The following is a 62,256-nucleotide window of genomic DNA, read 5'->3' on the forward strand; positions in this document are numbered from 1 at the left end:
CCTTCACCCCTGCCCCCCCCAACCCCCCCCAGCCCCACCCGCTCCCCCGTCCCCGTTTTCAGCACCCCGGACGGTGCTCCGCCACCGGGGGCTCCGAGCCCCTTCCCCCCCCCTCCCCCCCCTCCCCATGCCGGTTCCCGGTACCGGGGGGGGGGGGGCCACGACCCCACTTCCCCCCTTCCCCCCCCCAACCCCCCCCAAACCCCCCCGGGGCCTGCTCCCCCCCCCCCCCCCCCCCGGTACTCACCCGTCCGCCCCCCCGGGGCCGGGCCCTGCGGGCTCCTCAGCGCCTCCGCCGCCCCCGGGGCCTCCCCGCGGGCTCCGGGCCCCGCAGCAAGCGCGGGGCCGAGGCCATGGTCCCGTTGAGGCCCCCCCCCGGGGGCTCCTCTCCCGGTGCCCCTCCCCGGTGCCGCCTCCTCCTGCGCCGCTCCGGCCGCTCCCCCGCCCCCCTCCCGGCGGCGGGGCCTGACTACGTCACGCCGAGCGCGACCGGGGCCGCCGCCGACATCTTGGGGGCGGCGAGGGGGGGCCCAGCGCCGCCTCCGCCGCCGCCGCCGCCGCCATCTTGGGGCCGCGCCGCCCCCCGGCCCCCCGCCCCCGCCCCCTGCCCCCGCCCCGCCGGAGCGGCCGCCGCCGCCGCCGCCCCCCCCCCACCCCGCCCATTGGCCCCGCGCGGCGCCGCCGTGATGACGTCAGCGGCGAGGCGGCGCCGCCATGTTGGGAGTGGCGGAGGAAGGGGGTGGGGGGGGAGAAGGGGGAAAGGGGGAAGGAGGGGGGAGGCGGCGCGGTTCCTACGTCATCACCACGCGACGGCCGCGCCGCGCCGCCATCTTGGGGAGGGCGCGGAGAGGGGAGGGGGCGGCCCCGAGGTGGCCGCGCTGGGGCTCGGGAGCCCCCCCCCCGGGGATCCCCAAGGTCCGGTCAGCCCCAGAGGGCTCCCGGGGACCTGTCCCAAAAGGTCCCCGTGGTGCTGACACCCCCAAAAAGCCCCCAAGGCCCTGCCCTAAAGGTCCCCATGGACTTGAGACCCCCAAAGGGACCCCAAGGCCCCTGTCCCAAGAGGTCCCCATGGATGTGACACCCCCAAAGGGCTCCCGTGGTCCTGGCGCCCCCAAAAGTCCCCATGGACTTGGACTTGACACCCCAAAAGGGGCCCCCAAGGCCCCTGTCCCCCTTGGGTCCCCCCATGGCCCTGCCCCAAAAGTCCCCAAGGTCCTGGCACCCCCAAATGGCCCCCAAGACCCTGCCCCAAAAGTCCCCATGGACTTGAGACCCCCCAAAGAGCCCCCCAAGGCCCTGTCCCAAGAGGTCCCCATGGCCGTGACACCCCCAAAAAGCCCCCCGCGGCCCTGCCCTAAAGCCTCTGGTGACCCGGGGGGGTGGATGCGGCCCCCAGGACGCGGGGTGCTGAGAGGCGCCGCTCCGAGTGACACCGACGCCGTTTATTCCTTGGGGACAGGAATCCCGCGGGGATTGGGGTCAGGCAGCTTTTGGGGACGGCGCCGGGGGTCACACGCTGGTGGCCTGGGCGTCCTCGCCGCCCTCGTCCCAGCTCGGTGTCCCCAGGGGCCGCTGTCCCGTCCGGCCCGGGTGGCCCCGCAGCTGGGCGATGGCAGCGCGCAGCTCGCTGTGGTCCCGCTCCAGCGCCGAAATTCGGCTCTCCTGCGAGGGGACGGCGTCAGCGCCCACCGCCCGGCCCCCAGACCCCCACACCCCCGCTCCCGGGGCTCCCGGGGCTCTTACCAGCGCTCGGCCCCTCTCCTCGCTGGCCTTCAGCCTCTCCAGGTCCTTCTTCCGCGTGCCTTCAGCTGCCGTCAACCTAAAATTTTGGGTTGGGGATGAGCCTGGACCCCCAGCAGGAGCTGGAAGCGGTGTGGGGGGTGCAGAGCTGGGTGCTGGGCTCTGCTTTGGGGTCTCCCGGGCTTTGGGGTCCTCCAGGCTTTGGGGTCCTCCAGGCTTTGGGATCTCCCAGGATTTTGGGTTTCCAAGGCTTTGGGCCCCCCCCAGGCTTTGGGGCCCCCCAGTCTTTGGGGCCCCCCAGTCTTGTGGCCACCCACCTGGCTCCCAGGTTGGCCACGCGCGCGTTGGCCTCGTCCAGCTGCTGGCGGAGCCCCTGGAGCTGCTGGCGGTGCTGGCCCTGCTCCTGCCGCAGCCCCCGCAGCTGCGCCTCCAGCTCGCCCGCCCGCGCCTCTGCCCGCCGCAGCTTCTCCCGGCTCTCCGCCACCTCCTTCCCCAGCGCCTCGATCAGCCGCCCGTGCTGGTTTGGTTTTTGGGGGGACACAAAAGGGCGGAGGTCAAGAGGGAGGCCGGGGGGTGCCGGGCTGGGTGCGGCCCCCCCCCCCAGGTTACCTTTTCCAGGGGGCGGATGGCGTAGAGCTCGCCCTGGGCCGCCGCCGCGTCCTCGTAGCGCTGCCACGGCACCGTGGATTTGCGCGGCAGCGACACCGACGAGCGCAGCTTCGAGCGGCCCTGCGGCACCCCGGGGCACCCGTCAGCGGGGGCACCCTGGGGTGCGCAGCAGGGTGGGGGCCTGCCGCCCCCCAGAGGGTCTCCACGGTCTTTTCTCGAGGGGTCCCCGAGCCCCTGTGTTCCCTGAGGGGTCTCCATGGCCCCGTCCTCCCCAAAAAGGTCCCCGTGATCCTACCACAAATGTTCCCCATGGCCTTGCCACCCCCAAAGGGACCCCAGTTGTCCCCAAAGGGACCCCATGGCTCCATCGTACCCAAAGGGACCCCAATTGTCCCCAAAGGGACCCCATGGCTCCATTGTCCCCAAAGGGACCCCAGTTGTCCCCAAAGGGACCCCATGGCTCCATCGTACCCAAAGGGACCCCAGTTGTCCCCAAAGGGACCCCATGGCTCCATCGTACCCAAAGGGACCCCAATTGTCCCCAAAGGGACCCCATGGCTCCATTGTCCCCAAAGAGACCCCAATTGTCCCCAAAGGGTCCCCACGGCTCCATTGTCCCCAAAGGGACCCCATGGCTCCATTGTCCCCAACGGGACCCCACAGCCTTGTCCTGGCCCCACCACCCCCAAAACGTCCCCGTGATCCCTCTCCAAAAACCTCCCCATGGCGCTGCCACCCTCGAGGCGTCCCCCCCCATCCCAGGGCGGGGGTTGTCTCACCGTGGCCTCTCGAGGGCCGGAGCCCCCCGGGGGGTCCTCGCCTTGCGCCCCCGCCACGTGCTCGGCGCTGCTCTGCTTGCGCAGGCGGCGGGCGGCTTTGTTCTGCGCGGGGACGCTCTGGGTGCGCTGCACGTTCCTCCGCTCGCGGCCGGGCCGAGGGGACGGGGACGGGGACGGCGCCCGCCCCGGCTCCGCGTCCGTCCCGTCCTCGCGGCTGCGCACGCGGCGGATGCTGACGAGGGACTGGCTCTTGATGAGGGGGCTGTGCTTGCTCAGGTCCCGCGGGGGCACGAAGCCCGGCTTCTGGCTCTCCGCCGGGCTGGGCGAGGAGAGGGGGGAGGTGGCACCCAGAGTCACCCTGTCCCCAACCGGGAGCAGAACCACCCCGAAAGGCTCCCGGTGTCACCCTGCTGGCCCCACGCGTGTGTCCCCTGCACACCCCCCGGTACCTTCGCTCCGTGGTGGAGCTGAGCCGGACGGAGACGGGCACCGGGGTGCCCTCCCTGATGGCGTTGAGGATGGTGGGCAGGGGCTCCAGCTCCTCCTGCGTGGCCTGCCAGGACAAAACGGGGACGTTACGGGGACGCCGGGTGGCCCTAGGGTGGGTGACACACACGTGGCAGCGAGAACCCGGCTCAGCGCACGGGGACAAGACGGTGGCCGGGGTCACCGGCCCCACGTGGGGACACACACACGGGGGTGGTGGCACCTGGTCCAGGCTGGAGAAGATGTCGCAGAGCAGGAGGTGGAGGGTGGCGAGCTCCAGGGCCAGGTCCACGTAGCCGTCGTAGGTGGCCATGTGGGCGCCGCTCTCGGGGTTGGCCACGCTCTGCAGGAAGGTCGTCATCGGGCCCCAGTGGTGCTCCAGGAACTCGTTCATGAAGCCCATGTAGGCCTCCTTCTCGCCGAACCTGGGGACGTGGTGGCCTGTCACCGGCGTCACCGCCGCGTCCCCAAACCCGGCCACCACGGGTGAGGGCACGGCCGTGTCCCCGTGGCGTGCCGGGGACGTCCCCGGTGCCCCGTAGGGTGTGGGATCCCTCTGTGCAGCCCCATGCCATGGAGGAGCTGCCCCATTTCAGGGCACGTTGGGGACATCCCTCCTGCCCCACGGCCGTTTTAGGGCACACCCCACAGGCTGTAGGGGCTGTAGGGGCTGTAGGGGACATCGACACCACCCCACGGGGACCCCCCTCCCCACCAGCACCGCCGGTGCGCCGTGACCTACGTGGTGAAGTTGGCCAGGTTCTGGATGACCTTGGCCACCAGGGTGAGGGTGCGGGCGGTGGCCTCGCTGGGGTACTCCTGGACGAGGCCGAAGAGGCTGGGGGACATGATGGCCGGGCAGAGGAAGCGCAGGAAGAGCGAGGCCGACACCAGGCGCTGCCCGATGGCCGCCTTGCCCCGCGCCGCGCACTCCTCCTGCCACGCCGCGAAGATCTCGCCCAGCTCCGCCGGGAAGGCTCTGCGGGGACAGGCGGGGGGGTGGGTGGCCCCAAAGTCCCCCCGCGATGGTCCCGTGTCTGTCCCAGACCCGTCCCCACGTCCCTCCCGGTGCCCATCGCCGTGTCCATCCCAGGCGTGGCGCCTTTCTCTGTTCCTGTCCCCAGACTTGTCCCCGTGTCCTTCCCCACATCCATCCCAGTGCCAGGACCCGTTCCCGTGCCCGTCCCCAAGCCCGTCCCTGGGTCCCCGTGCTGTCCCCTGGTGGCTGTCCCCGTGCCCTCTCCCGTGCCCGTGCCGTTGCCCAAGCCCTTTCCCGTCCCCTGCCCCTCACTCGCAGGACGTGGCGATGCGCTGGAAGGTCTCCTCGCAGACCTGCCGCAGGTTGTTCTGGTTGTCGGAGAGGTCGGGGCCGGCGCATTTACTGGGATCGACCTCGCAGCTATCGTCCGAGGTGCAGAGCTGGGCCAGGGCCTCACCTGGGCACCGGGGGGCAACTGGTGAGGGACTGGCCGGCCCCCACCACGGGCACGGCTGTGACGAGCCCCCAGGGATGTGCTGGGGGTGTCCCGCAGCCCGAAATGCCCCATAGTACCCCATAACATCCCGCCCACGCCCTGCACCCCGTAATGCCCCCAAAGCCTTTTAATGCCCGGCCGTACCCAGCGTGTCCTGGAGGTACTTGCCCCCCACCAGTTTCATGTATTCATCGATGGCCTTGGTGGCCAGCGTGTTCTCGCGGAAGATCAGCGCCTCCCGGTCGTCGAAGCGGTCCAGCTCGGCCACGCCGAGGTCAATGAGGAACGCCTGCGGGGTGGCCACGGCGAGGGGCTCAACCCGTGGGCCCAATGGGACTTGGCGACCCCAGCCCGGGCAGTGCCTGGGTCTCCTGGAATCCCCTCGAACTGAATTTCCCATCCTATCCCATCCCATCCCACTCACAGCACCATGCCATGCCACGCCGTCCCAACCCATCCCATCCCAACCCAATCCACCCCAACTCAACTCAACCCAACCCAACTCAACCCAACCCAACCCATCCCATCCCAACCCAACCCAACCCATCCCAACCCAATCCACCCCAACCCAACCCAACTCAACTCAACTCAACCCATCCCATCCCATCCCATCCCGTCCAGTCCCGTCCCGTCCCGTCCCATCCCAACCCAACCCAACCCAACCCAACCCAACCCAACCCAACTCAACCCAACCCATCCCAACCCCCCCCCCACCACGTCCACCACACCTCGCTCATGGCGCTCCCTACCTTGGCTTTCCCGGTGCTCTGCAAGACGTGGACCAAGGTTCCGGCCAGCTCCTCCTTGTGCCGCACGGCGATGGTGGGCTCCAGGTGGGCGCACAGCTCCCGGTAGTGGAAGGTGATGAATTCGGCCAACTCCTTGTAGCGCACGATGGGCAGCACCCGCACCTCCCGGTACCGCCCGCGCACCCGCACCGCCGGCGCCCGCTCGCCGCTGCCGTGGCCGCCCAGCGGGTACCAGCGCTCCAGGGGCTGCCGGGCGGCCGCCAGCTCTGCCAAGGGGACGGTGACAGATGCCACCGTCTGGCAGGGGTGGCCCTGGTCATCGCGGCACAGGGCGAGGGTGAGGGCGCAGGGCGGGCGGCAGGGCAGCCAGCTGGAAGAGCTCGCCCCAGAAGAGCTCGCCGTCGGGACCGGCCACCTTGGCGGTGGTGCGGGCGAAGAGCGCGCCGTCCAGGAGGAGGTGGCAGCGGAGGTGGCGCCGGGGTGGCAGGTCCCGCGCCTCGTACACCCACAGGCTCAGCGCCAGCTCCAGCCGCTCGCAGTTGTCCTGGGGAGGGCGAGGGGGGGGGGAAGCGTGGGGTCAGGGGTAAGGGGAGGGGGTGTAAAAGTCGGTGGGGGTGTTGGGGGGATGCGGCGTGGGGGTTTGTGGGTGGAGATGGGGACAGGAGGGGACGTGGGGACAGGAGGGGGCATGGAGGGGTGGGAGGGGTCACTGGGGCAGGAGGGGACAAGGGACTGAAGGGGTCGTGGGGACAGGAGGGGACACTGAGGACTGGAGGGGGGATATGGGAACAGGAGGGGACAGGGAAATCCACGGAGGGACAGAGCCAGGATGGAACACAGGGGACAGGAGTGGGACATGGGGGACAGCCAAGCCCTCAGGACAAAAGGGGGCATGGGTGGGGACAGGACCCATGCTCAGGGTGCCGGGGGGTGTCCCTGGGGGTGGCGGGGGTGTCCCATGGGTGCCCATCCCACCTTGTTGGGCTGCACGGTCCGGCGCAGGTTCTCGATCCAGCGGTCGCGCTCGGCCAAGGACGTGCAGCCAAAGGAGCGGCTGCCCTCAGCGGTGATGATCTGGGTGCAGGGGAGGTGTCAGAAAGGCACCCCAGGGTGCCCAGGGGATGGCCCTGGCTTGGGGTGCTTATGGCTGTGCTAGGGTGCTCTGGGTGCCCAGCGGGGGTCCCCTGGGGGCTTGGGCAGGGTGCCCTTGGTGCTCTGGGTGCCCCAGGAGCCAGGCAAGGAATTATGTTGGGGTGCTCTGGGTGCTCCTCCAGGGTGTCCTGGGTGCATGGCCACGATTTCTGGGTGCCCTGGGTGCCCCGGCCACCTCCCAAGGGTGTCCCGGGTGCGTGGCCGGGGCCGTTACCTGGAAGCAGAACTTCTCCCCCACGATGCTGCCGTGCACGGGCCGGATGATGACGTTGTCCCCGGTGAGGTCCAGCTCGGCGGCGCTCGGCGGGGGCAGCAGGGACTCGCGCGAACCGCTCTGGCTCGGGGTCCTGAGGGGGACACGGCTGCCACCAGGGGCCCTCCCCAGTGTCCCCACCACCGTCCCCGCCGCCTCCCACGGGGCCGTACCTCTCACCATCAGCCACCGCCGTCGTCTCGGTTTTGGGCACTGCGCGCCCTTTCCGATCCCGGAGCCGCTTCCACAGCAGGCCCTGGTTTAGGGACAAGGGGATGGGTGCCACGCGACTTCCTGGGTGTGGCGTGGCACCCAAGGGTGGCACCGGGCCCGGGATGCCCACCTTGACATTGCTGAACTGGGAGGTGACCGAAGCGTCGCTGTCGGTGCCTTTCCCTGCTGCCCGTGTGTTTCTCTCCTCCGTGGCCGGGTCTGCAGGAGCCACCCACATCAGCCCCCCCCTCAGGTGCACCCCCAGCCCCCCAACACCACGGTAGGGTGCAGGGGGGCAGGATGCAGCCCAATCCACCCCCCCACATCACCCTTAGAAACATCAACCAAAGCGGGAGGGAGGACGGAGCCCTCCTGCCCCCGGAGGTTCTGGGTGCCAAATCCTGCCCACCTGTAGCCCCAAAATTCAGCCAAGCCTCGGGTGCAGCCCGTTCGTGGGTGCGAGGGAGAAGGGTGCAGAGGGGCTGGGGGTCCGGGGGGGTCCGGGGAGGGGGAACTCACCTCCCTGCGCGGCGCAGAGCAGCCAGCGGCGGGGGCCCATGGCTGGTTGGCGGCGGCGCCTGCCCGCGCTGATGGGGGGCGCGGGGAGGAAGCCGAAAGCGCTTATCGGCCGGATCAGCACACGCAGCAGCGTGGAGGAAGCAGTGACGGCGCCCGGCACCCTTGCACGGAGGACTTCCTCCAGGCCCCAGCGCTCGGTGTGGTGCACGGCGCGTGGGGCAAGGTGAGGGGCATGGCACGGGGCACGGGGCACGGTGTGGGGCGCAATGCACAACGCACGGCGTGGGGCACGGCGTGGGGCACGGTGTGGGGGCACGGTGTGGGGCATGGCACAGGGCACAGAATGGGGCTTGGAGTGGGGCATGGTGCAGCGTGGGGTGCGTGGCACGGTGCACAGGGCACGGGGTGGTGCGTGGCGTGATGGATAACATGGAACATGGCACGAGGCATCGCACGGGGCATGGCCACGATGCACGGCGTGGGGCGTGGGGCACGGTGCGTGGGGCGTGGGGCACGGTGCGTGGGGCAAGGCCCAAAGGCTCCCCACACAGGAGCTGCTCCAGAGCTTGCAGCAGCCCTGCCAGCACCCCGTGCCATCGGCTCACCGGTGTCCCTCCTGCCACCCGCTGGGTGCAGGTTGGTGCTCTCGGAGCTCCCGGTCCGGTTCCTGCTCCTGCACGAAGCCTGAGGGCGCAGCGGGGTCAGGCACCGCCACCTCCAGCACCCCGTGCACCCCAGGGTGCCCCGGGGTCCCCGTGTCCTCACCTCCTCGTCCCTGCCCACGTGGATCAGGTGCCCGTCCACCAGCGAGAAGTTGGAGACGTCCCACACTGGCGCATCGGGTGCCGGAGCCAGCGGGGCTGTCGGGGTGCTGTGGGTGCTCTCTGGGGCTGGGGGTGCAGAGCAGGGTGTCAGGACCACCCGGTGGGTGCTCGTTTGGTCAGCGCGGTGGCACAAGGGGATGTGGCCGTGGCCGTGCCACCAGGGGTGCAGCGGTGCTGGAGGACGCGTGGCCGTGGAGGTGCCACCATCAGCGTGGCAATGCCGGGCCGCACGTGGCCATGACCAAACCCTCTACAGGTCACACGCAGGGACCCAGCCGTCCTGCCCCCATGGGTGCCCCCCTACCCAGCACCGGCAGAGCCTGCCCCACATCCTGCCCCACACCACGGCCCAGCTCACAGCCCCCGCGCCCCTCGCCAGCACCCACCCACCACCCATCACCCCCCAGACCCCCGCAGTCTCCACCACCCCTCACCCACAACCCACCCGCCACCCATTGCCCCCAACCCACCACCCACTCCCTAACCCCCCCAGCACCCCCGTACTTGGCAGAGCGTCGCGGTGCGCCCGCTCAGCCCTGGCACCGCTGTCCCCGTGGCCCTTTCTCTTGGACATGGAGCGCAAATACTTCTGCAGGGTGGCCTTGCCACCTTCGGGGCTCCGCGGCTCCTTGGCCACCTTGGAGGGGGCCGAGAAAGCCCGCTGGAAGAGGGACCGGCGGGTGCTGGCTTTGGGTGCCCCCTTCCCAGCCCCATCGTCGGGGCCGTCGGATTCGGGTTGGCTGTAGGAACGCTTCCAGCCCTGCAGCCGGGTCCAGCGCCGGCTGCCCGGGGACCCTGTGCCCCGCTCGGGTTCCCGGTCACCCATGGGTGCTGCCGTTCGCCATTTGTAGGTCTTCAGCAGCGTCGGCGTCTCGGCTGCCGCTGGGGGTTTCTCCACCTCCATCTGCGGGATGGGGAGAGCCCCATGAGCCACGGCCACGGGCTGGGGTGGGGACCGGGGTGGGCACCCTTATGTGGGCACCCCTATTTGGGTGCCCCTCTCCAAGCATCCCTTCTGGGGCACCCCCATCCTGGCACCGTTACCTGGGTGCTCTCACCTAGGGGGGGCTCTATCCGGACACCCTCTTCCATGTCCCCCTATCGGGGCACCCCTACACTGCTCCCCAATTTGCACGCTCACAGGGGGGCCACCGCGGTGCCGCCGACCCCGCACCCACACCGCCCCCCATGGCACCCCTCCGTGCCGGGGCACAGGGGCGGCAGGATACGGTGCCACTGGGGCGCGGTGACACCGGGTTGGGGTGACACCGGGGGTGGGTGGCCCTGCAGCCACCCCGGCCCCAGGCACAGGCGGGTGCCGGAGATGTTTCCGTCGCCATCGCGGCCGCGCCGCCACGGCATTTCCTCCCGGCACCTGCACCCTGCGCGTGCCCCACGCCTGCCGGGGGGGGCTCCAGGGATGGGTGACCCCCCCACCCATCCCCAGCCCGCACCCCAGGGTGGGTGCAGGCCAAGGCGGGGGGGCTGCTCCCGTGGTGCTGGTTGCACCCCGCAGCTTCCTGGGGGGGCACCCGCAAGGTGGAAGCGAGCTGCAGGCGCCCGCCAATTTTGGGGTGCCAGCACCCCGGCGCTGAGCTGGGGAGGGTGCCCCAGAGCTGGGGGTGGTGCCGGTGCTTTTGGGGTCCACTCTCCCCCCTCCCCAGGTAGCAGCACCCTCCAGCACCCCCAGCACCCACGGAGCACCCTTTGCTCAGCAGGGAGCTGCCTCACCCCATGCTGGCACCCCACGCCCCCCCCTTTGGCTCCCTCCCACCCCCGCCTGCTCCCGAGGCTGGAGCATCACCCCAGGGTGCCACCTCCCCGCGGAACCCCCCCCATCCCCGCCGTACCTCGGCCGCCTGCTGCCTCCTCGGCACCCGGGCTCAGCCGCCCCGGTTCCTGCCGTGGCTTCCCCATGTGACCAGGCAGGAGTTTCAGTCACACCCTCACCTCCGCCTCTGCCCCGCTGATGTTATCGGGGCGCCCAGCCCGGCCGGATCACGCTCGGCCACGGCCCCGGGGGGCACCGAGCCGGGAGAGCCACGCCGGGCCCTCCGCCAGGTGCTTGGGAACTGCCGGAGGCCAGCGGTGTTCGTCCAGCTCAGTGACCATCATTAGGTTTCAGAGTGAACAGGTGCTGGAAACATCGGTGCTGGAGCATCACAGCGCAGGGCGGTGCGGGGACACCTCCGGGGGCTGGGTGGGGAGGGTGGGCGACCCCAGCTGGGGGCTTGGGGGGGTCTCCAAGGTGGGCTCAGCTTGGGCTGTCCTGATGGGCACGGGTCCCGCGTGTGCACATGCGCACCCACACACAGGTCGTGGGACCCCCCGGCTGCCCACCGCCCCGTGCCTCAGTTTCCCCTTCGCTCCCCAGGGGCCGAGCTGCTGTCCTGGCACTGATTTTATTAGGGGGGTGCTCGTGGCTACGGGCACGGTGCGCTGGGCCAGTGGGACCCCGGCAGGACCCCTGCGGGCCGGTGTCCTTCGGGGCTGCGGACATTCGGGGGCAGGGTCCTGCTGGGTGCATCCCCTGGCTGCCCACCCACACCAGTGTCCGTCCGGGCTGCCGTCCGTCTGTCTGTCTGGACCGGGGTCCGGCTGGTGTCCGTGGTCCCCCATCAGGTCTCCATCCGCCCCGACCAGGATCCGACCTTGGCAGCACCCGTCCGGACCAGCACCCGTCCGGACCAGCACCCATCCGGACCAGCACCCCCCAGCGCAGCGCCCTCGGGGGCCGGTCCTCACTGCGAAGGAGAGCAGAACCCATGGGCAGTCCTGGCACCGAACCCGCTCCCACCTCGGTGGGCTCAGACCACCCAAACCCCCACCCCCGGTGGATGCCGTGGGAGCCGGTGCCCACCTGGAAGCCGCGCCAGGTCCTGATCTCCTGGAAGAGGGAGTCTCCGGGGCAGCTGGTGTTCACCACCTGCCGGTGGCCGCGCAGGGCGTAGTCGTGGCGGAGCCGGCCGGCCCTGACGGCGCAGGGCAGGAGGCCGTCGCGCACCAGGGCGATGGCGTCGGGGTCGGGCAGGGTGGCCGAGAAGTTGCCCACGTAGCCCACGCCGTAGCCTTTGGTGTTGTGGCCTCTGGTGTGGGCACCCACCCAGTGCCACCCCCGGCCCTGGTACAGGTACCCGTCCGAGCCCACCACGAAGCTGCGGGCACCCAAGGGTGTTGGGTGGTGAGGATGGCGACGGGGTGACGGGCACCGCGGCGGGATGGCAGGGACAGCAGCGGGGTGCCGGTGCCGTCGGGCTCACCTGTAGCCGATGTCGTCCCAGCCCCGGGTGTCCTGGTGGAAGCGCTGCATGGAGCGCATGGCGCGGGCGCAGGCGGCGAAGGTGCGGCACGGGGCGCTGGGCACGAAGGTGTGGTGGATGTAGACAGAGCCCAGGGGCAGGGACAAGGGTTTGGGGGTGCCCCGGTAGGGACGGGCGCCCCACATGCAGCGGGGGACGATGGCCGGGCACTCTGCGAGGGAAGGCAGCGGGTGGCAGCGGGGAGCCCTTGGCTGGGGACGTGGCTTTGTCCCGGGGGACCCAGTCCGGGGGACATGGTGCTGTCCGGCCACGCCAGTCCCTTGTGTCACCACTCAGACCTTGACAATGCCACCCATCCCGGCACCCAGCACCCACCCCGGCACCCAGCACCCTCCCTCCCACCCAACTTTTCGTCCTGGGGGGGTGCCACCTCCCTACCGACAAAGGTCTCCATGAAGTCCCGCGCCGCCCAGCGGGCGATGGCCCCCTCCTCCTCCTCACCCACATCCTCCAAGAGCCCTCGGGTGGGCGGCAGCACCCGGAGCAGGCGCAGCATCGCCACCACCTCCTCCTCCAGCTTCTTCAGCCCCGTCAGCGCCCCGAAATCCCGGCGCCGGTAGCTGCTGGGGGGCCGCCCGCTCGCGGTGCCGTTGTCCGTCCCGTAGTAGCTCCGGAGCAGGGGGGCGAGCGGGACGGGTCCCTTGGCCAAGCGGGCACCCAGCAGCACCCCATCCAGCGCCCCGTTGGCGACGGCCTCGGGGACGGGCGAGGGGGGACCCAGCAGGGTGAAGTTTTGGGGGTTCTCCACGTCGTCCCAGCACCCGCTGGGTCCCAGGGTGGCCCCGCTGTGGTTGCGGGCACGAGCCAAGAGGAAAGCCATCCCCAGCGCCTCGGTGAGGGTGACGGCGTAGAGGGCATCGAGGGCAGCGGGGGGCTCGGGCGTGGGGCCGGGCCACCCCCCCGCCATCCTCAGCCCCACTTCCACGCCTGCGAGCAGCGGCGCGAGGGCCACGGTGGAGCCGTCGGGGGCCAGCACCGCGCCGCGCTCGGGCACCGCGGGGTCGGGGCGCAGGAGGTGGGTGAGCAGCGCCTGCTGCTCGGGGCTGAGCGCCGGCAGGTCCGGGGGGGCGGCGGGGGGGTCCCCCAGCACGGCGAGGCACCCAGGGGTGCTGCAGCTCCCCAGTGCCCGCGCCAGCTCCGGCAGGCTCAGCTCCTCGGCGGCCTCCAGGGCTTCCACCATCTGCAGCACCGTGTCCATGCGGCGCGGGGGGAGAGCTGGGAGGGGGGATGGAGGCAGCTGGGGGGGGGCGCACCCGAAACTGGGAAGGGAAAGCCCCCGGAATGGAGGGATTGAACCCAAAAGGAGGCAGGCGCACCCACACTGCGTGCGAAATGGGGGGAAGGCACGAGGAGGTGGGTGAAAAGGGGCCGGAGAAGGGGAAACGGACCCAAAATGGGGCAAATGAATGCAGAAATGAGCAAATGCACCCGGAGCAGGATGCAGGCACCCAAAGCAGAGGGAAAGCACCCAAAATCAGGGGGAAAGCACCCAAAGCAGGGGGAAAGCACCCAAAACAGACGGAAAGCACCCAGCAGAATGCACCCAGAAAAGGGTAAATGCACCCAGAGAGAGGTCAATGCACCCAGAACAGGGCAAAGGCGGCCAGAAAAGAGCAAAAGCACACAAAAAAAATGGGGAAAAGCCCTCGAAGCAGAGCAAATGTACCCAGAGGTGGGCAAAAGTGGACAGAACAGGGCAAATGCAGCCCAAAAAGGGCAAATGCACTAAAAATTGAGCAAATGCACCCCAAAATCAGGCAAATGCATCCAGAGAGCAACGTGAAAGCACCTGGAGCAGGGCCAAGGCACGCAGAAAAGGGCAAAAACACCGAAAGCAGGAAAAATGCCCCCCCAACAGGATGGATGCGTGCCAGAAAAGGGCAAAAACACCCAGAAAAGGGCAAAAGCACCCCCAAAACAAGGTGACAGCTCCCGGTATGAGCACCCGGAGCCCAATGGAAGCAAAACGCACCCAAAAGTGGGGGCACCCCCTAAACACCACCCCCACCTCTGCCCCAGACAGTCAACCCGCCTCGATTTTGGGCTAAAACCTCACTAATTAGGGAAACGAGAAGAGTGGGTGGAGCCGTTTGGGCCAGAACCGGGGCTTTGCGAGGCCGCAGCGCGTCGTGACATGTCGCGACGTGCCGTGGCCTGTCATGACACGCGGCCACGGGGCCTCCCCCTACCTGTGCCAAGCCGGGCGCAGAGGCCGAGCGCCACGACGAGCCAGGGGAGCATGGCGCAGGGCAGCGCGTGGCCCCCGGTCGATGCATGGCACGGACTTTGTCCCCAAGGCCTGGGGGTGTCACCAGGGCACGGGGGCCGCTGGGGGGGGACACATGGGCACCAGGGGGTGGCACCTGCATGTGGCACGTGTGTGTGTGTGTGGGTGGTTCACGTGTGCACGTGGTGGAGCCTGGGAAGGGGACCTGTGTGTTTGTGCGTGTGCACGCGTGTGTGCGCGTGCATGGAGTGTCCCTGGGGGGGTGCACACGTGTGTGCGTGCACATACGTGTGCGTGCTCACATGTGAGTGCACACGGAGTGCGCACACGCACCGTGCGTCCACGTGTCCACATGCATGCGTGCACAGAGGTGTTTGCACATGTGATGGCACGCGTGTGCATGTGTGTGTGTGTGCACATATGTGCACACGTGTGTCTACAGCCCCCTTCCACCCCCACCCAGTTCCCCCACATCCTGCACTACTGGTTAAACTGGGTCCCAGCCAGGGAGCCCCCCCCCGCCCCGTGCCCAGCAGCCCCAGCACCCACGGGTGCCACGCTGAGGCTGCCCCAGCGCCCATGGGTGCGGTGGGGGCGTTGCGCCATGCTGGGGGTGGCCGGGGCACCCATGGGTGCGGTGGCAGGGTTGCAGCGTGCTAGGGGTGGCCCAGCAGCCAGGACACGCTGCCAGCAGGCGTGCCAGGGCATGGCGGTGCCACCGGGACGTGTCGGGGCGTGATGGCACCAGGACACGCATGGGGGGGGACAAGGACACCAGGACATGTCACAGCATGAAGCCACCAGCACATGCATAGAGGGGACAACGCCACCAGGACGTGTCCGGGGACAATGCCACCAGCACACACACGGTGGCACAGTGACACCAGGACACACCAGGACATGTGACAACGCCGTGCTGTGTCCCCACCCCTGGCCCAACCTTCGCCCTGTCCCCGTTCCGGGTGACAAAGTGCGTCCAGCCAGGGGGGGACCATGGTGGCCGCCTGGGTGCTGGGTCCCTTGGGCGCCCTGCTGCTCGCCCTGCTGCTGGGGTGGCTGCCGGGCGTGGTGGCCGCTGTCACCCGCTTCCGAGCCACTTGTCACCACCTGCACCGCTTCCCCCGGCCACCCTGGCGCAACTGGCTGCTGGGGCACACCGGGATGGTGAGGGGACACGGGGACGGGGACGGCAGGAGGGGCTGCAGGGACAGGGCGGTGGCATTTGGGGTGGGGGGGGGAGCAGGAAGGAGGTGGTGGCACCCGGTGGGGACAGCAGGGACAGGGCGGCGGAACTTGACAGGGACAGTGGGGACAGGGGGGTGGCACTTGGGGTGGAAGCAGGGGCGGGAGAGACGGAGAGGTTGCACCTGGGGGTGACAGCAAGTCCCGGGTGGTGACACCCACGGGGGGGGGGGGACAGGAGGGACGGGACGGTGGCATTTGGGGGGTGACGGCAGGGACAGAGCCGTCGGTGACCGCGCGGTGCCCGTGGCGCAGGGGAGGAACACGGAGGAGGGGCTGCAGGACGTGGACCAGCTGGTGGCACGCTACCGCCGCGGCTGCCTCTGGTGGGTGTCCCCGTGGCTGCCCGTCCTCCGCCTCTTCCACCCCGACACCCTGCGCCCCGTGCTCATGGCCTCAGGTAGCCCACCATGGGGGACGCTGGAGGTGGGAGGAGGGGGACACGGGGGTCACCGAGCTGTCCCAGAGGGTCCCCAGGGCCACCCAGAGGTGTCACCTGCGGGTGGCCCGGCCGTGCTGTTCCCTGGTGGCCACCAACCCAACGCCAGGGGCCACCCGAAGGTGTGAGCCATGGGCAACCCAAAATGCTCATCCCGTGGTGGCCACCGACCTGTCCTCGAGGGGCCTCGGAGTCACCCAAAAGTGTCACCTGGGGCTGATTTGGTGACCCAGCTGTGCCCAGCACCCATGGTGGCCACCAACCTGTCCCCAAGGGTCCCCATTCCAAATTGTCAAAATTGGCCTGGTTGTGCCCAAATACCCACCCTGTGGTGGTGACACCCCCCCGTGGGTGCACAAGGGGGGGGGATCCCCACTCCTCAGGAACCCCAAGCCCCTTGCAAGCCCCCAAGGGGACCTGGTGCCCCCCCCCCCCCCCCCCGTGCAACCCCTCCCCGCTGGATGTCCCTGTTCCCCTCTCTTGCAGCCTTCATCGCTCCCAAGGACAAACTCTTCTACGGCTTCCTCAAGCCCTGGCTGGGTGAGTGGGGGGTCCCTGGGTGGGGGTGGGGAGGGGGGCAGCACCCATGGGTGCCCCACAGATGGCACAGGGAGCCTCGCGCAGGGGACGGGCTGCTGCTGAGCCGCGGGGACAAATGGGCCCGGCACCGGCGCCTGCTGACGCCCGCCTTCCACTTCGACATCCTCAAGTCCTACGTGAGCATCTTCAACAGCAGCACCCACACCATGCACGTGAGCACGGCCCCCCGGCCCCCCCACCTGCACCCGGACCCCCGCTCCTGACCCAAATCCACACCCAGACCCTGGGTCCCCACCCAAATCCACATCCAGATCTTGGTTCCTGACCCAAATCCTCACCCAGACCCTGGGTCCTCACCCAAATCCTCACCCAGACCCCGGTCCCTGACCCTTCCCCTCACCCGACCCCTGCCTCCTGTCCCCATCCCACCCCCCCCACCCCCTGACCGTCACCCCCTGCCCTCAGGCCAAGTGGCGGGCGGCGGCAGAGGCGGGGGGGGGCGCGGCGGAGCTGAACGTGCTGGAGCACCTCAGCCTCCTCACCCTCGACAGCCTCCAGAAATGCATCTTCAGCCACGACAGCCGCTGCCAGGAGTGAGTGTGGCCCCGTCCCCACGCCAAGGACCCCCCCTGACCCCATCACATCCCTCCCAGCCCTGTCCCCAGCGAGGTGCCACCACCCTGGCACCGTCCCTTTGGCGTTTTTCCCCCAAATCGCTGGTGGCCGTGTCCCCAGCGGTCCCCCCCGTTGTCCCCCAGGCAGCCCAGCGAGTACATCGAGGCCATCCTGGAGCTCAGCACCTTGGTGGTGCGGCGCCACCACCGGCTGCTCCACCACCCCTCGTGGCTCTACCGCCTCTCGGCCGACGGGCGCCGCTTCGCCCGCGCCTGCGCCACGGTGCACGCCTTCACCGCCGCCGTGGTGCAGCGCCGGCGCCGAGCCCTCAACGCCCTCGGCCACCAGGCCTGGCTGGAGGGCCACCAGGGAAGGAGCATGGACTTCATCGACCTCCTGCTGCTGACGAAGGTTTGGGACGGGGACGGGGGCGCTGGGGTCGTGGGGAGGGTTGGGGGCAGCGCGTGGTGGCCACGGGGGAATGGGTGCGACCAAGAGGTGGTGGCCAAGAGGGTGGTGGTGGTGGCCATGGGGAGGGCTGGGGGTTGGATGGTGGCCACAGGGAGGTGGCCAAGGAGCCGTGGTGCCCAGTAGGGTGGTGGTAGCCACGGGGAGGACTGGCCATGCGGTGGTGGCCATAGCGGGACAACGGTGGCCAAGGGGATCGTGGTGGCCCTGGGAAGGGTTGGCCACTATAAGGGGACGGTGGTGGCCATGGGAAAGGCCGGCCACCTCCTTGTGGCCACGGGGTGACACCGGTGGCCATGGACGCTCACCCTTGCAGGACGAGGACGGCAACACCCTGTCGGATGAGGACATCTCGGCCGAGGCCGACACCTTCATGTTCGAGGGTGAGGGAGGCCACAGGGTGCCATGGGAGGGGGACACGGGGACGCTCGGATGTCCCCTCACCCCCTCCTTGTCCCCGACAGGACACGACACGACGGCCAGCGGCCTGGCCTGGCTGCTCTACAACCTGGCCCACCACCCCCAGTACCAGGAGCGGTGCCGCCAGGAGGCCCGCGAGCTCCTCAAGGGCAGGGACGTGGCGGAGATCGAGTGGTGAGAGACCCCCCCCGCGGTGCCATCGTCCCCTCGGCCACCCGGCTCGGGGACCCCCGGTGTCACTGTCCTGCACCCCCTCCCCCCCTCCAGGGACGACCTGTCCCGCCTGCCCTTCACCACCATGTGCATCAAGGAGAGCCTCCGCCTGCACCCCCCGGTCACCGCCGTGTCCCGGCGCTGCACCGAGGACATCGCCATGCGTGACGGGCGCGTCATCCCCAAGGGTAAGCCCCCAACGTCCCCAACGTCCCCAACGTCCCCGTCCCTCCGCTCCCCGGTCCGTAACGCGGCCCCGTGTCTGTCCCACCAGGGGTCATCTGCCTGATGAGCATCTACGGGACCCACCACAACCCCGAAATCTGGCCCGAGCCCCAGGTAGAGCCACCGCTGGCAGGGCCGTGGGGCTGCGGGACGTCCCTGTCACCGGTGTCCCCAAGGCGTGCCAGCGTCCCTTGTCACCCCAGGTCTACAACCCACTGCGCTTCAGCCCCGAGAACAGCCAGGGCCGCTCCCCGTTGGCCTTCATCCCCTTCTCCGCCGGGCCCAGGTAAGTCCCGGTGGGGACACGGCTGTCCCCGAGCGCCACCCCCCAGCCCCGGGGTGCCGAGCCGGATGGTGACACCCCCCGGGGGGGGACGCGGTGGCAGGAACTGCATCGGGCAGAGCTTCGCCATGGCCGAGCTGCGCGTGGTGGCAGCGCTGACGCTGGCTCGCTTCGCCGTGAGGCCGGACCCCGCCAGGCCGGTGCGCCGCAAAACCGAGCTGATCCTGCGCGCCGAGGACGGGCTCTGGCTGCGCCTGGAGCCGCTGCCGGAGGAGGCCTGAGGAGCGGGGACGTGGGGACACGGGGACACGGGGACACCCCAGGCGGTGGCCGTGTCCCCCCCGCTCCACCAGCAGGGAATAAACGGTGGCACGGCGGGGACGGCGGCGTGGTGGTGGTGGCATGGGGTCAGGGTGGGGGACATGGGGGTGACGGGGAGGTCCCGTGGGGCTCCGTGGGGACACCCGATGTCACCGCGCGGCGGGGACGCGTCCCCTGGGGTCACCCGATGTCATTCGGGGTGGGGATGTCCCCAGAGCCTCGTGTCACCTCCTGGCAGGGCCGTGTCCCCTGGCGAGGGCACGTCCTGGTGCCATGTGTCCCATCCCTGACGTGTCCCCAGAGTGTCCCCAGAGTGTCCCCAACGTGTCCCCAAGATGTCCCCAATGTGTCCCCAATGTGTCCCGTGTGACCCCATCATGACCCCATCGTGTCCCCAACATGTCCCCAATGAGCCCCCAGTATGTCCCCAGCATGTCCCCATTGTGTCCCCATCGTGTCCCCAACATGTCCCCAGTGAGCCCCCAGTATGTCCCCAGCATGTCCCCATTGTGTCCCCATCGTGTCCCCAACATGTCCCCAGTGAGCCCCCAGTATGTCCCCAGCATGTCCCTGTTGTGTCCCCATCGTGTCCCCAACACGGACCCGTGCAGGACGCCGGGGTCAAGGCCAGGTCAGGGGGGGTCACCGCAGGGGTCACGCAGCGGGCAGGGCTCAGGGGGCGGGGCCGAGGCAGCCCGTCCTTCCCACAATGCCCCGCGCCACCGGCGTCTGTAGCAACGGGTGGGCGGGGCCACGGCGCCCATAGCAACGGCGGGGCGGCTGCGGCGTGCTTGGCAACGGGTGGGCGGGGCCAATGAGAGTGTGGCAACAGGTGGGCGGGGCCACAGGGCGCATAGCAACAGATGGGCGGGGCCACAGAGCGCGTAGCAACGAGAGGGCGGGACCAAAGCGCGCTTGGCAACAGGTGGGCGGGGCCAATGGGCGCATAGCAACGGATGGGCGGGACCACGGAGCGCGTAGCAACGGGAGGGCGGGACCAATGAGCGCAGAGCGGCGGCGGGGCGGGGCCGCCGGCTTCCGGTCACGTGAGGCGGGCGGCTGAAGCCGCGGTGAGGCGGCGCCATGGCGGCCGCGTCCGGTGAGCGGGGACCGGGACCGGGGCCGGGGTCGGGCCTGGGGGTGAGAGGTGGGCCCGGGGCCCCCCCGTTACCGGCCCCTTACCGTTACCGGCCCGTTTCCCGCAGAGACCGAGCGGCTGCTGAGCCGCGGGCCCGGTTACGGCGCGACGGAGGCCCCGGTGGCGGCGGCGGAGGAGGAGGAGGAGGAGGAGGAGGAGCTGCGGCGCCGCCTGAAGTATTTCTTCATGAGCCCCTGTGACAAGTACCGGGCCCGGGGCAGGCGGCCCGTGAAGCTGGGGCTGCAGCTGGCCAAGATCCTGCTGGTCACCGTGCAGGTGGGGGGGGGGCACCGGGAGGGGGCACCGGGGGCGTGGGGGCAGTGGGGGGGGGACAGGGGGGATGGGGGGGGGCTCTGGGGGTCGGGGACTGCAGGGAGAGGGGGGGCAGCAGCGGGGGGGGGGGCTCAAGGCCATGGGGACATGGAGGAGGGGGCCGTAGGGGACACGGTGGCACCGTGGGGACGTGGGGGGGGGCTCTGGGCACGGAGGGGACCCCAAAAGGCGGGTGGTGGGTGTGGGGATGGAGGGGATGGGTGTGGGGTTGTGGGGATATTATAAGGGGTTCTGGGGGGGTGGGTACCCCCGGGGGAGCTCGGGGTTTGGAGGGGGGGGGGGGGTGACGTTTGGGGACACCCGGGGTTCCCCACAAAAGGGGAAGAGAAAGGGGAGGGCGGTGGCACGGGTACAAACAGGGCCGAAGGCGCCAGGCTGCGGTCACAAGGCCGGGAGGAAGCAGCCACCGTGTGACCCCCGGGGTCACCCAGGGTCAGCCCAGGCTTCCCCCTGCTCCTCGTGCAGTGGTAAACACGGCTGTAATTAGCTCCTCTTGATGAACAAGAGGTAATTACCGGGGCGGGGCAAGGTTTGGAGCGTGCAGGCAGGGAAAACACTGATGGGAGATCTCTGTCCCCTCTGCCAGCGTGTTTTTTTTAGGGTTTTTGGCACGTGTGGGTCCCCGTGGAGCACCGTTTTTGGGGGAATCAGGGGGAGGTGGGGCGCAGGGAGCTGGCCCTTGGCTCCCTGGGGACCCCGAGCTCGGGGCGATGGCGTTTTCCTTCCCCTGAGCGCTCCGGGCTGCGTTTCGGATCCGTTTCACGGCGCTGCCGGGACTGGGGGGGTTGATCCCGGTCCCCTGTGTCCCTCAGCTCATCCTCTTCGGGCTCAGCAACCAGATGGTGGTGACGTTCAAGGAGGAGAACACCGTCACCTTCAAGCACCTCTTCCTCAAGGACTACGTGGACGGCGCCGGCGACTCCTACGCCGTCTACACCCAGCGCGACCTCTACGACCACGTCTTTTACACCGTGGAGAAGGTGAGAACCGTGCCCGGGGGGGGCCACGGAGGTGCTGGGGGCCGTGGGCAGCCCCTGAGGGTGTCTCCTTCGCCCCAGTACCTGGCCATCCCCAACGAGACCATCGGCCGCTACGCCTACGTGCGAGGGGAGAGCGGGGGCAACCAGTCGGCCCTCATGCTGTGCCAGCAGTACTACCGCAAAGGGCGCATCGACCCCGCCAACGACACCTTCAACATTGACCCCAAAATCGTCACTGGTGCGTAGGGGGACGGCTGGGACCTGGGGAGGGGTCTGGGGACTGCTGGGGGTGGGTTTTGTTGGTTTTTTGGCTCCGTGCGCTGGATTTGAGAGGGACCCAGGGGTCTTTGGGCTTCCCTGAAGGCGCTCCTCCCTCCCTGCAGACTGCCTGGGAGTGGACCCCGAGGACACGCACCCGCTGCCCCCGGAGCTGGACCGCAGCTACAAGAATTTCACCCTCAAATTCCACAAGTAAATCGCCGTCACCTTCCCCGCCGCGTGCCGGGGACATCACCCCCGGTGCAGGCGATTCCTCCTGCCTCACGGGTTCTGGGCTCGCTGCCGGGATGGAAAAGCACCCGGTGGTTTTAGAAACGGTCACGAGACGGACAGAAACTCAGCCCTTGAGCTGAGGGAGATGTGAAACCGGGGTGGTTGCACAAGAGGCAGCCGCTTTCCGGCTCTGTTGGCCCCGAGGCACCTCTTCGGTCCTGCAACGCAGGCAGCCAGGGTTCCTTTCCGTCCCCGAAACTCCCCCAGCCTTCGGTGCTGTTTTGGTGACCCCTGGGCAGCTTTTTGGCACCACCAGGTCCTGGTCTTGACCCCGTTTCCCCGTTCTGTGCCGGGGTTGGTGCCAGGCAGGGGGATCCCAGGGCTGGTGCTGGGAGCTGTGGCTGAGAGAAGTCAAACTCCCCGCTGCTGGGGCTGTGGTTTGGTCCTGCACAGCTTCGATGCCCTTTTGGTGCTCCCAAAAAGGTTACACCCCCATCGGGGCCAGCTCCTTGCCTCGGAGCTGGGTTTTTGGGGTTGGCGCGGGGCCGTTCCAGCCCGTCCCCTCCCTTAGGCTCATCAACGTCACCATCCAGTTCAAGCTGAAGGCCATCAACATCCAGACCATCATCAACAACGAGATCCCGGACTGCTACACCTTCACCATCACCGTGAGTGCTCGGCGAGGGGGCTGGGGGTGGGCGCGGGGGGCTGCCGGTCCCACCAACAGTCCCCCTCTGTCCCCCCCCTGTTCCCAGATCACGTTTGACAACAAGGCGCACAGCGGCCGGGTGAAAATCCGCCTCGACAACCGGGCTGACATCAAGGAGTGCAAAGATCCCAGCATTTTCGGCAGGGGTAGGGGCGGTGGCAGCGGCCCCCTGGCACGCCGCGATCCCGGTGTCCCCCCCACCCCTCGCTGATGAGATCCCCTGCGTGTCCCCACGCAGGTGACAACTCCTTTCGGCTCTTCTTCGACGTGGTGGTGATCCTGGTCTGCTCCCTCTCCTTCATCCTCTGCGCTCGCTCCATCATCCGGGGCCTGCTGCTGCAGCACGTGAGTGCCGGGGTGGGGGGAGCAGCGCTAAGCGTGGCCCCCGCCCCCCCCTGTAAGCCCTGGGGGCGGCCGGAGCTGCCTCCAAGGTGTTTTCTCAACAAAAAAAGGGCGTTTTCTGAAAAACAGGGCGTCTTAAAGACACCCTGCTTGCACGGGAATGCTCAGACAAAGCCCCAGCTCCCGCCTGGGTGCTGAGGAGGGGGTGAAATGGGGGGGGGCTGCGCCCTGAGGACCCGGTTTCTCCTCCCCACGCAGGAATTCAGCCGGTTCTTCCGGCGCCGCTACGGCCAGAGCGTGTGCCTGTCGGACCGCATGGAGTTCCTCAACGGCTGGTACATCCTGCTCGTCATCAGCGACGTGCTCACCGTGCTGGGCACCATCATGAAAATCGGCATCGAGTCCAAGGTAGGGGGGCTCCGGGGGGGCAAAGGGACAGGCAGGGTCCTGTCCCGCCGCTGTCCCAGCTCGTGGCCGGCGCTGGGGACCCGTTTTAGGCTCAGTTTCGCCTCTGTCCCTGCAGAACTTTGCCGGCTACGACGTCTGCAGCATCCTCCTGGGCACCTCCACGCTGCTGGTCTGGGTCGGGGTCATTCGCTACCTCACCTTCTTCCAGAAGTACAACGTGAGTGGCTGCGGGGAGGCGGCCCCTGACCCGAGGGGGCAATTTTTGGGGCTGACCCTGAGCACTGAGGCACTCGGTGGGGCTGGGCCCATCCTGTGGCTGCTGCCTGTGGCCCCGGGCTCCTTGTCCTCTGCTGGGCACCTCGGAGTCACATCGGGTGCCTGAACTCCATCCCTCACTGCTGCTCTCGTGGGAATTGTCCCCGTTAGCCCACCTCGCGGGTCCCCTTCCCCTTCTGGCAGACGTCTGACATCCTCCAGAGGATGGAATTTGATCCCCGTGGGTTTTTCCCCCCCCAGATTCTCATCGTGACGCTGCGGGTGGCCCTCCCCAACGTCATCCGCTTCTGCTGCTGCGTGGCCGTCATCTACCTGGGCTACTGCTTCTGCGGCTGGATCGTGCTGGGACCCTACCACGTCAAGGTGCTGCTCCAGGCTGCCCCGAGGGGGGCTCGGGTGGGCTGCCCCCGCCCCCGGGGGCAATTCCCTGCCCTGATTCCCACAGAGAAGGGCGTGGGGCTGGGTGAAACGAGGCACCTGCTGGAGCAGCAGCGTTGGGGCGTTGAGCTGCGTGGCTGTGGGTTTATTTGGAGATCCCAGGCTGATAGCGGAGGGGACGGGGGGTGACAGGGTGGCTCGACGTGTCCGGCAGCTCCTTGTCCCTTCCCGCCCCAGTTCCGCTCCCTCTCCATGGTGTCCGAGTGCCTCTTCTCCCTCATCAACGGGGACGACATGTTCGTCACCTTCGCCGAGATGCAGCAGAACAGCTACCTGGTGTGGCTCTTCAGCCAGATCTACCTCTACACCTTCATCAGCCTCTTCATCTACATGGTCCTCAGCCTCTTCATCGCCCTCATCACTGGCTCCTACGAGACCATAAAGGTGAGGCCGAACCCCAGCGAAGCTTCCAGGCTTTTCTTTTTTTTTTTTTCCTTTCTTTTTTTTTTTCCTTTCTTTTTTTTTTTTCCTTTCTTTTTTTTTCCTTTTTCCCGGGTGGCTGTGCCTGGGCAGGGAGCCAACACCCGAGGCCGGAGGGCTTCATCTCCCCTCTCCCACCCCTGCAGCACCAGTGCGAGGGCGAACCCCCCGTGTCCCAGCTCCACGCCTACATCGCCGAGTGCAAGGACAGCCCCAAGTCGGGCAAGTACCGCCGCGGCAGCGCCTCGTCCTGCTCCGTCTTCTGCTGCTGCGAACGGTGAGCACGGGGAGGGCTCTGCAGCCCCCCCCTCCACCCCCAGCCCTCAGCCGTGCTGGGGGAGGAGGATTTAGAGCTCGCGTTCTGCTGGTTCCGTGCCCGGTGGCGCAAGGGTTGTGATTTCCAGCCTCGTTGGGTTGCTTCGAGCTGTGTCTCGGTGCCAACCTCTGGCTTTTGGTGCCCCAAAATGTCCTCAGGGGGCCCCTCGGTGGGTTTATGGTCCGTGTTCCTTCCCCAGTGCCCATCGTTAACCTCGTGGCTGCGTTTGCCACTTGTTTCTGGGGTGTTGGGGCACCGCTTTTGCTGCAGCTGCCTCTATTTGAAGCTTTCTCCTCCCAATTAACCCGATTTTCCCCCCGTTCACCCGCAGGGCTCCTCTGCAGGACAACGCGATGCTGGTGAACTGAGGGCAGCTCCCAGGGACTCGCAGCACTTTGTGCTCCCAGCGGCCTCGAGCCCTTTTATTTATTTTACTGTCTGCTTTTACCGACTGGGGGCTCAGCAGCAGCCCCCAAAGGAGCAGGGATCGATGGCGCCCGCGTGCCCACGGACACCCCACAGGTGACGGGGAGAGCAGACGGATGCTCGTCCCATTTTATTTTTGGCAGAGGCCGTGCCTCTGCGCTCCCAGTCCCTAACTGGAGGCCAGCAGCGACGGGGGGGCTCGCTTGCAGCCCCTCAGCTGTAATTTGGGGGCTCAGCCCCGAGCCCTGCAGCCCCTGGGCTGTGTCGTGGACTTCTCCCTGCTCTCAGCACCAAGCCCAGCTGCCACTTGGTCACGTTTGGGACAAATCCTTGGGCTTTGTCCCAAAACCCCACAGCCCTTTGGCTGCCTTGGGGGCTTTGTTCTCATCCCGGCTTCCCTTTGGCTGCGTAAAGGACATTTCTGGGGGTTTGTCCCTAAGCCTCACGGTGAAGCATTTGTCCCTGCAGCCCTTTGGTGACACCGAGGACGTGTCCCTGCTCTTAGTCCTGAGCCCTGCAGCCCCTCAGCACCACCAGGCTCCTGTTTGGGGCCACATCCCGGACCCCAGCACCCCTTGGGGACTTTTTCATCTCCTCACCTCCCCGTTAACCATTTTGGGGCCCCAGGAGCCCCCTTCCCAGCTCCGAGCAGAGGGCCAGGAGCCGCGCCGTGTCCCCGTGCCCCAGCTCCCGGCCTCCTCGTGTCCCTGGGGCTGGGATTTTGGCACCCGCCGCTTGTTTACGCGGTGCCGGCCGGGTCAAGGGCAGGTTTTGTAAGCGGCCCAGCAGCTGCTCCCCGCTGGAGCGGGGCCAGGGGCCTGCCGGCTCCAGGCACGGCCCGAAAAAAGGCTGAATTCAACCCAAATCGCGGCCCGGTGGCGATGGCGGCGCTGAAGGGGGTGAATAAAGCACCCGGGGACAGCGGCGCCTCTGTGCTCTGTGGGACCCTGCCCAGCACCCATGGGTGCCCTGGGGGGGGGAGGGGGGGGGCTGCTGGGGTTGGGGGGGGGCAGTTGGCACCTGGGGGGGCTGAGGGGGGGCAGCTGGGACCTGGGGGGGGTGCTGGAACCCTGGGGGCTGGGGCTGGGAGCCCCCACCCTGGGGTGCCCCCACCCTGGGGTGCTGCTGGGGACGAGGCCCGAGGCGCCCCCGCCCTCCCGGGGGGCGCCACTCCCAAGATGGCGCCGGGGCCCGACCGCCCCGCGATAGCATCGCGCCCCTCCTGCCACACCCAAGATGGCGCCCCGCGATAACAACGTCCCTCTCGTGCCACACCCAAGATGGCGCCCGCGCTCCCCACCAATGGGCTCCCCGCAGTCTCCCCGCGGACCTTCCCAAGATGGCGCCGCCGCCGGGACGCTCCCCGCCCCCCTCGTGACGTCAGGCGGGGAGGGCGGGCGGCCTTAAAGGAGCCATGACCCCGCGGGGGCCGCCGCCGAGGCCGGAGCGGGGCGGGAGGCGGCGACCGGCGGGCGGTGAGCGCGGAGCCCCCCCGGGGGGGCGGTAACGGGGGCGGGGGGGGATGGAGGGGGCTCCCCCGGCACGGCTGGGGGGGGATTTATCGCTGGGGAGGGGGAGGGGGGGAGGTGGTGCCGGCCGGGGGGGGGTTGGGAGGAGGCAATACCCCCCCGGGGGGGGGGCAATAACCCGGGGGGGGCAATATTAGCCTGGGGAGGGGGCAATAATGCATGGGGGGGGGCGAGGTAATGTTAGGTCCCTGGGGGGGGGAAATATGGGTGTGGGGGGGGCAACGGTGTCTATATGGGGGCTGGGGGAGGGGGTGTTGTTAGCTGGGGGGGGGGATTTTTACCTTGGGGGGATGTTAAAGGGTGTGTGGGGGGGTAAAATCAGCCCGGGGGGGGTGTGGGGCAATGCTGGCCTGGGGGGGGCAATGATGGGAGCGTTTTGTTTTCGGTGGGGGGGCAGAACCAGCCGGGGGGGGCAACTCTGGCCTTGGAGGGGGGGGCAGAAGCCATGGGGGGGGCAGTTGTCACCCCCAGTTTGGCTCTTGGCCCCCGCTGTCCGCACCCGTGGCGGTGGTGGCAGGGGGTGACCGGTGCCAGCCCCCGGTGACGTCCCCGTGCTGGTGGCTGCCGAGGCCACCGCCACCTCCCCCGGCGTCCTTGGGAAGGACGGGGGACACCGGGGGGAGGGGACGCTGGGGGGGGGGGCACCGTCCCCTTGGGGTGGCACCCGGGCTGACAGGTGACAGTGGGGACCAGCGGTGGCCTCGGCATGGCGTCGGGGGCTGTCGCAACGCCCCACGCTTCCTGCCACCACTTCCTCTCCACGGGGGGAGAGGGGACACCAAAGTCCCCAAAGGGACACCAGAGACCCCAAAGGGACACCAGAGACCCCAAAGGGACGTCAAAGTCCCCAAAGGGACACAGAAGTCCTCACCTGGCCCCTCCGTGCCACCCAGCACCACGGGGACACCCTGGGGACACCCCAGCCCCTCCCCGTGCGTTTAATCGGGGCGGAATCGCCCCATTTGGGGATGTCGCCCCCCCTTACCCATCCCCAAATTATTTTGTCCCCGTTTTCCCCCCTTTTTCGGCAGCTCCCTGCATGGGCAGAGCCCCGCGGCAGCCATGGGGCAGGGCGAGTCGGAGCCGCAGGAGGAGGCGGAGGTAGGGAACGCCACCGCCGCCGGATGGGGTGACGGTGTCCGTGTCCCCCCCACCCCCCGGGGTGTCCCCTCCACCCCTCGGGGTGTCCCCCCCATGGGGCTCAGCCTCCTGTCCCCGCAGGACGCGTCCCTGACGGCCGTGCTGCCCAGGCTGTTCGCCGACGAGCCGCTCTCCACCGGGGCGGTGAGTGCCACCAACTCGTCCCCGCGCCCTTGGGGACAACGTCCCGGTCCCCAAATCCTGCCCCCCAGCACCCCCACATCCCCAACATCCCTGTCCCTGTGCCCCAAGGGGCGGCGTTCCCCATTAAGGGAAATGAAGGTGACAAACCTGTCCCCGTGCCCCAGGGGACACCGAGCGGTTCCCGCTCCCTCGGGGGTGGTGTCCTGGGAGCTGGTGCTGCTGAGCACCCCCGGGGGGGCACAAACTTGTCCCCACGCCTTTAGGGACGTCGTCCTGGTTCCTGACGCTGCTCAGCCCCTTGGAGGACAAATTCTTGTCCCCACACCCCCGTCCTGGTCCCCACCACTACCGAGCACCTCTCCCCCACCCCATGCGTGTCACCGGGGTGGCAGTGCCATCGGTCACCCCACGCCCTCGTCCCCGTGCAATGGGGAGGGGTCTGGGGGTCTCACGGGGACCCCGTCCCCCCCCCGCAGGTACTGGGGGTGCTGCTCGGCCTCAGCCTCTTCGCCGTCCTGGTGGCCGCTGCCATCGTGGTGCTGGTCCGGCGGCTGCGCCTCAAGAGTGAGTGACACCGGGTGACAACTCCGCGGTGGCCCTGGGGCCCCCGTGCCTCAGTTTCCTCCACGAAGCGCAGAGGGGAGGTGACAGCGGCGGGGTGACAGGGCCGTGCCCCCCTTAACCTGTCCCCTTCCTACTGCCCAGAGGTCCCGGCGCAGGGGACACCCAAATACCGCTTCCGAAAGAGGGACAAGGTGCTGTTCTACGGGCGCAAGATCATGCGCAAGGTGACGCTCGGGGGGTGGCAGCAGGGGGGGGGTGGCATCTCCCCGGTGTCACCGGCGGGGGTGACGTCCCCTCTGGGTCCCCGCCAGGTCTCCCAGTCCACCTCCTCCCTGGTGGACACCACCATCTCCAGCACCTCGCGGCCCCGCATGAAGAAGAAGCTCAAAATGCTCAACATCGCCAAAAAGTGAGGTGCCACCCGTGGCGGGCGGGCGGGTGGGTGGGTGGCAGAGCCCGGTGTCACCTCGCTGTCCCCTCGCTGTCCCCGCAGGTTCCTGCGCATCCAGAAGGAGCTGCCCACGCTGCAGCTGAAGGAGCCCCCCCCCTCGGTGCTGGAAGCCGACCTGACCGAATTCGACGTGGCCAATTCCCACCTCCCCTCCGAGGTGCTCTACATGCTCAAAAACGTCCGGTGAGGCTCGGGATCGGGCTCGGGGTTCAGGATCCGACCCCACCCCAAATCCTTTTTATGGCCTGGGGGCGTTCGCAGGATGCTCCCAGCACCAGGGGATGTGGAGAGGAGCTGCTGGGGGGCCGGGGGGGCCGTTTGGTGTGGTGCCCATCGGGTTGGGCTCGGTGTCACCTGCTGGTCCCCGTCCTCGCAGGGTGCTGGGACACTTTGAGAAGCCGCTGTTCCTGGAGCTCTGCAAGCACATGGTGTTCCAGCAGTGTCAGCAAGGGGATTACGTCTTCCGACCCGGTCAGCCCGACACCAGCATCTACGTGCTGCAGGATGGCAAGCTGGAGCTGCTCCTCACCGAGCCGGTGCGGGGACGGGGCTGGGGACAGGCTGGGGACGCTGCGGGGACAGGGTTGTAAAGAGCGGGGGGGTTTGTGCTGTGTAGGACGGAAAGGAGACGGTGATGAAGGAGGTGTTCCCCGGAGACAGCGTGCACAGCCTGCTCAGCATCCTCGATGTCATCACGGTACCGGCCCCAAAGCTGGCCCAGACCTTCCCCCTCAATCAGGGCTGTCCCCAGGTCCCCTCACCTTGATGGTGGCTGTCCCCAGCCTCGCCAAGCCCGACCGTGGCTGTCCCCAAACCTCTCCCGGACCAAGTGTGGCCATCCCCCAACCCCACCACCCTGACCACGGCTGCAGCTGTCCCTCCATGCCCTTCCCCGAGCCAGGGAGGGGGGCGTCTCGCCGTCCTGGCAGTGACACTGCCACCGCTGGCTGTCCCCTAGGGCCACCAGCGGCCGTACCGGACGGTGTGCGCGCGGGCAGCAGAGGACTCCACGGTGCTGCGGCTGCCGGTCGAAGCCTTCTCAGCCGTCTTCGAGAAATACCCCGAAAGCTTGGTGCGGGTGGTGCAGGTGAGCCTGTCCCCGGGGAGGGGACACTTGGAGGGGGGGTGTCCAGGGGTGGGCGAGGGGCGCTGACGCCTTCTGGTCCCCGCAGATCATCATGGTGCGCCTGCAGCGCGTCACCTTCCTGGCGCTGCACAATTACTTGGGCCTGACCAACGAGCTTTTCAGCCACGTGAGCGTGTGGGGGGGGGGAGCCTCCTGGAAAATGTTTTTTTTTTCTCTGGATCCCCCCAAAAAAGGGGGACGCCCCCTCGTCCTTGCGCTGCTGACACGTCCCCCTTGCAGGAGATGCAGCCGCTGCGCCTCTTCCCGCAGCCCGGCCACGCCACCCGCACCAGCCCCGTGCGCCACAGCAAGCGGGGGCTCAGCGCCGCCGAAGAGGGCAGGGAAAGGCAAACGGAGCTGGGTAGGGGCCGGGATGGGGCGAACAGACCCCCCCCTAACCCTCCCGGCCCCCCCAAGCCGCAGCAGGAGGCCGCTCACGGCCGTCTCGTCCTGCAGTCGAGCCGCTGAAAGCCGGAGCCTTGGATGCCCCCGCGCCCCCGCTGCTGAGCCGCTGCATCTCCATGCCTGTGGATATCTCCGGTGGGTCGGGGGCTGGAGGAAAGAAATGGGGGGGGGCCTTGGGGTTGTGAGTCACCTCCTTGGGGTCGTGAGTCCTGCTCTGGGCTCCTGCAACCACCCCAAGGGTCGTGCACCCCCCCCAAGGGTCACACAACCCCCCCAAGGATCGTGCAGCCCCCCCTGAGGATAATGCACCTCCCACACGGGTCCTGAAGCCCCCCCACGGGTCCTATGTCCACCCTCTGGGCTCATGCAGCCCCCCCAGTGTTGTTGCAGCCCCCCTGGCCGTTTATCATCCCCCCCTTCCCAGCCTCAGGCACACCCCACTCCGGCCTCACAATCACCCCCAGTGCTCCCAGCTCGGTGTCCCAGTGCCCCCCCCCCAAGTGACCACCCTGTCCCCCCCCCGTCGGGGCGCAGGCATCCAGAAGGGTCCCCGCTCCGACTTCGACATGGCCTACGAGCGCGGCCGCATCTCGGTGTCGCTGCAGGAGGACAGCACCGGCGCCATGGCCGCCTTCTCCCGGGTAAGGCCGCGGCCCGCCGTGTCCCCCCCCCACCCCAAAATCCGCTTCACCCTCGACGCAGAGCGGTGCCGGACCCGTCCCTCGCCCCCCTCAGTCCGTCTCGCACGAGCCCAAGGAGCGCAAGTCGGTGACGGTGGAGGAGCAGCCGTCGGGCGTTTACCGCTACCAGCACTGCGAGGACGACGCGGGCGGCGGGGACTGGCCCTTCGGGCCCTACCAGGGCCGCCAGACCAGCGCCATCTTCGAGGCCGCCAAGCGGGAGCTGGTCAAGCTGATGAAGGTGGAGGTGAGAGCGCAGAGGGAGATCTTGGCCTCCTGGTGGTTCCCCGTCACCTCGTGGTGCTCCCCGTCAGCGGGTTTTGGGGCTGCGTGGCCTCGTGGTGGGTCCCTGTCACCTCCTGGTGGGTCCCCACCACCTCATGGTGGGCTCCCATCACCTCGTGGCAGGCCCCTGCGGTCTTGTGGTGGTCCCAGTCACTTTGTGGTAGTTTTCCTTTGGCTTTCTGGCTGTCCCTATCACCTCAGGTGAAATCCTTCTTCCACCCAGGACCCTTCTCTGCTCAACAATCGTGTTCTGCTCCATCATGCCAAAGCCGGGACGGTCATTGCCCGTCAAGGGGACCAGGTGGGTCTGGGTTTTGTGGGGCTGATGTGACACCTTGCTCTCCCTACCGCGTATTTGCGTGGGGTGCCTGCCCTAGGGGTTCGGGGGGGGGGCAGGAACCATCCCCAGAGCTGCCGAGGGTGCAAAACCCCGTAGTGAAGAGGAGCAGAAGAAACCCCAAGCGTTGCCGGTGGGGTCCCCTTGGTCCCTGGGGGGTGATGGAGGCAGGGTCCCGGTGACGGGGCAGCGTTTCGGCAGGACGTGAGCCTCCACTTCGTGCTGTGGGGCTGCCTGCACGTGTACCAGAGGATGATCGACAAGGCGGAGGACGTCTGCCTCTTCCTGACGCAGCCCGGCGAGATGGTGGGGCAGCTGGCCGTGCTCACCGGCGAGCCCCTCATCTTCACCATCAAGGCCAACCGCGACTGCACCTTCCTCAAGATCTCCAAATCGGACTTCTACGAGTGAGTCCCGAGCACCAACGAAGGCGTTTTGGTGCTGGAGGGGGGGTTCTGGGCCGAGCACAGCTCAGCATCTACGGTGGTGGCATCTCCTGGGGCTGCCACCGTGTCCCCCAGCTGCTGTCGGTCCGTAGGATCATGCGGGAGCAGCCCAGCGTGGTGCTGAGCGTGGCCCACACCGTGGCCGCCCGCATGTCGCCCTTCGTGCGCCAGATGGACTTCGCCATCGACTGGATGGCGGTGGAGGCCGGCCGGGCGCTCTACAGGTGGGTGCCCCCCACCTCGGCTCGGCGGGGACCCCCTTGGCACGGGGGTGACGTCCCTTTGGTGGCGTCCCCAGGCAGGGCGACAAGTCGGACTGCACCTACATCGCGCTCAACGGGCGCCTCCGCTCCGTCATCCAGAAGGGCAGCGGCAAGAAGGAGCTGATCGGGGAGTACGGCCGCGGGGACCTCATCGGCGTGGTGAGACCCGTGCTGGTGCCGGGACGCGCAGTGCCTCGTGGCCCCCCCTCTCAGCTACACGTCGTCTTCTCCAGGTGGAAGCCCTCACCCGGCAGCCCCGTGCCACCACGGTCCACGCGGTCCGGGACACGGAGCTGGCTAAGCTGCCCGAGGGCACCTTGAACAACATCAAGCGTCGGTACCCCCAGGTATCCCCAAAATCCTGCCCTGCCAGGGGAGCAAAGTGGGTTGTGCTGGGGGGTTCCAACTCAGGGAGCCCCGCCAGCTCTGATGGTTGTCCCCTTCCTTGTCCCACAGGTTGTCACCCGTCTCATCCACCTCCTGAGCCAGAAGATCTTGGGAAACCTCCAGCAGCTCCGCGGCCCCTTTGCAGGTGGGTCCCGAAGGGATGAAGGACAGCGGGGACGAGGTGACGAGGGGGGCACCTTTCTGGAGCCGGTGGCTGTCATCGGAGCAGAGTCCAGAAAGTGTCTCCTGCCCTGTCACGCTGTCCTCCTGCTGCCACCGCGTCTCCTCGTCATGCAGGCTCTGGTTTGGGCATGGCCTCCAGCTCGGAGCCCACCAACCCTACCAGCAACCTGTCAACGGTGGCGGTGCTGCCGGTGTGCGACGACGTGCCCACGGCCGCCTTCACGCTGGAGCTCAAGCACGCGCTTAACGCCATCGGTGAGTGCTGGCAGGGCACCAGCAATCGTGGCACGGTGGTGGCCATGGCATGGAGGTGACCATGGTGTTTTGGTGGCCCCAGACCACGATATGACATTGACGGCAGCCCCATGGCGTGGCAGTGACCATGGCACGGTGGTGACCACAGCCCCGTGGCATGCCAATGGCCATGGGAGGGTGCTGGAAGCCCGTGGTGTGGTGGTGACCATGGCTTGGTGGTGATTGGGACCCCACGGCACGGTGTTGACCATGCAGTGCTGGTGACTGCGTCTTGGTGACGACCGTGGCCACACGACATCGCAGTGACCACAGTCCTACCTCTCCCAGGTCCCACGCTGCTCCTCACCAGCGACATCATCCGCGCTCGGCTCGGCTCCTCGGCGCTCGACAGGTAACTCCCGGCAGGAGGGACATCGCCGGCGACCCAGCGCCGTGCCGCATCTGACCCCTCCATCCCGGCAGCATCCAGGAGTACCGCCTGTCGGGCTGGCTAGCGCAGCAGGAAGACATCCACCGCATCGTGCTCTACCAAACCGACTGCACCCTGACGCCGTGGACCGTGCGCTGCATCCGCCAGGCCGACTGCATCCTCATCGTAGGCTTGGGCGACCAGGAGCCGGCGCTGGGAGAGGTGAGGGGTGGGTGGCAGGGGGTGCCCGGCAGGGACAACGCAGCGCCGTGCCGCTGATGTCCTCTGCAGCTGGAGCAGATGCTGGAGAACACGGCGGTGCGCGCGCTGAAGCAGCTCATCCTCCTGCACCGCGAGGACGGCCCCAGCCCGTCCCGCACCGTCGAGTGGCTCAACATGCGGAGCTGGTGCTCGGGCCACCTGCACATCAAGTGTCCCCGACGTGTTTTCTCCCGTCGCAGCCCCGCCAAGCTGGTAAGGAGCCACCTCCGTGCGCCCCCCCCCAGCCCCGGGTGTCCCCTGCGCTCTGCTGCCATCGTCACCCCTTGTTCCCTGTCCCCAGCGGGAGATGTACGAGAAGGTGTTTGAGAAGAGCGCCGATCGGCACAGCGACTTCTCCCGCCTGGCGCGGGTGCTCACCGGTAACACCATTGCCCTTGTCCTGGGGGGCGGCGGAGCCAGGTGGGTGCTGCGCTGGGGCAGGGAGGGGGGTCCCGCTCCGGAGACCGCTCCCGTTCCCCCTCCTTATTGTTCCCCACCTCCTCTCCTCCGTCTGCTTCCCCTCGGCCAGGGGCTGCTCCCACATCGGGGTGATCAAGTCGATGGAGGAGGCGGGGATCCCCATCGACATGGTTGGAGGCACCTCCATCGGCTCCTTCATCGGGGCGCTGTACGCCGAGGAGCGCAGCGCCGTGCGCACCAAGCAGCGGGCGCGCGAGTGGGCCAAGGTGGGGGCCTGGCGAAGCGGGGTGGGGGCACGCACCCAGCCCTCACCATCGCCCTTTTGGGTGGACAGCAGCGCAGCGCCCTGCCTGCCTGCGGCCAGCCATGGCCAGGGTGTTTCTAAAGCACCTTCCTGTTCTCTTCCTGTTCCTCTTCCTTTTCTTCTTCCTCTTTTTCGCCCTCCTTATATTTTCTCTTTTATTTTTTCCTTTCTTTTATTTCTCCTTCTCTCCTCCTCCTTCTCCTCTTTTTCCCTTCTCCTTTCCTTTTTTCTCCTTCTTTCTTTTCCTCCTCTTCCTCCTCCTCCTCCTTCCTCCCCTACCTCCGCCTCCAGTGCATGAATTCGGTGTTCGAGACCGTCCTGGATCTCACCTACCCCATCACCTCCATGTTTTCGGGCTCAGCCTTCAACGCCAGCATCAACAAGGTTTTCCAGGACAAGCAGATCGAGGTGCGCCCCGCGGCCCTTCCCAGGGCTGCACCCACCCACAGGGGGTCCCAGCTGGGTCCCCACCCCACCGCCACCGTCCCCACGATGTCACCCACCTCGTCTTATCCCCACAGGACCTTTGGCTTCCCTACTTCAACGTCACGACTGACATCACGGCCTCGGCCATGCGGGTGCACACGGACGGTAAGAGCTCCCCAGGGAACTGGGGATGCTCTCTGGCACCACCGTGTCTCCCCGTGTGGGCGCCCTCCTTAACAGCACCCCAAAAACGGTGCCACTGTCACCCTGGCAAGCAAAGGGCTCGGAGCCCGGGCAGTGGTGGTGTCCCAAGGCCACACAATGCTCAGCTCCCCTGAGCTATGCCCCACGTCCTTGATGGGGTTGGCAGCAGAATTGGGGTGTGGAGCTGCCCCCCCTGAGTGTGCACGTCCCCTCTAACGTATCTGCTCACCACTAACCCCAGTAACCCTCACTCACAGCATGGGGGTGTGGGGCTGTCCCGCTGGGGACAACGAGGTGGTGGTGGTGGTTGGGACAATGTGACGATGGTGGGGACAACGCGATGGTGGTGGGACAACGCGATGTTCTGGGGATGTGGTGGTGGTGGGGACAAGGTGATGGTGAGGACAACCTGCTGGTGGGGTCATCGTGGTGGTGGTGATGGGGACGTTGTGATGGGGACGATGCAGTGGTGGTGATGGGGACCATGCGGTGGCGGTGGTGGGGATAACGTGGTGGCTGCCCCTCATCCTTGCCTGGTGCTGGAGCTCACCTGGGACATTGAGCCGTCCATGGGGCGCACGCAGTGGTTTGTAGACAGCCTGGCTCTTGCTCCACCTGCTCCTCTGGCCTCTAACGCCAACTAATTCCCACTCACCACCCCTAACCCTCTGTCCTTCCCCATCCCAGTGTGGCCGAGGTGTTTTTCCCAGCGTGGCTCGCTCTTGGGACTAAAAACACCCCACCGGTGCCAGCAGCCTCGGTCACCTGCTGCCAGGGGCTCGTGCTTGTCCCGTGCCCCCAGGACCATGACCGTGTCCTCTCCCTCCGGCAGGCAGCGTTTGGCGCTACGTCCGAGCCAGTGCCTCCTATACCCCCTACCTGCCTCCGCTCTGCGACCCCAAGGACAGCCACTGGCTCGTGGACGGCTGCTATGTTAACAATGTCCCAGGTCAGCATCTCCCTCGCTGGGGCTACCGGCCCCCCAAAAACACCCCCTTTCCCCACCCAAAAATAAAAATAAAAAACCAACACACCAAACAACCCCACATCCCATCCCAGGTGGAGCCATTCTAGGCTTTGTAAACGGCCAGTCAGGGTGCGTGCCGCCCCGGTGGGTGCCTCTGCCACCCATGGGTGCCCACCGGACCCCCATGGGGTGCAGACGTCCCCGGGCAAGGGCAGGGGCGAGGGGCAGCCCCCTGGGGGGCTCAGGCAGGCGTGGGGCGGGCCGTGCTCACTGCGTTTGTTCCCCGCCGGCGCAGGCTCGCTCTGGCGGTACGTGCGAGCCAGCATGACCCTTTCTGGGTACCTACCGCCACTCTGCGACCCCAAGGACGGCAACTTGCTGATGGACGGTGGTTACATCAACAACCTGCCAGGCAAGTAGCGCCCCACCAGCATCACCGCCACCGCCCGCCACAGCCGACGCGGCTCCAGGTCCGGTCCCGGTGGCGGGCGGTTGGGTGGGAGCCGTGTGCCCACCAAGGGATGGGTCTTCAGGGGTCTTCGATCCACCGTTGGGGCTGGATCTGGGCCGTCTCGCATGGTTTTGCGTTGATTCTTGGTGTCTTCGGCATTGGGCACCCTCTCGGCATCTTCATCCCAGTTCCTGTGCAAAAGCCGTCCATCTGTCTTGTGTCGCCTCTTGGTGTCCTCAGCACCAGGTGGCTTCCAAGGGCATCTTCGTGTTTCTTCAAATCCCAGACGTGTCCCTTCGTCTTGCATCATTCTTGGTGTTGGGTGTCCTCTTGGGGCATCTTCATCCTCCTTCACGTACAAAAGTCTCACGGTGTTGTCAGCTCTGGGTGTCCTCAGCACCAAGGTGATCCCAGATCATCTTCACTCTTCATGCACAAAAAATGTCCCTCTGTCTTGCATCACCTCTGGGTGTCCTCAGCACCGCGTGCCTTCCCAGGGCATCTCCATCCTTCTTCACAAGCCGTCTCCCTCCATCGTGTGTCATCTCTTGGCATCCGTGGCACGCGGTGCCCTCCCGGAGCATCTGCATGCTCCTTCACATGCCAGCCACCTCCATCCATCTCGCATCAGCCTCTCATCCTCGTGTTCTCAGCACCAGATGCCCTCCCTGGGCATCTCTGTCCTTCCCATGCAGGACAGCTTGATCTGTCACCATCTCTTGGTGTCTTTGGCACCAGGTGCCCTCCCAGGACATCACCAAGCCACCTCCCTCCATCCTACACCTTTTGGTGTCTTTGGTACTGGCTGCCCTCCTGGGACATCTTTGTGCTCCTTCATGCACAAACCAACTTCAGCCACCCCGAGTCATTGTTTCTGGATGTTTTTTGCCCTCCTGGAGCATCTCCATCCTCCCTGACATGCAAGTCACCTTCCTCCCTGTTGTAACACCATTTCTTGATGTCCGCAGTACCAGGTGTCCTCCTGGGACATCTCCATCTCCCTCCATATTCCAGCTGTCTCCATCTGCCCTGCATCGTATCCTGGTGTCCTTGGCACCGGGTGCCCTCCTGGGGGTCCCTCCACGCTTCTCATCCCTCCGTGGACCCCGCACCTTGCCTGCAGCCTCCTGGCACCTTTACACACGCAGCAGGTCGCAACGCTGCTCTGCTCCCCACTGGCACATCATGCCACGGGGCTCCTACCCCCAAATCCAGCACCCACGGGACATTCCTCGTCCCCCCCCACGAGCCCTCTGCATGGCTTTGCCATCCAGCCCATGGTCGGGACCGATCCCTCGCCCTGCTCCGCTTGTGCCACCGCCTCTCGTGGTGGGCTCGGACCGGGGAAAACCAGGGTGCTGCCGACCCAGCTTCGTCTTTTCCCACCCTGCAGCCGACATCGCCCGCAACATGGGTGCCAAGACGGTGATCGCCATCGACGTGGGCAGCCAGGACGAGACGGATCTGTGCAACTATGGGGACAGCCTGTCGGGCTGGTGGCTGCTCTGGAAACGCCTCAACCCCTGGGCTGAGAAAGTCAAGGTGAGGAGCAGCGTGAGGGATGTGGGGACAGCAGTGGGGACGGTGCTGAGCTCCCTGCCCTCGCAGGTGCCCGACATGGCCGAGATCCAGTCGCGGCTGGCCTACGTGTCGTGCGTGCGGCAGCTGGAGGTGGTGAAGTCCAGCTCGTACTGTGAGTACATCCGCCCCCCCATTGACCGCTTCAAGACCATGGATTTCGGCAAGTTCGACGAGATCTACGTGAGTCGGGGATGGAGAGCCTGAGGGGGTGGCCCGGACTATCAACAGGGTGCCTCAAAGTCATCGGTTGGGGTTCTTCAGCCATCCTCTGGGGTGTTCTGGGCGTTGATTGGGGTGCCCCAGCCACTAGTGGGGTGCTTCTGGCATTGATTGGGGTACCTCGAGCACCTGCTGAGCATCCAGGCCATTAGCAGTGCGTCCTGGTCATCAGGTGGGGTCAACCAGCAATGAACTGGGTGACCCAGGCACCATTTAGGGGTGCTTTGGCCCATCAGTTGGGGTGTCCTGGTCATTGCTTGGGTCTCCTGGTCATTAACAGCCTCCTGGCCATCATTTGAGGTACCAGGGTCATCATTCAGGGTCCCCAGGTCATTGTTCAGGGTTTCTTGGCTACCATTTGGGATGCCCTGACCATCGGTTGGGTGCCCCAGCCATCAATTGGGTGTCCCATGCCATCGGTTGGGATGTCCTAGCCATCAGCTGGGATCCTGGGCCATCCGTTGGGGCGCCCCATGCCATCATTCGGGGTGCCCAGGCCACGAACGGGCTGCGGTCGCTCTCCCCGCAGGACGTGGGGTACCAGCACGGCAAGGTGGTCTTCGACGGCTGGAGCCGGGGCGACATCATCGAGAAGATGGTGAAGGACCGGCGCTCGGCCGACTTCTACGAGAGCAAACGCATGGACGTGAGCAGGGGTGGCCGCGGGGTCCGCAGGTGGCAGGGGCTGCACGGGACCTGCCCCAGGGCACGTCCCACGCCCCCCCCAGTGCCCTTCCACCGCCTTACCCATCCCACGTCCCCCATCCTCGTCCCTCTCGTGGTTGGGGGCGCATCTCGGACACCTTCCCCCCCCGCCCCGTAGGTGCTCACGTGCCCCAGCGCCGGCTTCACGGACCTGGCAGAGATCATCTCGCGCATCGAGCCCGCCAAGCCCTACCCCTCGGACGGCTACGCGGACGGTGAGGGACAGGCTGCAGGGCTGGGGGCCCGATCCGGGCTCGGGGCCTGACCCTGAGCCCCCTCCCCTCTTTTTCCCTCCCTAGAGGAGTCCGACTACCTCACCGAGTACGAGGACGAGGGGCCGGAGCTGACACGGGGCGAGGAGGAAGCCTTTGCCCCCACCGAGTGGCCCGGAGCTGGCGCTTTGGAGGCTGTGAGTGCTCCCCGACCACAGGGACCCTCCAAAATGAGGCCCCTCAGAGCCTGGGGGCTCCCAGGGGTGCCCCAACCCCCTGCATGGAGGGAGTAACATGGGGCAGATCCTGGCCCCAGTTCTGGAGCACCCCCAGAAGGGGGTGTCCTGCGGTCTGGAGGCCCCCAAAGGTGTGCGTGGAGGGGGTTACGGGGGGCAGAGCTCCCCAGCTGGGAGCTGATGGGTGCTGCGCCGTGTCCCCACCCCGGTGTCCCCATCCCGGTGTCCCCATCCCGGTGTCCCCCACATGTCCCCTCTCTCCCCAGGAGGACGAGAAGAGCCTGCGGCACCGCCCGAGCCCAGCCCGAGCCTCCTCCACGTCCCACACGTGAGCCCAGATGGCACCGAAGGAGCCCAGGAGCCCCCCCGGGTGATGCCCTGGCACCACCTCCGTGCCCCAGGGCCCCCCCGATCCCCTCTTCCGTGGCCGCTTCCCCGGCCAGGGCTCAGCCCCGTGGCACTTTCCCACTCGCCCCAGGCTTGTCCCCGCTACTGTCCCCAAGCTGGGGTGACAACGGGGGCTCCAGGGACCCCTCCCCTCCTTTTCCCCCATCCTGCACTGTTGCACTGGCCCAAATCCCCCCTCCGTGGCCTGGCCCTGCCCTGCTTTGCCGCAGGACCGACCTCGTGGTGGGGGGAGAAGTGACTGCTGTATATTTTCTTTTTTTTTTTTTAATTATTATTATTTAAAACAAACCTGGCCCTGTTTCTCCTCCCGGTGTCGGTCCCGGTGCCGGGGGCTCCGCTCCCACCGTTGCGGCGCCTCCTGGGGGCTGCGGGGACACGCGTGGGCGTGGGGATCCCTCCTGGGGAGGGGAGGGTAGAGGGGACGTGGGGGGGGGCCTTGTGGGGACGTGCATGGGGGGGGAGGACAAGGACGGGCAGGGGGACGGGGACAGGCATGGGGACACCTGGCACCGCCACGGCACGCTTTGTCACGGTGGTGGGGTAGCCCATGGGACACCCATCACCACCACGGGACACCCGACACCACCACGGGACACCCAGGACCACCACGGGACACCCAGAACCACTATGGGACATGCAGCACCACCACGGGACACCCAGAGCCACCATAGGCCACCCAGTGCCACCACGGGTCACCCGTCACCACCGCAGCGGGCGCGATAAGCTGGGTGCTGGCCGTGGCTGGGGAGCTGTGGCCGAGGCTGGTGGGTGCTGATAGCACCCAGCTCTTCCTGCACCCCCGGAGGTGACGTGGGGCTGGGTGTCTGCGGCCCTTCCTCCCCCCCTCGGGGACACCCAGATCACCCATGGGTGCTGGGCCGGGTGTGGGTGCAGCTGGGTGTGGGTGGACACCAGGGACGTGTTTGGCATGGGGACACCCTGGGCACGGGCACGCAGCAGGCTTGGGGACACCCCGTGGTGCACCCGAGGCGTGGGGACACCCTGGATGCTGTCATGGGTGCACCCAGGTCCCCCGTGTGGCACCCATGGGTGCAGCCTGCAGGCTCCATGACCCTCCTTGTGCCGAGACCCCCCCAGGGACATCGCTAGGGACTGTCACAGGCAGTGTCACCTCCGGCCAAGCCCCGGGATGTGGGGAGGAAGCTGTGGGTGCTCGCGGGCCCCTCCGAGGCCCATCCCCAAGGCAGGGGCACATCCGGACCCCCCCTTCCTCAGGCATTATCAGCGGGGACACCCGTGGGGAGAGCTCAGCGGTGCCGCGGGGACGATGTACGGCAACATCGAGCCCGGCCAGCCCAGGGAAGGGCAGAAATGGGTGCTGGGGCCTGGTGGCAAGGAAGGTAGGGAGCACCCCGGGGTGCTGGCTGGGGTGGGGGCGAGCCCAGCGGTCCCCAGTTCATGCCCCGAGCCTGTCCCTTTTGGGATCTGAGGAGGGGTCCCCAGGGCAGATGGCGGCACCAAAGGGGATCCCCGTTTCCATCCCCGCTGCCCACAGGCAAACCCTGGGACTCTGGTACCCAAAGGGGGGGTCCCCAGGGTGGTGGCATGGGGGGGAAGCCCCCATCGTGGTGCTTGACGGGGGTCCCTAGGGCTGGTGGTGGCACCAGAGGGGAGGGGATCCCCCACAGGCACCATCCCTGCTGCCCCCTCCCCAGCCTGCAGCGACCCGTGCCCCGCGGAGGAGAACCCCTATGAGCCCCTCGACCCCCCCATCGCCGTGCCGAGCCGCAAGCACCTTCCTGACCCCCCAGGTGAGCCCACCCCTGTTGGGATGAGGCCGTGCAGCCCGAACTGGGGCCCTGCAGCCCCGTCGGGACCGGCCGTCACCCCCTCACCCTCCCCAGCGCGCCCGTGCTGCTCCCAGGAGAGGCTGGTGCTGGTGGGCGCCGTGGCCCTGGGGGTCTCGGTGCTGCTCAACGTCCTCCTCCTCGCCCTCGGCTCACGGCGCAGTGAGTACCGGGGGGGGCACGGCAGCTCCCCCACACTGGGGCTGCTGGGGGTAGCATTAAGGTGATTGAGGGACCCCCCCAGCACGGTGACCCTTTGCCCCCCTCCAGTCACAGCCCTGACGGTGGCCCTGGACGAAGCGGAGACGGTGAAGCAGCCGCCCAACGTGGGTGCGTGCCCGTGCCGTGTCCCCCCCCCCCCATTTCCTCGGTGTCACCGTCTCCCCGGGCCCCATTTCTCCACCGTCCCCCTCTCCGCAGCCTCCGCGCCCTTCCTGCTGTACAACGAAGCGCACAACAAGTGCGTGGAAGCGCGCGGGCGGCAGCTGACGGCGGCGCCGTGCCGGCCCCAGGCCGAGGGGCAGCGCTTCCAGTGGCTCCCCGGGGAGCGGCTGCGGAGCGCGGGGGGGTCCCGCTCCTGCGTGACGGCGGCCAAGGAGAGAAACCTGTCCACGGTGTGGCTGCAGCCGTGCCGCGAGGACGGCAGGCTGCAGCGCTGGGAGTGCCGCGACGGCACGCTGCTGGCGCTGGCCGGCCACGACCTCTATTTCAATTACGGCAACAACCAGCAGCAGACCGTGATGCTCTACATCGGGGACCGCGAGTGGAGCCGCTGGGTCGCCCACGGGAGCAAGGACAACGTCTGCTCGCGCTCCAGTCAGTCCCCGGCTGCCGATATTTAGGGCCTTGCCCGACCCTAAACGGGCAGAAACGCAGCCCCAGCCTGGCAGGGATATGGCTTAAGAGAAGCCCAGACGGCAACGGGGCCCTAACTCAGGCCTAATCCTAAATGAGTTGGGTTAAGCTAACCCTAAAGGAGTCCGAACCCTAGTGGAGTCCTAGCCCAGCTAACCCCAACCCAGTTGGAAACCTAAATTTTGAGGACTTGAACTAAACCCAAACCCCAAAGGGACCCGAACCCAGTTACAGCTCTCATTATATAGGATTCTGTATATCCTAACCTATATATCCTAATCCTTTCTATATATCCTAATCCTAACCTAGCCTAAACCCCAACAGGGCCCCACCCAGACCTAACCCCAAACACACAGGATTTAACCCCAAACCCAGCAGGGCTCTAACCCTACCCCTAACCCAGCGGGGATCCTGGCAGCTCCCGCAGCCCTACCGGGGGGAGGTGACCCCCTTTCTGTGTCCCCTCCCCAGGTTGCCCCCCTTGCTCCAGAGGCTGGACCTATTTCGATGGCTCGTGCTATTTCCGCTCCGCGACGCCGAGCACCTGGGAGACAGCGAGGGGCTTCTGCTCGGCCCTGGGCACGCGGCTGCTGGAGGTGGACAGCCCCGAGGAGAGGGTGAGGGGGGCACAGCCCGGCCCCCACGAGCCTCTCTCCCCAGCTGTCCCCAAGGATGTGCAGGGGTCCTGGGGGGGGGCTCTGCAGCGGGGTGACCCTGCCTCTGCCCCCAGAATTACATCAAGACCTTTCTGCGAGCCTCCTCCTGGCTGGGCATCACGGATAAAGAGGTCGAGGGCACCTGGAAGCAGGCAGACGGCACCGTCCTGCCCAAGGGGCACAGGTACAGCCCGACAGGCGCTGGGGACAGGGCGAGGGGGGCTTGGGGGTGCTGAGGGGGCCACCCCCTAAACCGTGTCGCTCCCCCCCCCCTCCCGACACAGCTCCTGGCACAGGGACGAGCCCAACGGGGGGCAGCAGGAGAATTGCGCCGTGGTGCGCGTGGACGGCACCTGGTTCGACTACCCCTGCACCAGTCAGCTCCCCTGGGTGTGCGAGGGGCAGCCCTGAGCATGCAGGGGGGGGGCACCTCGAGGGTCTGTGTCCCCCCCCCCACAAGTCCCCGTCACTGCCCCAGAGCCCATCGCCACGCCCGCCCTGCAGCCCCGCAGCACCGCCGCTCACCGCTTCGGCCCCCAGCACCTCCGCTCCCTCCGGGCGAATTTTGGTGTTGGGGGCGCACCGGGGGGGTCCCCGTGGGATAATAAATGGGTGCACAGAGTGAGGGTCCCGACTGGATGGGGGTCCCGATGGTGTGGGGGGAGTGGGGGTGGGCTGCCCTGGGGGGTCAGGAAGTCGGCTGCCCTGGGCTGTCGGCGTCCCCCCCAGGGGAGCAGCGGTGATTTCGTGGGTGATGCCACATCGGAGCCCTCTGCAGACGTGGGGTGGGGGGGTCTTGCCCCCCTCCCAGGTTCCCCAAATCATCCCCAGGCACCCAAATATCCCCCCAGCCTCCCCAAATACCTCCCCAGGCTCCCCAAATACCCTCCAGCCCTCCCCAAATACCCCTCGAGCCCCCCCAAATACCCCCCCAGCCTCCCCAAACACCCCCCAGGCTCCCCAAACACCCTCCAGACCCTCTAAATACCCCTCCAACCCCCGCCAAATACCCCCCCCGGCTCCCCAAACACCCCCCAGCCCCCCCAAACACCCCCCACAGCCTCCCCAAATCCCTTCCACCCCCCCCTTAGACCCTCCCATGTCTTCCCCCAACCCCCCCAGCTCCCCCCCCCCAGGACTCCCCCAGCCGGGGGGCGCGGAGAACGGGGCCGGGGGGTGCTAAAACCGGGGCGGGGGGGTCCCGGCCTGTAGTTACCGGGAGCCCCGTGGGGTTTTTGGGGGGGGTCCGGCTCGGGGGGGGGGGGTTCCGGACTACAGCTCCCGGCAGCGCTCCCGGCGGCATCCCAGGAATTCGCTCCGCGGATGGCGCCGCCGCCGCTCCAGGCCCCGCCGCGCTGACCGGGGGGGGGGGGTCCCGGGGCCACCGGGAGGAAGGGGAGACCCCCACCCAACCGGGTTTGGGCGGGGGGGGGGCGGAGCGGGCTAATTGGGGAGAACCGGGTTAAAGGGGACCGGACTGGGCTGAACGGGACCGGACGGGGCTGAACTGGAACGGACTGGGCGGAACGGGACCGGAGCCGGCTGAGGGGTCCCCGGGGGTGCCGAGGGGACCCCCGTCGGGGTGGGGGGGTGGGGGGGGTCCGGGCAGGGCCGATGGCGGAGCCGCTGCTGCGGAGGACCTTCTCCAGGCTGCGGGGCCGGGACCGCCCGCGCAGGAAGAAATCGGATGGCAAAGAGCGAGGTACGGAGCTGGGGAGGGGGCGAGGAGCCCAACACCACCCCCCCCGGGATGGAGACCCCACCTCAGTCCCTTTGGAGCCCCCCCCCCGAGTCCCTGGTGCAGCCCCCGAGGGCTCCGCATCACCCCCCGGGTCCCTGCTGGCCCCCCCAAAAAGGGACCCGTGGGGTCCTGGCCCCCCCCAAAAAAGGGGTTATTGGGGTGCAGTCCCCCAGGAATGAGACCCCCGGAGCCCTGTCCCCCACGGAGTCCCCCCTCGTTGTGAACCCAGCTCCCTCCTGCCCCCCAAGGGAGGGACCCCCCAGTGTCACTCCGAGCCCCCCCCAAAGCTCCCCACCACCCCTTTTGCCCCCACAGAAGGTTCCCCATCACCCCGCATCCCCCTCTGTGCCCTGCAGGAGTTGGGGTGCCCGGGGGGGGGGCTATGGGGTGAAGGATTGGGGGGGACCCTGCTGGGGGCCTCCACCGATGCTGGTGCTCATTTGGGGTACCCGAGCTGGGGGCTGGGGTGGGTGGAACATCCCATGTGGGTGCTGGAGCCAGAATTGGGGTGCGGGGGGGGGGCTCGCAGCACCCCCTGTTCACATCTTGGGGGGGTGGGGGGCTGTGACAACACCTGGGGGTGAGCCCAAGGGGGTGCTCCGGTGGGACGGGGACCGGGACTGGGCGCGGGTGCTGGTGTGACACGAGTGGGGTGCAGGAGGGGTGCAGGCGACCCGGGGCGCACAAATGCTCTGGGAGGGGCGCAGAGAATTGGGGGCGCACTGAGCCCCCCCCCCAGCCTGTGTGTGTGCAGGCAGGGGGTGCAGGCCACGGGGATGGAGGCAGAGCCGTGCCCACCGGGATGCGGCCGTGTCCCCCATCCATGGGGTGCAGCAGGGCCGGGCCGAGCCCCCCCCCCAATCCTCCGGCGAGCCCCCCCGGGATGGTGGGAGCGCGGCGGCCGGCCGTAAACAGCCGGAAATCCCTCTTGGCAAGGGGCTGCGCGCAGCTGCCTCCGCGGCCCCGGCGGCGGATTCGGGGCTCGGAGTGGGGGGGGGGGTGGCCCCATGGGACGCTGTTGGGGACCCCCGCCAAGCCCCGGCCTTTCCCCTTCCCGCAGAGCATCCTCCGCCAAGCCCCGAGTCGCCGGCGGACCCCGAGGCGGCCCCGGTGTCACCGGAGCCGGCAGCGCCCCGCAAGCAGAACTGGGCCCGTTTCTCCTGCGGCGGCCGCGATGAGCCCAGCGGGAGGGGGGTGACGGCTCCCAAAGCTTCCCCGGAGCCGGGGGAGGCCGGCGAGCTGGATCCGGCCTCCAGCACCCCCTGGCCAGGCCTGGAGCCCCCCGGCGAGGAGCCCCCCGAGCCGGCGGAGGAGGCCGAAGCAGCCAACGGCTCCGTGGAGCTCGGTGGTCCCGGCAGGAGCCCGGGGCACGGCGCCTACCTGCAGAGCCTGGAGCGGAGCAGCCGGCACTGGGTCCTGTCCTCAGCGAAGGCACCGGGGCTGGACGAGGCTGGTGGCGGCGGGGCCGAGGCCGAGGCCGGAGCGGCCGGCAGCGAGGGCGAGATCTGGTACAACCCCATCCCCGAGGACGAGGACCCCCCGAAGGCGAGCGGGGAGGACGTCCCCTGGGGGGGCAGAGGGGCGGCGGAGAGCCCCGGGGCCCGCGGCGCGGAGGAGCCGGCGGCTGGCAGGACGCAGGCCTGTGGTGAGGGGCTGGGAAAGGGGAGAGGGGGGACAGGGGGGGCCCCGGGTTCCCCACAGCCCTTGTCACCACGCAGGAGAGCGTCCCCTGGGCCCCGCAGTCTCCATCTGCGGCACCTTACGGTCTTTTTGTCTTTCTCTGGTGCCTCTGAGGCTCCCTGGACCCCGAGGTCCTCAGAGGCCGTGGTCCCTTGTCCCCAGGGTCTCCCGGACCCCGTGGTCCCTGTCCCTTCCTTGTCCCCCAGGGCGACATCCCCCAGAGTCCACAATCCCGGTCCCTTTCTGCCCACCCCCCCGGGATGATGTCCTCGAGACCTCGCGGTCCCTGTCCCCACCCTGTCCTCAGGGACAGCTGGACCCCATGGTCCCCGTGGTCCCCATGATCTTTGCCATCCCCCAGACACATCCCATAACCCCTGCCCCTTCCCCATAACCCCTGCCCCTTCCCCATCCCCCAAAACAGGACATTGTCCCCCAAACCCCACCAAGGTTTCCAGGGAGCCACCCCAGTCCCGGCCAGGCTCCCATTACCCCCCCGGGTACCCGCTCACCCTTTCTCTCCCCCCCCAGCAAAGATGCCCATCCCCTGCGTGAGCCTGGGGACGGGGCTGTCCCCGCCGTCCCCCCCCGCCAGCCCCGGTGCCACCAAGAAAGGCCGATCGCTCAGCAAGGTGAAGTCCCCGGGGACCGTGCGCCGCCTCTCCATGAAGATGAAGAAGCTGCCGGAGCTGCGGAGGAAGCTGAGCCTGCGCAGCCCCCGGCCGCGGGGCCAGGAGGGGGGGGGCACCTCGCCCTGCGACGCCCGCAAGGAGTCCAGCAACGTCATCAGCCGCTACCACCTCGACACCAGCGTGGCCTCGCTGCCCCGCGCCAAAGCCACCAGCAAGGGCGGCTACTTGAGCGACGGCGACTCCCCGGAGCTGCCGGCCAAAACCGGGGCGCACGCGGAGCCGGAGGATGGGGAGAGCGGGCTGGACGTGGGCGCGTTCCGGCCCTACAGCTGCGGGGAGCTGCCCCGGGGCGGGCAGCACATCTCCGGGCTGGTCAGCGTCCACCTCTACGGCGTGCGGGACCTGAAGCCGCCGCGAGCCGAAGCCCGGGAGGTTTTCTGCGTGCTGCAGGTGGACGCGGCCAACCGGGCCCGCACGGCTCTGCTGCCCTGCAAGGCGGCTTTCCTCGGCCTCAACCACACCTTCAACCTGGAGCTGGAGGGCGCCCAGCTCCTCAAGGTCATCGTCTTCTCCTGGGACCCCTCCTCCTGCCGCAACCGCCTCTGCTGCCACGGCACCGTCGTCCTGCCCCACATCTTCCGAGGTGCGCGGTGGGGACGGGAGGGCATGGTTTTGGGTGGGGGGGGGTTCACGGCACGGCTCCCCACCGACAGCCCCCCTCTGTTCCCCAGGCTGCCGGGCGCAGCAGCTGGCGGTGCGGCTGCAGCCTCGCGGCGTCCTCTTCTCCAAATTCACCCTGGTGGAGCAGTGGGACGGCCCCGGCGAGTGCGAGCCCCGTGTCTTCGGCGTGGAGCTGGGGCAGCTGGTGGAGAGGGAGAATTCGGCCACCAAGGTGCCGCTGCTGATCCAGAAATGCGTGGCCGAGATCGAGAAGCGGGGGCTGAAGGTGGTGGGGCTGTACCGGCTCTGCGGCTCGGCCGCCGTCAAGAAGGAGCTGCGCGACGCCTTCGAGAGGGACAGCGCGGCCGTGACGCTGTCCGAGCAGCTCTACCCTGACATCAACGTCATCACGGGTCAGTGCCCACCCCACGGCCCCCCCCCGGCACCCACAGGGGGTGGCCACGCTGATGTCCCCCCCCCGTGGCTCCTCGCCCGCAGGGATCCTCAAGGATTACCTGCGGGAGCTGCCCACGCCGCTCATCACCCCCACGCTCTACCACGTCGTGCTGGAGGCCATGGCCAAGCGGCCCCCCCGAATCCCCCCGGGCGAGCGGGACGCCGTCACCCTGCTCGACTGCCTGCCGGATGTCGAGAAGGTGGGTGGCCAGCCCTAAAACTGGGGGGTTTAGGACTAAAACTGGGGGATTGCCGGGGCACCCCTCTCGGTCCGGGGCTCTCCATTGTGCGTCACCAGTGCGGTGTCCTTGTTTCTGGATGAGTGGCACATCCTGGTGTCACCAACCCCCCCGAGCATTTTTTTGGGGGGGGTCTCTCCATCCCTAGTAGCCAAGCATTTATCTCCACATCATTATTAGCTGCGTGGTTCAGCCCCAGCGATGTCGGGGAGCAAAACGTTTCCCCTCGGTGGCCCAGCGCGGCCGGGGAACGTCACCCCGGGGGGTGTCCCCGCTGATGCCACCCTGTCCCCCAGGCCACGCTGACGCGGCTCCTGGACCACCTCAGCCTGGTGGCCTCCTTCCACGACTTCAACCGCATGAACCCGCAGAACATCGCCGTCTGCTTCGGGCCCGTGCTGCTCACCCAGAGCCAGGAGCCTCGGCGCGGCGGTGGCACCGGTGGCGCCCGCAGCTACGCCCACAGCGAGGACATCGCCAGCGCCGTGGATTTCAAGAGGCACATCGAGGTGCTGCACTACCTGCTGCAGGCATGGCCGGGTGAGCAGGCTTCAGGGGGGGCTGGGGGGGACACCCGTGGCCCCCACCCCAGGGGAAATTTGTGCTTGGCCACCTCCCGGGCCACCCTCTGGGGGGGGTCGGTGACACCCTGGGGCTGTGCCATGCGCCTCTGACCCCAGTAGTCACCCCCAGAGCCTTTTCTGCCCCCTCCAACGCCACCAAAGCACCCCGAGGCTTCCCCCTTTTATCCTGACCGCCCCCCCCGTGCTCTCTCGGCAGCCCCCCGCTCATCCCCGGCCCCCCAAATCTGCGAGGAGGAGGTGCCACCCGGCCGCCCGCGGCAGCCAGCGCTGCACTTGGAGCTGCTGGACACGGCGGTGGTGGCTCGCCACCGCCCCCGGGGACCCGAGAGCCCCCCCAGCAACCGCTACGCCGGCGACTGGAGCGTCTGCGGCCACCAGTTCGGGGGCTACGACGAGGTGGTGGCAGCGGCGGCGGCCGGTGACGGCGAGAGCCGGGCCGCCCACCGTCGGACCCTCTTCGTGGCCGATTTCGGCCTCGGCGACGAGCCCGAGGCGCCCTTCGGCCCCCGGCTCAACCTGAAGGACTTCGACGCGCTCATCCTGGACCTGGAGCGGGAGCTGGCCAAGCAGATCAACGTCTGCCTGTGACGGCGCCGCCGGGGGGGGAGCGACCCAAAACGCAGCACTTGCCTCTCGTTGCCTTCGATTTGCACAGCGCCGAGCAGGAGGGACCCCCACGAAAAAGGTGATGCTGTCTTTGGGGGGGGGCCCCGGCCCCATCAGGGGACACCTGAGCAGCCCCCCACCCCCCAAAACTGGCTGCACGTCCCCCCCACCACGCATCCACGCGCCGTTTTGGGGGGGATTTTGGAGGTTCGGTGCCTCTTGCTCGGCTTTTCATGGCCAAATTTTGCCCTCAAGTGCCTGTTTGCCCCTTTTCCCCTTCCAAGCCCCCCCTACGGGTGCCCCCCCCTCCAAAATCAGTATTGACAAGGGTCCATGACCTCCATCGCTCAGGCTACGGGGGGGGCAACCTCTCCCCTTCCCCATCATCCACCCACCCCCTCCCTGCTCACGAGGGCTCCCCAAAATCCCCTCCCTGTTGCTGGCCCCCTGAGGAGGGTGACAGCTCTCCCTCAGGGGTGGCAGCAAAGACCCCCCAGCCCCCCCACACTTTTTTTTCTGCCCCCCCCCGGGGGGGTGCTGCCGGTACGGGAGCGCTGAGCTTTTATTTATTACTCCAGCTTCGTGTGCGTGCGCGTGGACGGGTGGCCCGTGGCGGTTGCCTTCACCGCAGCCTGCAGAAAAAAGCCCTTTTCACCCCCAAAATGAACCCAGCACCAGTGTTACGGGGGCGGGGAGGGAGGGAGCCAAATTAATTCCTCTCCCCCCCCCTAAAAAATACCAGCCTTGCTCAGTATTAGCCTTACAGGAACCAGCTGAATGTGAACGCACCGGCCCGGCCGGGCTGAGCCAGCAGTGTTAAATCACCCGGGCAGGGGGTGCCACCAGGCCGGGGGGGGGCTCGGTGACAACGCCGTCCCCAGTCGTGTCCCCCCCCTGAATGGCCTGACGCCCACCCTGCCCTGCCCACCGCCTTGTCACTGTCACCAGCAATAAAGGACACAAGCTGCACTCGCTGCCGGGCTGTGTGCGTGTGGTGGTGTCCCCTTGGGGGGGGTGGCAGTCCCCAAAATGCCCCGTGGCACCCAAATCGATGGCACGGGATGGCAGGTGGGGGCACACGGCGCTGCTTTATTGCCAGGGGACATCACTGTCCCCCCCCCCAGCCCAAGTTAGGGGGCACAGCACCGATGCCACCACCCTAACACCTCTGTTCGCCCATCCCCGGTTGGGGACACCTTGGTGGCACCTCGGTGGCACCCAGCCGGGGCATCCTTCAGCCCCCTCATCCCTGCTGCCGGGCACTGGGGGGGTGTCAGGGGAGGGAGGGGACAGTCCCTAGACAGAGATGGAGCCCTCGCGGAAGTCGGTCTTGCCGATGAGGGCGTTGACGAGGACGGGGTGGCCGCGGCGGCACGCATCCTGCGCGGCGCGGAGGACGGCGTCCAGCCGCTCGCTGTCCGGGCGCCCCACCACGAAGCCTTTGCCCCCCAGCGCTTCGGCCACCGCGTGGTAATCTGCGGGGAGGGGACAGGGACAGGGCTGTGACACCGGCGTGACAGCGGGGGTGACAACGGGGCCACCGGGCACAGCCCAAGCCTCCACGCTGCGTCGTGGCCACCGAGCGCAGCACCGTCAGGGTGACACGAGGCCACCAGGAGCGGCTCAGCCCACCCCAGGGTGACCCAGGGCCACCAAGCGTCCCCAGATCAAGGGGCTCGGTCCCCCCCCCAGTGTGTAGGGGACGGTGGGGACAGCGCTCACCCAGGTACTCGAGGCCACAGGCCACGTTGCTGCCCAGCATGGCCACCTGCTCCCGGGAGATTTGGCTCCAGCACGCGTCGTTGCCGACCAAGGCGATGATGGGCGTCTGCAGGGGACAAAGCACGGGGCCACCGCGCCCCGGTGACAACCCAGAGCGGGGACAAGACCCCCAGTTCCACCCCCCCCCCAACCCCGTTTCGGTGCCATCTCACCTTGTGCCGCACAAAGGTGTCGAACTCTATCAGGCTGTAGCCCAGCGAGCCGTCACCGTACAGGACCCAAACCTGGCAGGGGAAGGGACAAGTGACATGAGCCCAAGCAGGTGGCACCGCTGTCCCCGTGGGCCACCACGTGCCTGTGTGTCCCCCCCCCCCTCCATACCTCGGCCTCGGGGCGGCAGAGCTTGGCACCGAGCGCGAAGCCGCCGCCAACTCCCAGCGTGCCGAAGGCTCCTGCGAGGACAACGGCCGGTGTCACGCGCGTGTCCCCAGCGGTGACAACGTGCCCAGGGCCGGGGGGGGGGGGGGGTCCTCACCAGGGTCCAGCCAGGAGAGGGGCCGGCGGGGGCGCACGATGTAGGCGGCGGTGCCCACGAAGTCCCCCCCGTCGGCCACCAAGAGGCTCTCGGGGGGCAGCAGCGCGTCCAGGCGGTACAGCAGGTCCAGGGGGTTCAGGTGCTGCGGGGTGGGGGTCGCTGCCTTCTCCCTGTTAGGGAGGACCCCCCACCCCCCCAAAAAAAAAGAAGAGATTGGCTGGGGTCTCCCCAAAACGGGCATGACCCCCCCACACACATATGGGAACCCCAAAGAGGTAGCGAGGGGCTGGAACTTCTCACCCCAAAATCAACCCAGACACCTCCCCCTTGTACCCAAAATAGGGTCGTCACCCCCCAAAACGGACACGGGACCCCCCCAGGCTCTGGAAGCTGCCCCCCCCCATCCCCGTGCTCACCGGTTCGCCTTCTCCTTGCGCTGCTCGGCCTCGCGCAGCCCCCCCAGCCAGTCCCTGGGGCAGGAGTAGCCCCCCAGCCGCCGCGCCAGCCCCACCACGAAGGAGGCGGCGTCGCCTGCAGAGAACGCCCAGCTCATCACACCCCCTCCTCCAAAAAAAACCACCCCAGTCATCTACGTCAGACCCTAAACCTGCCCGAATTGGCCCCAAAACCAGCTCAGTTATCATAAAAATGGTTTGGCCTGGGAGGGACCTTAAAGACCCCCCCAAAATCTGGCTCAGCTGAGCCCCAAACGTGGCTGAACTGGCCCCAAACCCCATCTCTCCTGGCCCCAAACAGAGCTTAGCTCTCCCCCAAACCCCCGTTGTCCCCCAAAACCACCTCACCCAACCCCGACCCCATCTCCCGCGGTGCCACCACCCTGCTGGGGCCGTGGGGGCGGCGGGGGGGCCGGGGCTGTCACCTTGCACGGCGAGGCGCGGCCGCCAGAAGACGTCGGCGTTGCGGAGGAGCTGCGCCCGGTCCCGGTTGACGGCCACCACCACGGTTTGGCGGCCAAAAAGGCGCCCATAGGAGAGACGGAAATCGCAGACGGCGCCTTTGGGGGGAGGTGGGGGGCACAATTTGGGGACGGGGGTCACCGTGGGGTGTCCCCGTCCCTTCCCCAGCCCCGGCACCCACCTGCCAGCAGCACCAGGTCGGCCTCGCGGAGGGCGTCGCGGCGGTTCTGGCGCAGGAGCAGGGGGCTCTCGGGGGGCAGCAGCCCCCGCGCCGCCCCCCCCAGGTAGCAGGGGATGCCCAAGGCCTCCAGCGCTTCCCTGCATGCCCCAAAAGCGGCTCGATCAGCCCCAAAAATGGCTCGGTCGGGCCTCAGAACAGGCTCGGTTGGGGGCCCCAAAACTGGTTTGGTTGGACCCAAAACCAGCTCGGCTGAACCCCAAAACTCAACCAGCAGTCCCCAGAGTGGCTGATCCAGCCCCAAACCTGCTCATCTTTCCCTAAACCACCTCGTTTTCCCCAAATAAGCTCAGCTGGCCCCAGAGCGGCTCAGCCATCCCCAGGTCCGCTCATCCAACCCCAAAACTGGATGATCCATCCCCAAAGAGGCTCAGTTGTCCCCAAACCAGCTGATCCGTCCCCAAACCAGCTCGCGCGTTCCCGGATGTGCTCAGCTGTCCCCAAACCATCCCCTCTGTCCCCAAACCATCCCCTCTGTCCCCAGGCCCGCTCACCGGAGCTCCTCGGCCGGCGTGGGTGGCAGCAGAGCCTGGCTGCCCACCAGCACCAGCGGCTTCGTGGCCCGGCTCACCAGCTCGGCACAGCGCTGTATCTGCCATCCCAAAAACAGCTCCGTCAGACCCCAAAACGGCTCCATCAGACCCCAAAAACGGCTCCGTCAGACCCCAAAAACTCAGAAGCAGGTCGGGGAACAAAGCCAACCTCGTCCTCGGTGGCCAGCGGCACCTTCACTGGCAGCGGGGTGACATCCCGGGGCACCCAGGCACCCGCAAAGAGGTTATGGACGTAGTTTTGGAGGTACCTGTCAAGAAGGGGGCGTTTTGGGGTGCTGCAGCCCCCCCGGGGTGCTGGCAGCACCCATGGGTGGCGGGGGGGTGGCTGCTCACCACTGCACCAACTTTCCACGGAACCCCCGGGCGCTCTTGGCACCACCGATCTCCTTCTCCACCACGTGGAAGGGGTAGAGGACGTCGATGGGGAGCTCCACGAACACGGGACCTGTGGGACGGGGGTGAAGGGACCCAAAAAAAAAAAAAGGACCCCAAAAGAAAAAAAAAATGCATTTCAGGGAGGTGACACCAGCACCACCAAAAGCGCCGTGCCAAAAGCAGCGCCACCAAAATCAGCGCTCACGATGAGACCTGGAAGGGATGGAAATCACCCCAAAGCTTTCCTGGGGGGACAGGGGGGGTGTTGGGGTGTCCCAAATCTTTACCGGGGGTCCCTGACTGCGCGGTGGCGATGGCCTGGCGGAGCGCGGGGACGATGTCGCGGACGGTGCGCACCGAGACGCACGCCTTGCACAGCGTCCTGAAGAGCGAGAGCTGGTCGATGTCCTGCAGCGCGCCCCGGCCCTGCGGCGAAAACCCCAAAATCGAAAAAAAAAAAAGGTAGGTTTGGTCCCTTCAATCCCCTCCCTCCCTCCGTGAGCCCCCCGGACCTTCTGCAGCGAGGCGGCCGCCCCCCCGATGAGCAGCAGCGGTGACTCGGCCATCTGCGCGTTCTTGATGGCCGTCACCGCGTTGGTGACGCCGGGGCCGGCGGTGACAGCGGCGACACCGATGCGGCCTGTTGGGGGGGGGGGAAGAGGTGACCCCCTGGGGACCCCGGTTTTGGGGTTTGGGGTGCAGGGGGCCCGGCTGCGGGGTCCTTGTTTGGGGTTGGATTGGTTGTGGGGGGGGAGAAAGCCAAAGAGGGTTGGAAGCCTCCACTCAACGGGGACCCCACCGAGCGGGGACACCCCAAAACCCCCCCACCCTCTGCCCAAGAGGTCCACCCCCATCCCCCCAGCGGGTACCCGAGAGCCTGGAGACGGCGTCGGCGGCGAAGACGGCGGTGGCCTCGTGCCGGGTGTCCACCACGCGGATCCCCAGCTTCTCGCTGGCCACCAGCACGGGCGAGATGTGGCCGCCGGCCAGGGCGAAGACGAAGCGGACGCCGTGAGCCTTCAGCACCTCCGCCACCAGCTCGCCCCCGTAGCGGGGGCTCCGGGGGTCCGCCTGCGAGGCCAGGAGGATGCCCGCTTAGAAAACCGGGCGGATTTAACCCAAAACGGGGTGTTTTAGCCCCATTTCGCCCTTACCTTGTGGAGGATCCGGTAGAGGAGCCCCAAGCGCTGCGCGGCCACCAGCAGCGCCGTGGCCGTGGCCGCCAGCAGCACGGCGCCGACGCAGCCGAGGAGGGCGAGCAGAGCCATGGGGACGCTGCGGAAGGGACAGGAGGTGACGGTGACGGTGATGTCCCCAAATTGTCCCCGGCACGGCGGAGAAGCCCCAGCACCACCAGGAGGGGGGGGCAACCAAACGGGAACTCCCCCCGGCGCCGGGGACAGAGGAATGTCGGTGCCGGGATGGGGACGGTTAATTAGAGGCGGTTAATTGAACCCAGCCCAGTGCCACAGGCGCCCCGGCCGGAGCCCGAAGTCTGCTCATTTGCATAATTACAGCCTAACGAAGGCATTCCCGGCTGCTTAGGCCATGCCGGTGCAAAGACCCCCGGGGAGGAGGGCGAGCACCAAACCCGGCCCAATTTCCCCCCAAAACACAACCCCTTTCAGCACCCAGAAGCAGGTCGGACACCAGATTTTCCCCCTCAACCCCAATTTCCCCCATTTTCACCTTAAAAAGGCGGGTGAGCATTGCAGCTTGCCATAAGGGCAAAACAGGCGGGGGGGGAAAAAAACCACCCAAATCGGGCAAAACTGCACCAAAACCACCACAAACCGGGACAAAACACCGGTGACAACCCCCGGGGGGGGGGGCTCCGCGTCCTGTAGGGAACTGGCGCGTCCCCCCCCGAGGGGCCGGGAGTCCTAATTTTGGGGTGCGGAAATATTTGGGTGCAGCCGACCCGGCGAGCTTTTCGGGTCGGTGTCACCCCCCCCCCCCCCCCCAGGGCACCCCCCCAGGGCACCGTACCTGCTGGGTGACCGGAGGTGACCGGAGGTGACCGGGTCCCTGCGGGGTCGGGGACGAGCTCAGCCCTGGGGTTTGGGGACAGGGACAAATGTCCCCGTGTCCCCATGTCCCCCCATCCCCATGTCCCCCCCTCCCCATGTCCCCGTGTCCCCGTGTCCCCGCTGTCCCCATTGCCACCCCGGCCTTTGGCCACCCCCCCTCTTGGTCACCCTGGGCCCGTGGCCACCCCGTCCTGGCTGTCCCCCCCCTCCCCCCCCTCCAAGCCACCCTGTCCTGTCCCCATGTCCCCACCCCCCCCCCCCCCCCCCTGCTGTCCCCCCTCCATGCTGGGGACACCACCCCTCCCCAGTCCCATGTCCCCCCCCCAGCCCCATGTCCCCCCCGTCCCATGTCCCCCCCCCAGCCCCAAGGTCCCCCCCCAGTCCCATGAAGTCCCATGGCCCCCCCATGGCCCCCAGTCCCATATCACCCCCCTATGCCCCCCCCAGTCCCATGTCCCCCCCATGTCCCCCCCCAGTCCCAAGTCACCCCCCCCGCCCCCCCCACTCCCATGTACCCCCCCAATGTCACGCCCCCCCCCAGTCCCACGCGCCCCCCCCATGGCCCCCCCCAGTCCCATATCACCCCCCCTGCCCCCCCCAGTCCCATGTCCCCCCCCATGCCCCCCCCCGTCCCATTACCCCCCCCGGCCCCCCCCCGGAGCCCCCCCCCCGGCGCCCCGCCGCCACCTGCCCGCTCCGGAAGCGCCGCCCCCCACGAGGCCCCGCCCCCACCTGCAGGCCCCGCCCCCCGCCCCCGTGGCCCCGCCCCCTCACCCTTGCCCGCGGCCCCCGCGCGGATCCGCCCGCACCACGTGACTTTCCGGCGCCGCTTGCTCCTCCCGGGGAGGGGGGTGTCACGTGGGGCTTGTGGCTGCTGATTGGCTGCTCGAGGAGCGTGGGGCGGGGCCGGGAGGGGCGGGGCGGGGCTGGGGCAAAGGCCGGGGGAGGAGAGGGGCGGGGTCAGGCGGGAAGGGGCGTGTCCAGGGGAGGGGCGTGGCCAGGGAGGGGCGGGGCTTGGGAGTGGGGGCTCCCAGGGAGTCTCCTCCCATAGGGGGGCGTCATTGGGGGGGGTCACGTGAGGGGGGCTATGGGGGGGTCACTCATGGGGGGGTCACTGGGGGGGTGGGGGACGCTGGGTGGGGGTCACTTGGAGGGGGTCATGGGGGGGTCACTTTAGGGGGGGTCACTTTAGGGGGGTCACTTGGAGGGGGGTCACTTTAGGGGGTCACCTGGGGGGGGGCTCCTCCCATGGGGTCTTCTATGGGACGGGGGCCCCATGGGGGGTCTCATGGGGGGGGGTCTCCCATGGGGGTCTCATGGGGGGTTATTCTATGGGGGGGGTCTCATATAGGGTTATTCCAGGAGGAGTTTTCATTGGGGGGGGGTCTCATACGGGGGGGGGGAGCTCACGGAGGGGTGTCTCCGTGGGGTCTCATATGGGTGGCCTTACATGGGGGGGGTCCCATAGGGTCTCATATGGGGGGGTCTCATAGGGGGGTCTCAAAATAGGGCGGGTCTCCCATGGGGGGCTCATACGGGGGGGGCTCATGGGAGGGGCTCATATAGGGGTCTCATATGGGGGGGGGGGTTCATGTGGGGGGGGTCTCATATGGGGGGGGGCTCCTATAGGGGTCTCATATGGGGGGGTCTCATATGGGGGGTCTCATAGGGGGGCTTACATTTGGGGGTCTCACATGGGGGGGGGTCTCACACAGGGTCTCATACGCAGGGGGGGGGATGCGCGTGCCCCCCCCGGGCAGCCGGGAATCCGCCCCCCCCCTTCCCGTTCCCCTCGGAGTGCCGGGAAGAGGATTTTTTTTTTTTTTTTTTTGGGGGGGGGGCAGAAATTCCAACCCATAGGAAACTCCGGTACTCCGTCACGGCAGGGGGGGGGGCAGGAAATCCCCGGGGGGGGGGGGCCGGGGACACACCCTCGGAGGAAGTGCCCCCCCCCTTACCCCCCCCACCCCCCCCCCTTTACATCCACGGCGCTCCCGGGCTCCCCCCCGCCCCCGGTGCCTCCGGTTCCTCCCCGGGGGGGGCTCCCCGGTGCCGGTCTGTCCCCACCCCCGGGGGGGCCGTGGAGTTGTGTGTGTGGGGGGGGGACACAAGCTCCACCCCCCCCTCCCCGTCACCACCCCCCCCCCCCCCCCAGCCCGGTCCCGTTATAAGCGGGGCTCCGCCGCCGCTCCCCGCCGTGATGCCGCCGCCCGCCGACCCCGAGTGCCCCCCCCCCGCCGTCACCGCTGCCCCCCCCGCCCCCCCCACGCTGCTGCCGCTGCCGGGACCGGGCGGCTCCGTGCTCCCGGGGGGGGGGGCGCAGCCGCCGCCTCCTCCCGGTCCTCGCCGCCCTCGGGGCCGTCGCTCTCGGGGCCGCCGCCGCCGCCGCCGCTTTGCTGGGGGTGCTCCGGGGGGAGAGCCCCGCACACGGCCCCCCCCCCGCAGGTGGGCACCGGGTGGAGCTGGTGGGGGGGGGGCGTCTGTCTGTCTGTCCGTCCTGTCCGTCTGTCCGTCCCCTTTTCCATCAGGCTGGGCGATGGGGTGGCCGTCTGTCCGGGTGACTGTCTGTCCGTCCGTCCGTCTGTCCGGGTGTCTGTCTGTCTGTCCAAGTTCCCGGTTGTCTGGGTGTCCGGCTGCCTGTCCGTCCACCCAGGTGTCCGTCTGTCCGGGTGACTGTCCATCCGGGTGTGTCTGTCTGTCTGTCCAAATGTCCGGTTGCCTGTCCAGGTGTCCGGTTGTCTGTCCGTCTGTCCGGGTGTCTGTCTGTCTGTCCAAGTGCCCAGTTGCCCGTCTGTCCATCCAGGTGTCCGTCTGTCTGGGTGTCCATCCGTCAAGGTGTCTGGCTGCCTGTCCGTCTGTCCAGGTGTCCGTCTGTCCATCCAGGTGTCTGGGTGTCTGGTTGTCTGTCCGTCCATCCAGGTGTCCGTCTGCCTGTCTGTCTGTCCAGCCGTCCGTCCAGGCGCCCGCCCGGTTGTCCGTCTGTCTGTCCCCCCGGCTGTCTGTCTGTCTGTCCCTCTGGGGGCCCAGCTGTCCGTCTGTCCTGGCGTGCATCCGCCCACCCGGGCGTCTGTCTGTCCGCCTGGGGCCTGTCCCTTGCGCGTGTCCGTCCGTCCGTCTGTCTGTCTGGTTGTCTGTCCGTCCCCTCCCTCCTCCCAGGTGTCCATCCGTCTGTCTGTCCATCCAGCTCTCCATCCGCCCCCCCCCCCCTTCCATCCGTCTGTCTGTCCGGTTGTCTGTCCACCCCCCCCCCCTCCTTCCAGGTGTCCCCCCATCTGTCCGTCTGTCCGTCCGTGTGTCCCTGAGATCTGGGGGGGTCTCCACGCCCACCAGATGGGGACGGACGGACAGACGGACATCAGGCCTCAACCCCATCCCCCCACCCCATCTCCCCCTTAACCCAGGGGTCCATCCCCTTCCTGGGACCCCCCCAAAACACCCTCTGGAGCTGGAAAGTCCCCAAATCCCAACTTCCCCTTCACCGCTGGGGGGTGCGCTGTGTATGGGGGGGGGACACGGGGCTGGGGACGTGCGGGTCTCACTGACACCCCCCCTTTTTCTCCTCCCGCAGGGTGCCACGGCCGCCCACCTGCTGCTGAGCACCGGTAAGTCCCGGGGGCCCGGTGAGGGGCTTTGGGGTGCTTTGGGGTCACCGGGGGGGGGACACACTCAGGGATGCAGCGCCCCCCCCCCACCCCGTCATCTCGAAAGCGCCGCGCGGGTTCCCCCTTCCGACCTCAGAAAGGAAACGGTGTCCCGGGCCCGGAGCATCTGGGGGTGGCACGGGGCGGCCGCGGGCCCTGGGGCGTCACGGAGTGTCCCCGGGGTGTCACGGAGCACCCCGAGGTGCCCAGGGCGTCACGGAGCAGCCTCCGTCCCTGTGGTCCTGCGGTGTCACCGCCTGTCCCCAAGGTGTCACGGAGCAGCCTCCGGCCCTGCAGGCTCCGTGGTGTCATCTCTCCCCCATCGCAATCCCCGTTTCCCCTTGGGGCCACCCCCATTTCCCATTGGGGTCACCCCATTTCCCCTGGGGACCACCCCATTCCCCAAGGGGCACCCCCCCTTTCTCCCGGGGCCACCCTTTTCCCATTGGGACCACCCATTCCCCAACGGGGACACCCATTCCCTACTACCACCACCCACTCCCCCCCCCATATTAACCCCATTCCCATTTTGTGTCCCCCCCAGGCTCGCTGGCGATGTCCTCCAGACCCTTGTGGCGCTACGAGGAAGGCATCAGCGGAGTCTTCCTCAGCAGTGACCTGGAGGTGACGGCCGCGGGGCTGCAGGTGGCGGCGGGGGGGCTCTACCTCCTCTACGGGCAATTCGCCCTCACCTGCATAGCCGAAAATTGCCCCCCCGGCAACGTCACCCTCCAGCTGCGCCGCGCCGGCTCCGTGCCCCCGTTGCTCTCCGTGCCCCTGGCGCTGCCCGGTGCCACCGACCCCGGTCCTGCCCGCTCGGGTTTGGCTCAGGCCGTGGGGCTGCTGCAGCCCGGGGACGTCCTGGACGTGGAGCTGGTCGGGGACATCGGCGGGGACGAGTGGCAGATGGCGCAGGACCAGCGGGAGGGGAATTTCGTGGGGCTGCTGCGCATCGCCGGGGGGTGACGGCAGGGACGCGGCCGCTGCTGGTGCGGAGAAGGGGACCCCAAGGGGTTTGGGGACGGTCACCCCCCATCCATACCACCCCCCGGTTGGAGGTTTGGGGACGTCGAGGGACGTTGCTGACTTCCATGCCTGGAGATTTGGGGACGTCGGTGACCCCGTGCCCTGAGATTTGGGTTCCAAACCCCCACGCCCAGAGATTTGGGGACACCAAGGGACACTGCTGACCTCCAGGCACGGAGATCTGGGGCTGGTGCCGCCCCCGCTCGGAGGCTGGGGACATCGAAGACCTCCACCCTTGAAGATTTGGGATATTATGGGACATTGCACACCCCCCCACCCCACCCCCCTTTGAATATTTGGTGCTGGAGACCCCCAGACTGCAGATCTGGGGCCATCAAGTGACCTCGCAGACCTTCATGCCTGGACATGGGGGACACCAAGGGACCTTGCAGACCCCCCCCTGCCTGGAGATTTGGGGTGCTGAAGCCCCCTCCTTGGGGACGTCAGGGAACCTCGTGGGCCCGACCCTCATGCTGGACATTTGGGGACATCAAGGGACCTCACAGACTCCCATTTTGGGGACAGCAGGGACTGCGGATCCCCCCACCCCATGCCCGGAGGCGTGGGGGGTCCCTGCTGTTCCCCCTTTTCCCCCCCCAGCTGGCCTGGGGGGGGGGCCCTCCCCCCTTAAGTTATTGAGTTATTGTCTGGTACTCGAAACCACTTTATTTATTGATTAAGTAAATTTATTTATGGTTCCCGGTGCTCCCAAGTGGCTTAATTCGAAGTGGGGTCCCAGCAGGCTTCCAAAAATGGGTCCTGGCATCCAGCTGGGTGAGGGGCGGGGTCCCAAGGGTCATCACCACCCCATGCACAACCCTATATGAGCCACCAGAGACCCCCCCCCCCCTTCAGCACCCACACACCTGGGTGCTGACACCCCCGCACCTATAGGGCCACCCAGGCACCCACG

General features: G+C 67.9%; 8 protein-coding genes across 20 annotated transcripts; 5 read left to right on the plus strand and 3 right to left on the minus strand.

The window, feature by feature from the left end:
- Positions 1-1,421: 1,421 nt before the first annotated feature.
- RASAL3 (RAS protein activator like 3) lies at positions 1,422-10,782 on the minus strand. Its single transcript, XM_068664451.1, is given in 20 exon segments — positions 1,422-1,662; positions 1,744-1,819; positions 2,058-2,257; positions 2,350-2,469; positions 3,129-3,447; positions 3,578-3,681; positions 3,838-4,039; positions 4,357-4,593; positions 4,906-5,050; positions 5,234-5,378; positions 5,839-6,181; positions 6,183-6,382; positions 6,814-6,912; positions 7,205-7,337; positions 7,417-7,499; positions 7,587-7,675; positions 8,581-8,659; positions 8,741-8,865; positions 9,304-9,703; positions 10,650-10,782. Coding segments are annotated over 19 exon segments (3,252 nt in total). The 5' UTR covers positions 10,650-10,782; the 3' UTR covers positions 1,422-1,509.
- Positions 10,783-11,366: 584 nt separating this feature from the next.
- PGLYRP2 (peptidoglycan recognition protein 2) lies at positions 11,367-14,442 on the minus strand. Its single transcript, XM_068664465.1, has 5 exons — positions 14,309-14,442; positions 12,498-13,334; positions 12,060-12,270; positions 11,660-11,954; positions 11,367-11,543 (listed from the first exon to the last, which is right to left on the minus strand). Exons 1-5 carry the CDS (start codon positions 14,358-14,360, stop codon positions 11,541-11,543), a joined length of 1,398 nt encoding a protein of 465 aa, XP_068520566.1. The 5' UTR covers positions 14,361-14,442; the 3' UTR covers positions 11,367-11,540.
- An 839-nt stretch (positions 14,443-15,281) lies between these two features.
- Positions 15,282-19,172, plus strand: CYP4F22 (cytochrome P450 family 4 subfamily F member 22). 2 transcript variants are annotated; one of them, XM_068664463.1, is made up of 12 exons: positions 15,283-15,510; positions 15,844-15,988; positions 16,514-16,567; positions 16,652-16,779; positions 17,033-17,160; positions 17,326-17,593; positions 17,967-18,033; positions 18,115-18,244; positions 18,338-18,471; positions 18,558-18,622; positions 18,712-18,794; positions 18,895-19,172. In XM_068664463.1, the coding sequence occupies exons 1-12, from the start codon at positions 15,340-15,342 to the stop codon at positions 19,070-19,072; spliced, it is 1,551 nt and encodes a 516-aa protein (XP_068520564.1). In that variant the 5' UTR covers positions 15,283-15,339; the 3' UTR covers positions 19,073-19,172. The 2 variants fall into 2 exon arrangements, with proteins under 2 accessions (XP_068520565.1, XP_068520564.1); XM_068664464.1 differs by lacking the exon at positions 16,514-16,567 and having other exon boundaries at positions 15,282-15,510.
- Positions 19,173-20,064: 892 nt separating this feature from the next.
- On the plus strand, positions 20,065-26,311 carry MCOLN1 (mucolipin TRP cation channel 1). Of its 3 annotated transcripts, XM_068664460.1 has the most exons (14): positions 20,068-20,211; positions 20,318-20,526; positions 21,396-21,563; positions 21,642-21,801; positions 21,947-22,034; positions 22,627-22,723; positions 22,811-22,910; positions 23,003-23,109; positions 23,365-23,514; positions 23,630-23,731; positions 24,031-24,153; positions 24,406-24,612; positions 24,795-24,925; positions 25,296-26,311. In XM_068664460.1, the coding sequence occupies exons 1-14, from the start codon at positions 20,196-20,198 to the stop codon at positions 25,330-25,332; spliced, it is 1,695 nt and encodes a 564-aa protein (XP_068520561.1). In that variant the 5' UTR covers positions 20,068-20,195; the 3' UTR covers positions 25,333-26,311. The 3 variants fall into 3 exon arrangements, with proteins under 3 accessions (XP_068520562.1, XP_068520561.1, XP_068520563.1); XM_068664461.1 differs by lacking the exon at positions 21,642-21,801 and having other exon boundaries at positions 20,065-20,211; positions 21,416-21,563; XM_068664462.1 differs by lacking the exon at positions 20,068-20,211 and having other exon boundaries at positions 20,388-20,526; positions 21,416-21,563.
- A 422-nt stretch (positions 26,312-26,733) lies between these two features.
- Positions 26,734-40,676, plus strand: PNPLA6 (patatin like phospholipase domain containing 6). Of its 3 annotated transcripts, XM_068664448.1 has the most exons (37): positions 26,734-26,865; positions 27,951-28,020; positions 28,141-28,203; positions 28,680-28,767; positions 28,909-28,991; positions 29,079-29,176; positions 29,261-29,401; positions 29,595-29,754; positions 29,835-29,915; positions 30,177-30,305; positions 30,391-30,471; positions 30,585-30,705; positions 30,801-30,884; positions 31,284-31,390; positions 31,485-31,676; positions 31,938-32,015; positions 32,253-32,458; positions 32,590-32,721; positions 32,796-32,919; positions 32,994-33,107; positions 33,217-33,292; positions 33,445-33,585; positions 33,913-33,976; positions 34,048-34,216; positions 34,286-34,468; positions 34,557-34,675; positions 34,785-34,941; positions 35,271-35,387; positions 35,501-35,570; positions 36,442-36,558; positions 36,872-36,988; positions 38,421-38,569; positions 38,636-38,788; positions 39,357-39,473; positions 39,651-39,747; positions 39,832-39,941; positions 40,247-40,676. In XM_068664448.1, exons 2-37 carry the CDS (start codon positions 27,982-27,984, stop codon positions 40,310-40,312), a joined length of 4,143 nt encoding a protein of 1,380 aa, XP_068520549.1. In that variant the 5' UTR covers positions 26,734-26,865; positions 27,951-27,981; the 3' UTR covers positions 40,313-40,676. The 3 variants fall into 3 exon arrangements, with proteins under 3 accessions (XP_068520549.1, XP_068520550.1, XP_068520551.1); XM_068664449.1 differs by lacking the exon at positions 36,872-36,988 and having other exon boundaries at positions 26,736-26,865; XM_068664450.1 differs by lacking the exon at positions 36,442-36,558 and having other exon boundaries at positions 26,736-26,865.
- An 840-nt stretch (positions 40,677-41,516) lies between these two features.
- On the plus strand, positions 41,517-44,329 carry LOC137846492 (macrophage mannose receptor 1-like). Of its 3 annotated transcripts, none has more exons than XM_068664469.1 (8): positions 41,528-41,749; positions 42,065-42,160; positions 42,254-42,358; positions 42,473-42,526; positions 42,617-43,012; positions 43,523-43,668; positions 43,782-43,891; positions 43,992-44,329. In XM_068664469.1, the coding sequence occupies exons 1-8, from the start codon at positions 41,539-41,541 to the stop codon at positions 44,116-44,118; spliced, it is 1,245 nt and encodes a 414-aa protein (XP_068520570.1). In that variant the 5' UTR covers positions 41,528-41,538; the 3' UTR covers positions 44,119-44,329. The 3 variants fall into 3 exon arrangements, with proteins under 3 accessions (XP_068520568.1, XP_068520570.1, XP_068520567.1); XM_068664466.1 differs by having other exon boundaries at positions 41,530-41,749; positions 42,467-42,526; XM_068664467.1 differs by lacking the exon at positions 42,065-42,160 and having other exon boundaries at positions 41,517-41,749; positions 42,161-42,358; positions 42,467-42,526.
- Positions 44,330-45,010: 681 nt separating this feature from the next.
- On the plus strand, positions 45,011-51,279 carry SYDE1 (synapse defective Rho GTPase homolog 1). Its single transcript, XM_068664452.1, has 7 exons — positions 45,011-45,409; positions 46,509-47,093; positions 47,660-48,403; positions 48,492-48,833; positions 48,919-49,076; positions 49,412-49,655; positions 49,896-51,279. Exons 1-7 carry the CDS (start codon positions 45,322-45,324, stop codon positions 50,285-50,287), a joined length of 2,553 nt encoding a protein of 850 aa, XP_068520553.1. The 5' UTR covers positions 45,011-45,321; the 3' UTR covers positions 50,288-51,279.
- An 88-nt stretch (positions 51,280-51,367) lies between these two features.
- Positions 51,368-57,549, minus strand: ILVBL (ilvB acetolactate synthase like). Of its 6 annotated transcripts, none has more exons than XM_068664458.1 (17): positions 57,451-57,549; positions 56,636-56,674; positions 55,801-55,921; positions 55,516-55,717; positions 55,159-55,286; positions 54,934-55,072; positions 54,605-54,716; positions 54,420-54,519; positions 54,212-54,309; positions 53,661-53,797; positions 53,443-53,577; positions 52,979-53,093; positions 52,563-52,732; positions 52,409-52,479; positions 52,240-52,311; positions 52,028-52,133; positions 51,368-51,780 (listed from the first exon to the last, which is right to left on the minus strand). In XM_068664458.1, exons 3-17 carry the CDS (start codon positions 55,912-55,914, stop codon positions 51,602-51,604), a joined length of 1,878 nt encoding a protein of 625 aa, XP_068520559.1. In that variant the 5' UTR covers positions 55,915-55,921; positions 56,636-56,674; positions 57,451-57,549; the 3' UTR covers positions 51,368-51,601. The 6 variants fall into 6 exon arrangements, with proteins under 6 accessions (XP_068520559.1, XP_068520557.1, XP_068520558.1 ...); XM_068664456.1 differs by having other exon boundaries at positions 56,636-56,700; positions 57,451-57,469; XM_068664457.1 differs by lacking the exon at positions 57,451-57,549 and adding an exon at positions 57,368-57,415.
- Between the last annotated feature and the right edge of the window lie 4,707 nt (positions 57,550-62,256).

This window comes from Anas acuta, chromosome 32, assembly GCF_963932015.1.
Source record: "Anas acuta chromosome 32, bAnaAcu1.1, whole genome shotgun sequence".
NCBI lineage: Eukaryota > Metazoa > Chordata > Aves > Anseriformes > Anatidae > Anas > Anas acuta.

Coding starts and splice junctions, on each gene's coding strand:
- PGLYRP2 (XM_068664465.1), bottom strand. CDS start 14,360: ATGCTCCCCTGGCTCGTCGTGGCGCTCGGCCTCTGCGCCCGGCTTGGC. Junction 12,271..12,497: donor CTTCATGGAGACCTTTGTCG/GTAGGGAGGTGG, acceptor CTTCCCTCGCAG/AGTGCCCGGCCATCGTCCCC. Junction 11,955..12,059: donor TGGGACGACATCGGCTACAG/GTGAGCCCGACG, acceptor GGGTGCCCGCAG/CTTCGTGGTGGGCTCGGACG.
- CYP4F22 (XM_068664463.1), top strand. CDS start 15,340: ATGGTGGCCGCCTGGGTGCTGGGTCCCTTGGGCGCCCTGCTGCTCGCC. Junction 15,511..15,843: donor TGCTGGGGCACACCGGGATG/GTGAGGGGACAC, acceptor CCCGTGGCGCAG/GGGAGGAACACGGAGGAGGG. Junction 17,161..17,325: donor CACGACAGCCGCTGCCAGGA/GTGAGTGTGGCC, acceptor GTTGTCCCCCAG/GCAGCCCAGCGAGTACATCG.
- MCOLN1 (XM_068664460.1), top strand. Junction 22,911..23,002: donor TCCCAGCATTTTCGGCAGGG/GTAGGGGCGGTG, acceptor GTCCCCACGCAG/GTGACAACTCCTTTCGGCTC. Junction 23,732..24,030: donor CCTTCTTCCAGAAGTACAAC/GTGAGTGGCTGC, acceptor TTCCCCCCCCAG/ATTCTCATCGTGACGCTGCG.
- PNPLA6 (XM_068664448.1), top strand. CDS start 27,982: ATGGGGCAGGGCGAGTCGGAGCCGCAGGAGGAGGCGGAG. Junction 34,676..34,784: donor CTGGGGGGCGGCGGAGCCAG/GTGGGTGCTGCG, acceptor CCCCTCGGCCAG/GGGCTGCTCCCACATCGGGG. Junction 34,942..35,270: donor GGGCGCGCGAGTGGGCCAAG/GTGGGGGCCTGG, acceptor CTCCGCCTCCAG/TGCATGAATTCGGTGTTCGA.
- LOC137846492 (XM_068664466.1), top strand. CDS start 41,539: ATGTGGGGAGGAAGCTGTGGGTGCTCGCGGGCCCCTCCGAGGCCCATC. Junction 42,161..42,253: donor GCACCTTCCTGACCCCCCAG/GTGAGCCCACCC, acceptor CACCCTCCCCAG/CGCGCCCGTGCTGCTCCCAG. Junction 43,013..43,522: donor CAACGTCTGCTCGCGCTCCA/GTCAGTCCCCGG, acceptor TCCCCTCCCCAG/GTTGCCCCCCTTGCTCCAGA.
- SYDE1 (XM_068664452.1), top strand. CDS start 45,322: ATGGCGGAGCCGCTGCTGCGGAGGACCTTCTCCAGGCTGCGGGGCCGG. Junction 48,404..48,491: donor CCTGCCCCACATCTTCCGAG/GTGCGCGGTGGG, acceptor TCTGTTCCCCAG/GCTGCCGGGCGCAGCAGCTG. Junction 48,834..48,918: donor TGACATCAACGTCATCACGG/GTCAGTGCCCAC, acceptor CCTCGCCCGCAG/GGATCCTCAAGGATTACCTG.
- ILVBL (XM_068664458.1), bottom strand. CDS start 55,914: ATGGCTCTGCTCGCCCTCCTCGGCTGCGTCGGCGCCGTGCTGCTGGCG. Junction 54,717..54,933: donor CGCGCAGTCAGGGACCCCCG/GTAAAGATTTGG, acceptor CCCGTCCCACAG/GTCCCGTGTTCGTGGAGCTC. Junction 52,480..52,562: donor CCTCTCCTGGCTGGACCCTG/GTGAGGACCCCC, acceptor TTGTCCTCGCAG/GAGCCTTCGGCACGCTGGGA.